Source organism: Struthio camelus, chromosome 4 (assembly GCF_040807025.1).
Source record: "Struthio camelus isolate bStrCam1 chromosome 4, bStrCam1.hap1, whole genome shotgun sequence".
Classification (NCBI taxonomy): Eukaryota; Metazoa; Chordata; class Aves; order Struthioniformes; family Struthionidae; genus Struthio; species Struthio camelus.
Genome location: NC_090945.1, coordinates 48,404,515 through 48,476,603, shown reverse-complemented (window position 1 = coordinate 48,476,603; position 72,089 = coordinate 48,404,515).

The following is a 72,089-nucleotide window of genomic DNA, read 5'->3' as shown; positions in this document are numbered from 1 at the left end:
TAGATTTCTAGATTCCTTCTATTATCAATGAAAAGAGGTAAAATGCTGCAGAGAGCAATTCATCTTTTAAATGCCTATTTTCGGTACCCCTTCTGACTCACTAGGTGTGTTTTGAACTGGATAAAAAAACATGGTATCTATTTCTAGCTATTAAAAGTAACAGGGATAAGATACTGTGATCTATGAAAAAAGAAAATAAGTAAAGCTACTTATCCTCTCCCTCATTCAAGCACCCATGGGGAAACCAGATACAATATGATATTTTCTTTGGGGCTTTCTAGAAGAGTAGACAGAAGGGATATTTGATATTTGACTTCATTATTTTTCTCATGCCTGTTTCAAAAGGTAAAACACTGGGACTGTTATTACTGAGACTGCTGACAGTCACAAGTATCAAAGTGCAAAGCTGTAGCTCTACAACATGGTTCAGTGGGAGATGTGTCTATTTATTACCTGATCCTGTTGGTGTTTGTGTTATAACCACAAGAAAACCATAATGCCTGCTTAATATTTTGTTAAAGAGGAAAGAGCCACAAAAAGGCCTAGCTTTTGCTCTCACATGATGGTTTGTGGGCCCTTGTATTACTATTCCAAAGACACTATCAATGTGATAGTACTCAGTGTTCAGCAGAGAAAATTAGTTAAAGGGAATATAAATCTGCCTGGTTTTTCTTCTGTCCTTTTCCTGTGTTGCCCCACTGAATTTCTGTCTTGTCTGTCCTTCAAGAGTTTGATTGAATGGTTGTGAGCTCTGTTATATAATAAAGTGAATTCTGTTTGATATTATGGATTTTTTTATATGAAACTTTTTTTTTACTTTCTGTTAATGTCAATCTAATAAAAATATCCTAAGCATAATAGATTGATGCAAGGTATCATTTTCTGTTGCTGAGGGAATATAGTAGGAGAAAGTAATAGCTGAAGGCAATTTTTTTTTTCCCTTATGCCTGCATAAAAGGATGTTAGAATAATGGAAATTAATTAAAGAAGTCAGATATTAGAATGAAGGCATTATAGAAGGGTCAGAAAGACACAGAGGAAGGTTTGTGAAGAATAAAATAAAAATACAGTGGAAATGAGAACCATTAGAGATCAGAAAAAGTAAAATAAGTGGTATCCAAAACACGGATGATGCAAAATACAGGAAAAGATTATTGTGTAACTTAAAAGAACCCAAGATTCATCCTTGGAACCAGAATTCAGAGGAAGCTGCATCAAGATAACATACGGAGAATTCTATGTAGGGGCCTTCTCACGTCACTAAACAAACAGGAAGACTCAGAGTTTGTTGTTTATGGTTAAGCTTCTATTATATGCGGTTTCTCTCATAACTCTCTTAAAAGCTGACTTTAGGCCTGGATCTGGAATTTTGCCAAAAAGCATTTAGGGGTCTGTTAACAGTCAGTACTATTTCTGACTTCTGGGGCCACGCTTCCATGAAGAAGTGAGAGACAAAGTGCTGTGCCTAGCAGTTGTTCACCAAAGACAAGACCTGAATCTCTTCCGAAGCCTGCTCACAGCGTGGCAAATTGGGATCTCACTTGCTGAGATTCATAGAGACTGCTTTTACTGCCTCCCAGGTATAGATAAACAAGAAAAAAAAAACTTCATTCCTAGCTTGTAGGTTGCTTCTGGAGACATCAGCACCCAAAGTTTAAACAAGTATTTTGGAAAATTTGTTCTCTCATCTCTTGTCAATCCCTCAAAAATAGAAAGACAGAAAAGACAAGAGGTAAACAAAGAAATATTCACTCCGGCCTTTTGGGATGAGACCTTATTTAGATCTGTCAGCAGGAATTAGGCCCTTGGTTCATTGCACAATGGGCTAGTTGTTTTTCCAGGTCCTAGAAGAGACTGTATGCCCTGCTACCATACAAACTGGAGTTCAGACAAATATGTGACCAATGATTAATGTAGCTCAGTTTAAACCTGAGGTGAAATTGGTCAGCCTGCTACACTTCACTGCAAAACTGTAGGAAAAGAGAATATATTTTACTAGAAAGCTGATATATTTTGTGAAAAAACAGGTTTCCGTGCATACAAATCTTTCAGATTTGGAATAGAAGCAGTAAAGTTATAATATAGAAGCAAATCTTATACATAAAGGTTGAGAACAAAAGCTTTGAATTTAACTTGATCATGCTAATCAGAGCTAATAAGAGAATAAAGAACTGGTGGACTGGTAGGAAGAAGTAACAAAATTGTTAGCTCTTGCGGAACCTAGACAGGTTATCTCTCAATGGGGAAAAATTATAGACTGCCATAAAATCGCTATTTCCACCAAAGTCTATGATTTTTAATGCCCATTGAGTTACGAATTAGTTCCCAGGCTTGTCTTTTGAACGTATTTTGTAGATCCCCCTTGAGACTTCTTGGACTGAGAGGTCAGAGTGGTTGTCTGCGAGAATGTGGTTACTGGACATCTCTGTTGTTTTACTGTTTGTGTGGTTTCATTCTGGCGCATTGTATTTAATTGATTCCATCCCTGTAGTTTCTAGAAAAGCTTTTAATGAACTGGATAAAGTATATTACATTTTGGAATGTGTTTGTGTGGGACTCATGAATTTTCAGTTTCATCATGGTGGATGGTGGTACTCAACAAGTTTGTTTCTGCTGATGAGTTCAGCAAGGCTGGGAGTTGTACAAGGGCTGGGAAGGCATGGGTTGTAATTGCTCAAATGTTTTTCCGTGTAAGTTTCAGTATGCAATAACAATAGGGTAGTCATAATCTTGAGCTTGAGAGAAGAAAATTAGGCTGAAAAAAAACTTGTCTGCTTTATCACTATAGTATTAATGTTGATGTATAGTTTCTATAAAGACTGCTATTAGATTGTTACAGTGCACACTAACACCAAAAATCAGTTCAGAGGTTAAGAGACATATTGTATTTAATATTAAATACAATAGAAAAAAGTTTGGGAAATTTTGCAAAAACAAACTGTTATCTGAAATGTGGTGATCCAAAGACGCCAGGTTTGATTTTGGTGTTAACAAACATGTTTGCAAGAACTCTCTTGATTTCTCTCATACGATGTTGCATCTCTGGAATTTTAATTTTCATGACAGTTGTAGAAAGTATCTGAAAGCAAGTGAATTTCCAGAAGTCACATTTATTTTATAATTAATGTGACTTCCTGGGGAGGCACTCATTTTCCCTTTTAATATATTTCCAGAAAAAAAGTTATATGTTGTCTATGGAGACAGTGTGCGCCAAATGCAATACTTTAGTGGGTGCTACTACAGTACTGGGATTTTTTATTTTTTATCAAAATTTGTACTTTCAAATTCAAGCTAATGGGTAGTTGTGCACTCAGCATATGATTTTCACAAAGTGCTGACAAAACCACTCTCACTGAAGGAAATAGGAACATTTCTGCAGACTTCAGCAAAAGCATAGTACGGGTAGACAGAGGACTCCAGCAGTAGCTACGATGCTGTGCTTTTTAACAGATGAGACACAGTCACGTCACAACGCAATCCATTTTCACTTACAGAATTATTGTATAGGTTTGCCTTGTGCTTAGGGTTCATAAAAATCTTACTCTCAGGAGGCAGTCTAGCACAGGTGAAGTCAAAGTGTTGATGGCAGGACTGAATTTACACTATATGAAAATCCAAGCACGCAGTCCATGCCTTTTACTATTCTAACAGCTGCTCTATGTCTTAGAATGATGAAGTCTTTTTCCTCCTCAAATAGCTGTAAGTAAAAACTAGAATACCAGTGAAAACAAGTGCTATTACTGTTGCCAATATGGCTGTAAAGATGTAAAATATTGTTACAGAAGGGATGAGCTAATAAAACAACACGTAGGCATAGAGAGCTATACCAGCATTCCACAGTAAACACTAGCAGCAAAACAAAAAAAAAAAAGGAAAGTGACAGATAAACTGAAAAAAAGAAACACATAATAAGGTATGGAGAATGGTTATATAGGCTATATATACAATAGATTCCCTCTGTCCCCAGGAAGAATGCCAGTGGTTGTGTAGAAACACGGTCTTACGAGAGAGAGGTACTGGTTCTGTCCCTTGTGTAAAACTGAAAATAATTTAGTAAATCTGCACCCAGCAACATTACCCTTCTCTTCCAGAAACCTCTGTAGCTGCTTAGGCAGTACTCAAGAGGAAAGGTCGCGTTCTGCATGGTTGTCATACAGTCTGTTGGGACTAGCTGGGTAAGAAACTTCTGAGAAGTCTGTGGTCCTTGTTCCCTCAGCCAGTTACACTCCCTGTCCTTTTTCCTAAATAAATTAGTTCTTCTTCTGCTTCTGCTTCTCCTTTTTCTCATTCTCCTTCTTTTTCTTCATGTGTCATGGCATCAAATTCACCTTCTGTTGCTAACTACTCTTCCTGTCTCACTTCGGTTTAAAAAGCTTGCCACTTCTCTACAAGTGAGCAGAAAAAGACCTCTGTATTTCTCAGGGTCTGTGTTCTCTTTATAATATGATCTCATATTAATAATACATGTAAGGCTTATTTAAAATATCAGCTCATCTACAGGAAAAAGAAAGCAGCAGCTCCAAACAGTTCCCCAGGTGAAACTGGGAATTAAACTACAGCAATAAACCGCATGAAAATAATTCTCTCAGGTCAAAGGGGGTATCCACAAGGCAGAGGCTAATCAGGCTTCAGTATCATAATAGAGACACTAATTGCATGATTTTCAGTGTCACTGGGCACCTGCAGCTCCTACTGAAGTATACGTTACTGGCATAGGCACAACATAATAAGGATGTATGAGGTAGTTTCCTTTTGGACGCGAAATATTAGAATGCAAAGAAAAAAATGTACAGCAGCAGGTAACACTAACAGAAGTATTTCATTCCCAGGATGTTCTGAGTTCAGCATTTTGTATTAATTCCTATTTGTAAAAATTGTTTAAAACTCATAATGTTTAATGACCAAAACTGTTTGTCGGTACAGCTGGCTCAGCAAGACAATGCTGAAATTAAAGCTGAAACCAATGCAATGTGAGTTACAAGTCACATATGAGAAAATGCCAACCAACCTAGCTTAGATTTTGAAAATGCCCTGTGATAAGCTGCATAAAAATTTCCATGGAAACATAAGACTGTTGGCCTTTTAACAAGTAATCCATATGTTGAAATATCGGCATGCCGTTTTTTTTAAATGAGAAAACGAATGAAAATTATGCTCTGTTTGTGTACAGTAAAATAGAATTGGGCTTGATTCCACAAACAAATCATTTGCTGCAAATAATTCATCTGTTTATTCCTCTGTACTATATATCTCTAACCATTTTCCTTCTCATTTCAATGAAGCAATAGTTCAGAAATTTTTCATAATCATGTCCTTTCGCAATCATAGGTATTGAAATGGAAATATTTAACATTGGCTTATTTTAATTAAATACTAAAAGATACAATATTTTTATAACTTAACGCAACAATATCTGGCTAAATTTCATGGATACTTTTAAACATAAATATGTTTCAAAGCAAACAAAAAGCAAAATTTCATCCAATCACAGTATTTAAACACTTTTATTGTTGGAATTATAATAATAAAACTAGGAAGCTATAAAGCCAAAATTCTGAGTTACGTCGTATGAATCTACAAAGACTTCCTTGATGCCAAAAGGAAGCTGTTGAAGAATATATAAGGAGAAAAAGCTAATTTCCAAACATAAAATAAATCAATTGCTTTCTAAATCCTCTTGCCTGCCTCCTGGTTTGTGACAATTTATTTGTGTTCTAATTGGACAGGTTAAAATTCCTTGCATTTACAGGAACAATTTGGTTAGCTAATACTAATTCTGGAAAGGGCCTAACACATAGAATAATTGTTTATTACTATTAATCAGTTTTTGGGATTATGATAAATCTTTCATCCCTTTTCCAAGAGCCTATTCAGGATCAGAGCATCACTGCACTAGTTGCACCGCAAAGACAAAAGTCTTGCCCGGGAGATTTTACAGTCATCTGCTTATATAGAAAGAGATGATCTGTTTATACAGAGATAGAAGAAAAGCAAATGAAAATAATAGTAAATTTACACTCCAATTAAAGCTAACCGTTGACCTGGTCACACTCTACTAACTGTAGAATCATTTTACAGTGTCATTCAATATAGCACCATGAAGGCTTTCATAGATTATAACTGCCACAAATGTATTTGCAGAATGTTTGGTTTTGGTACTCCTCCATTTTAAAATGGGAGAGAATTAAAAGGCCTTACATCCCATCAAATCTAAATTCCTCATAACACGAACTTTATGCAAACACGAGGAGAAACTAAAGACATTAACAAGGCAAAGCTATGCCCAGTTCATTCTTTCTATCAGTGAGCTTATACCACTCTCTTGCACACACACCACGAGAGACTGCTGCCTCTTCTTCCTGCATAAATAGCTGGGAAAGGGGCAGAAGGGAATACAGTTCGACTTTTCCTCATCTGTGCTGCAAAATTTACCAAAATTTCGCTCCAATCCTGTTACATCCAATCTAAGGACATAACAACAGCACTAAGAAACTGTCCATTCCTATGGGCTGGATCACAAAATTACTGTCTGCTTATTTACTGTTGAAATGTAGATAATTTTGTGAGCAGAGGCTATGAAATTAGTTAAAAAGAATGTGAGTAAAACACAGATGTCTGCTGAAAGACAAATATATCGAACAACTTTCTGTGAAGAAGATGACAACATTCTTCTGAATAAAGCCTTCAGTGAGAAGAATCTAGATTATTTGCCATATTCTGTGAATAGAGTATAGTAACACAATAAGAACTCCCACTTTTCATACTGCAAACTACCATTACAGACATTTCTAATTCAAAAATTCGTATATTTCAACTTATCACTCTGTGGCTAAAAATTCTTTGGAAGGATACCAAATAGCATTCAGTTCCGTCATGCATTTTCATTGAGCCAGAGAAGCTGTCAAAAGATGTTAGGGAGTCAAAAGAGAACATCTTTTTTTATTATCAGCATAATAAATAATACAAAAAAAGAGCTAAAGGTTAAGAAGTTACCATTTCTGTTTTTCAAAATGTCTGAAAATGTAGTCTGCTATAAAGAAAGAGAGGACATTTGGCATACAAACAAGATTACCTGTTGCTCCCGTGTTAAAGCTCTGGGGTGGATGTGCTTAACATATTCTCAGACAAGTAATCCCAGCAATTCATAGGTTTATTTAAAAACATAAGGGCTTACATGAGTCATAAGGTGTAGGATAGGATTTTTTTTTTTTTGCAGTTCATAGAGTTTCGTGTGTTTCAAATCTATTTCTGTTATGGAACAAAATCAGATTCTCATAACTTTGCCATTTTGTCTAAAGATATGTTTCAAGCTGGAATACAGAACATAAGCTTTCTGCCTTTTTAAGAGACAGCACTGGTTTGACTGGTTTGACTTTTTATGTTTAAGCAGAATAAATTGTGATCTTTCTACCTAGGTTCACAACCTCCAGCTATTATTTTCCTTCAAGCTTAATTTTTAATTTAATTTTATTGCACATGATTAATATATAACGAGGACTAATTGCTTAATCTCTTTTGAAGAAAACATATTAGAGAAGAAGTTGACTGAGGCCATCCAGAACTGGCTTTATGAGTTAATTGTAGGAGAGACCATTCTAAGGGTTCCAAAGGGACTATTTGACTTTTGTCTGCTAATAGCACTGTTATTGTTCTGCAGCTCCCACTCTGCTATGGAATGAGGAAACGAAGCTCAAAGCATCTTGGCTTAGATCACTCTTTCTCCTCCCCACCTACATGCCCAAACTTCGGAGGCAGAAGCAAGCCACTGATTAAAAAGAGGAACTTTAAGAACAATCTTCCTCCTTGCCTCATAGCTGCCAGATGTCAACATCTCTCAAGCAGAAGATAAGCAGGATTTGTGCTCTACACACCAGTACAGACTTTGCCCTTTCTTCTCATCTTACAGTCTGTACAAGCAAATAAGATAGTTATGCTCTTCTAATCTAGAAGGTGGATACCATAACTCTACCACCATTGGCATATGCAGCATAGGAAAACATTTTAGCCTACTTATTCTCTTCATTAGGACATAGCTTTTATCAAAGCTCTGAATAGTAAAATTTCATATATTTTTATAGAAAGTAAGACCAATTACTGTAAATTAGCATCATGTGACACCTCAGTAATCAGTGTTCTATATATGAAAAATATGCTTTAACGAAACTCACAGTACTATATGATATATTCATTGTAACTGAAGCAGAAAAAGCTACAGGACCTCTCATTATTGGGTTTAAGTTTTCAATATAATTGGCTTGGCTGCGTTGCCTTACTGAAGAAGTAATCTGAAAAGTGTATTTCAAGCCTAAGGTGTAATCTTTTCTGTAACAGGACAGTCAGTGGGTACACTGACATAAAATGCATTCCGCTCACCCATCTGTCCAAGGAGATGATTCTTTAGACTCTGTCCTGCTTTGCTGGACAGTTTTGTTAGAGGTTTCCTGGGCCAGTAAACCAGGAGCAAATGGCTTTGTAAGGAAGTCTCTCCAAAAAGACCTGGGATACTCTTATATAGACAAGTCATACTCTTGCAACTTCAGGCAATATAAGTTTATTAGATTTGAACATGATTGATAGTTTGCCAAAAATTACTTTTTATTTAATACTTTCATTTTAGTAAAAAAACAAAAACAACATTTTTTTCCTCATGAAATTCAAAATCTCTTCTGGTTCATTTTAATCTAGATAAAAACATTTTTTTGCAGTGCTTGAATGAAAATTTTGCAGGTGATGTCATTGTTACAACCGCAGAAGTTTTGGGAAAACAGGTCAGGAAACTTGTATTTCTGTGCACCCTTAACACCAAGCAGGCTCCAGAAACATCACCTTTTTCTGTCTTTTTCAGGGAGTTCAACCCCATACTCTCAGTCCTCAGTCCTTACCGGATCAGGCCTTTGTAAAATCTAGTGAGCAGGAGAATATTTTTTTCCCTAGAGTGAAAGGAGAAGCAGCTTCCCAGTACGTATTACTTATTTCAGAGAAGGCTTGTCTGGGCAGAAGAAAATCCAGGTTCCATTCTGTCTTTAGCCAGGCAGAGTCCAAAATAAGTCTTCATTTGAGATTTCCCAAAAATATCAGGCTCTACAACATGATACTACACCATCACAACACTTAACAGGTATTAGTGGATTTATTTTTGTAAAATTTCTGTGTGGTTGTGCCATGATTATCTTCTTTTTACAGATGAGTAACTGAGGTTAATTTAAAAGAGAAACTTCCATCAATCTGGAGTACTGAGTCTGTGATATGAGTGGCCAGATTTGTTTGTATACTTAAGGTCTATTGTATCAAGGTCTCATGTACGGCACTCAAATAACGAAGAATATCAAATTGCTGAGAAATGGGCAGAATATATTATTATTATATTATTGTACCCAGGATCATATAGGTAAGGGGCTCAGTTAGAATTTCAATTTATCTTCTGAAAACCCACTTTGAGGAAAAAGATGACGTGTAATGGATGTGACTTCCCAGCAAAACTATTGGAAACTTTGCAAACAAAGTTTGCAATAAAAGACAAAATGTCAACAAAGACAAAATGTCACTGACTTATCAGAATGAGATATAGTAGTACACAAAATATCAGGGCAGAAAGTAGGGCTTTTCAATGCAGGCTGTGAAATTGCCACTATTTTCCTTTGACAAAAATCTAGCTGAAAATTGGAATGATTCCTTTAGATTTCATCAGTTTTTACTGTGGCCTACCATCCTGCCTCATCCACACTGGAGAAAGAATTAAGATTATATTGTCAGTTTTAGCTTTAGTCTTTTAAATAAGCATGATTGTCAAAATTACTTAATGCAATTTTTGTTTTAACTGAAGCTGATACAAATTATTACTTTTTCCAGCACATAATACATTACAAATAACCCTAGTCTCCAGGCAAATATTTCTTATATATCAGTAACAGACTGTTTCCTGAAGAAATATCCCTTAATTTTTGTAAGACGGTATGTGCAGTACCCTCAGCCTAACCTCTCCTTTTCAGCTTGGCTTTGTCGGAACAAATTATTGACATTCTTGGAGACTGGCAATATTCAGAGAATATACAGTAGTGTTTACTTTAAAAAATGAAACTGTTCAATCAAAGAAGGTAGACAGCGAGGACTTTCATCTAAGCCAAAGTCATCTCAATGGGAACTTTCCTGCCGTGCAATGCTCCATATTCTAAATTGTTACCATGCTGTGCCTGTCTTCTTATTTTTAGGTAACAGATGCAGCTTATTGCTTGGAATACAATTTACGGATTTTTATAATAGAGGTATGAATTATTAATCTGCCTTTCGGTTGTAACTTTTTGTGTATTGTAGCTTAGTAAATAATGATCTGGAGGAAATCAACAAGCACGCTATGGTATGTCTCCTAAAATCAAACAGGTATGAGAAGAGAGTTAACGGAGATTGTGCCTGCATGGAGTGTAGGTTTAGTGACCACAGTAAAAATGTGTATTGGCTCCTTCTAAGGAGCAAGGCATTTTGCTGAACAAAAATGTGTTCAGTTGAAAAACCTTTTATATCTCTCAAGGAGTCAACATCATTCAAGCAGTATGTAACAGAGTTCTTATATGTTGTTTAATGTAAATACGGAAACTATATCTTTACAACACTTTAACAGACTTAATTGGGAAAGATTTTAAATTTTCTGTAGTTTTTATGTTCTCCAAAAGTAAAAACTTCCTCAAATAAATTTGAAGAACTTCAAATGAATTCTGCATTGTTTTCAATCAACATCATTTTTATGAACTATCACATGCTATCACTGTTATTTGTTTTTCAGAATTGACAAAAATTGTCAGTTTAAGACCTGCCAGTGTCAGCTGAAACAAATACAGAGCTCCTCAATAACTTCAGTAGGCTTTGATTCAAGCCCTGGGAAAGTAAAAACAGATTTGAAATGTTCCTAAAGCTGTGTCATAGACTTACATAAATCTAGTTTGTGCTATTTACCAGTAGTGCCTAAAGATTATTAGACACTATTATTGGAAACTCTGAAAGACTTATGTTCCTTAACTTTTTACACAAACACACATACACACACACGCGCACACCCCCACACCCCCACACACCCCACACCCACACCCACACCCACACCCACACCCATGCAAATACTGAAGTTTGTTGAAGACCTCCCTCATAATAAACAATCATTAAAAACATGTCACACACAGATACTCTGAAAGGGAAAAAAGAAACCGCTAAACAAATTTTTTAAATAACACCTTGAAATATATGACAATGAAATATAGTTGGATTTGTTTGGTATTAACAGATCAATTACAAAAAAACAAGAGATAAGAGAAACATAAACTCTTCCAAGGTTTTCTCAAAGCATTTTAGACTTTGCTATAAAATATTCATAAATCTGCTATTTTTTTAGCTAATACAATTTTAGATAATATAGCTTAAGGCTGGTATTAACTTTCTGTTCCATACCATATCAGACTCTGGAATTCACCATGGTGCTATTTTGCCATTTGAAATACATCATTTATTGTCCCTTTATCTGCTTAGTTTTCAGTAATGTGTAGGGTCAAAATAACAAACAAATAAAAACTTAACTTTTTACTGCCAATGGAAGTAAGTACTGGTCCTGCTAGGTTGATCATTAAGCTAATAATATTTTTTATATTCTACAGAATTCTGTAATATCCTTTAGTAATCTTCTAGCACACAGTAACATTACCATTTTTAGAGTTTGTAAATAAATTGTTATATGTAGGATAGGCAGATACATAATGAATCTTCTGCAGTTACATGAGCACAGCTCAGTTCTAAACTATGCTGCCCTGACTTTAGTAGAAAATATTTTAATAGAGGTCATAGTTAAAATTTTGAAATATAGACTACTAGGTTCCATTTTATGCTAGTTTGTGATTGAGATTAGGTGGTGACCAATGAACTCATTTCACTTCTGCCCTATACCTAACACCATATGGGAATCAAAATCATTGTAAGATGAGCAAAATGAAAATCAGTGCATTTGAGTCTTACTGTAGCCAGGTTTTCAAGTATGCAAAAGAGTTATAAATTCAAGATTTCTGTATCAGCAGAACAACAATAATCCTAGTGACAAGACGTTACGACAGGACTATATTGGAAGATTTTGTAAATTAAAGTTTGTAAGATATTGCATATAAAACATGACTCAGAAGTGGCACTCCAGTCCTTAAAACCTCTCTGTCTTTATATTAGAATCATATTGATGGAGACGTTACAAAAAGATAAAATTTTTTGAATGACCCTGAAAATATTTTGGTATTTAGAGAACTTAAGCTTATATGTATCCCGGTTGCAAATGAATACCTGTTCTTAGAATTCTGTCTTTAGGCAAGGACCTTTCAAAGCTAAGCAGTCTGTTTTGCATTTTATTCATTTCACACCAACTGCATCTGATAATCTTTTCTATTATTTGGGGTTAGGAGTGCTCGAATACTCCCATGAGTTTAGAATTCAGATGTGCATGCATGAGTTTGGGTACAATATTTGCATGCAATACCTTCAGGGAGTTTGTCTGAATTTCAGCCTGTTAGGTTGATTCATAGCAAGGTATGGATTTTCTGCATAACACTTTCCTGCTTCCTCTTGCAAATCTTTACTAGCAATTTTGGTATCCTCATTAAGCACTATGAGTAGTAAGCTGTGGATATTGAATGAGTTAACTGAATTTAATGCTTATAGGACAAGATACATAGAAATCCCTGGAATCTCTGTAGTCCACATTGAGAATTTTCTCAAGTTGACGTGAGCTTCGGGTTTGTTCTCAGCAGAGGAAGGTCTCAACTTCTTCAACAGTTATAGATCTCTGAAGCATAGCAGCGTTCTGCCCTCACCAATCTCCTTTGGCAGATTGTACCACATGCCTTATCAGAAATTGCATGAAGTCTAGACAGAGCTGCTCATTTCAGCTCTCTGCACTGGCACATTATCTCTGTGCAAGAGTAATCCACAACACACCTTTTACTTGAATCTTCAGCTGGCCACTGTCTGAAGATGTTTTGTGCCCAAGAAGCACCACAAAATAGATTTAATGAATAATAACGCAAGGAAGTACTTTGTTTATTTGCAAACAGGAGTTGCTTTCACAGAAAATCCACAGGCAGTTTTAGACTCTGAGTAAAAGAAGGAAAGATACTAGATTGCCCTTTATGCCATGGGACTAGATCCTAGTCGGGCTGTCAAGGATCGGATCAGCAAAACCCTTATGTTATGATTTCAACTTAGTCCTGCCTGCGTGTCAAAAATCTCAGCAAGCAGCAGCAGCAAAGCAGCCTTCCCTCTGATAGACTATCAGCTTCACAAGCTCAGAAAAACATTCCAAAATAAGGCCAGCGTCTGTAGGGTTTTTTTTTTCAAGCAGGCTCATTGTGTTTCAATCAAAGCAAATACCTGTCACGAAATATAGGAATTACTAACCGAGGAAAAGCGCCCTAAACTTCAGGACATGATCTTTAGAGATCAAAATCCAAAGAAGAGTTACTTTTAGCTTCACTTTTTTTTCCAGCTACTTTTTAAAAGTTCTACATTTCATATATTGATCTACAAGCAAATATAGGCACACATATATTATTTTGCATAATAATCTCCTTCAGGGGAATAATTACCTTTTTCATCGGCAAGACCCTCTGCAAGATTTTGGGATGTTGCACAGGGATGTGATACAGCTCCTCAAGTAGGTCTTTCATTAAAACATATATGAAGTCAAAATGAAAACTGTATTAAAAAAACTGCACTGAAACAGGTATAAATTGATGAAGAGCAGCATCTAATTGCAAATGCATTCAACAGACTGCAGATAGAAAGAACAGCAGCCTCCGTTCATGATGCATAGCTGCTCAGCTCCTTCCCTTTCCTCTGAGAAAAACTTAGCTCTCAGAATGAAAATACCAGGCAACCAAGCACCTACCAAATATTGCTTTTTCAGACCAGCTTTTTTCCTTTCTTAATTGTCTACAATATTTCACCTATCAATACCCTGAATTTCCTCAGAGATAAAAAGAAACAATACAGACAGTATCTTCCCCCATAGTAAAAATACTAACTGCACTCTGCCATTAGAGCAACCAGAGCCCTATTTATTCATTTCACACTTGATTTCTGGAGGAGACTGGTTTGTTTCTGTCCCTGAAGGAAGCTCCTGGTATGAGGTTTGAAACGTCAGGGATAATTAAGACAAACTGTGCTTTTTTACCCCAACAAAAGAAATATATCTCTTAAAATAACTCCCTACTGAAATGTCTGAACATAAAACAGCCCAGCACTGTTGAGGTAGCTTACAATGCTAAATCAATTGTCAGCATTAGCGAGGCTCTGAAGTGGAGCATCTTACAGTTTCATTGCAATCCAGCAGCTACCGTGCTACCAGCAGGTACAACTACAGATGGAATGCTGAATAGTCAGATATGAAAGCAGCAGTACGGGGATCAAATAAAGAAGACATACAGCAAAGATGTTTATGTCTCAGAAACTGCAAGTATAATTACTGTAAGGCCAAAGTTTGGAGCTCGGAAGCATTCAATATCATTTTTCATTCAGCCATTGTGGTGTCAGTAGTCTTTAGGCAGTGTTGGAGTTCACGTCCACTTAAAAATTGTGCACATTACTGTATCTTCTGTACAGTCAGTTCCCCACTGCACCATAATAACACCTCTAAGAAACTGTGAGCAACATTCTCTGCCAAAGTGAACTGGTATCAGACCAATGTCCATCCATCAAGCTTTAAGACAGGAAGACAACAATTTCCTCATATAGTTGCTCGTTAATTCATCTTCAAGACACTGAACAACCTCAAATATCTCACATGAAAAAAAAAAGGTTCTTCTTGCAATGGCTTATTACATGGGCTTGAGCTTCAATCTGGCAATGCTCAGTCCTCCAACAGTAATAAACAGATCTTGGATTCCAGATTTTGTAATCTTCTCAGGATTAACAATGCAATGTTAACACTCCTTAGAAAGCTTTCCAGCAGTACCAATCATATTTGATTCTACGTCTGCAAGTACTTTTCCTTAACACTTAAACATTTCCTTGAATAAATAGGTTATGTAGCGAACACATTTTTGTTAACATTTTAGATATTTTTGTAATTGTCATAGTCAAGATTTTTTCTTGCTCTGATACCTTTACTGTTAGACTAATGCATTTTTGTCTGAATAAGGCAGAAGGATGCATTGATGATGATCGTACAGTGCTGTTTTAAAACAGCTTTTCTGCAATAGAATGCAATTTTTCTATAACATGAAAAACATAGTTTAAAAGTTTAGAATAACAGGTCTGATTTGCAGTTCATCTTGTGGATAAATATGACAGAACAGGATGCAATAAAATCATACATAGGATATTAAAAAACAGTGATTATTGCTTGGGCAGTTGAATTTCTTCGTATATTTAAAAGATTTGTTCTGTCAGATTACTTCTATGCAAAAGGTAAGAAAAGTAGATGAAAAATGGTAAAAAGGGTAGTATTCACAGTGAAGTTGGGTTCAGAGTTTTTCACTGTTGAATACTTACTTCCTCCAGCTGCAGTTGTGGTATAATCCACAGTGCTGGTTTGGGTGACTAGGCTCCCTCTGAAGTGCAGAGACTCAGAGATATTAAAATAGGGATGACAATAGTAATTGCACTGTGTCCAGAGATCCACCTGAGGATGCTGACAGGAAAATGCTGAAGATAGGACTAGCTCTTCTTTATTTGTCTCTTTTCTATCTTTATAATACATGTATTTCTGCCAGCAAAGGCGCTGGTGCTATCCCTCCTTTTTCTATTATACAATAGTTCTCCCATGATGTGGGGAACATCTTGGGAGAGTTCAGCACACTTTTTTCATATAATTTAGGAAACAGGGCCATCACTTGAATGCAGAACTTCTGAATACCATTTTGTGCTTCAAGGGTCGCATATATATCCCCTGTGATCATTAACTGAAATACAGAAATAGGCTTTAGAATTGAACTGGAATGAGGACACCCTTCCTAAGATTTAAGAGTCAATCATTCTTATGCCATCTTCTCACCCCACAAAAGTCTTTCGCTATTGCATAGAAAGGAGAAACACTTCGTTATTAAGATCATGAGTTTTCTCCTACCCCTGCACATCTCAGAATAGCCTTCATTTGTAAAGTGGGTGACGGGGTAGTGGGTGATTACTACGGCTTGTAGTTCTCTCGAGTGGTGGGGAGAGGTGGTGAAGAGAGAGAGAGAGCCGATCCTGACTCTTCACCTCCTGTCAGACTGCTTTAATATTACCTTCTTATAAGTGAGGCACTACCACCACCATTATACTTCTCTTCAGCAGCTGTATTTTAAGATAAAGAACGATCTGTTTATCTGACAGTTCTCGCAGGATAGACATGCTCTGAGTATACCAGCTGGAACAGGTTCCTTCTCTAGCAGAGCAATACCCACATTATTTATCCTAATGAAATTTAGGTACGTGCTCAATATAGAACTGTTCAATTATGTCAAGCCTGAGGCACTGCTGGGCTTTTCCTAAAATAGAACTACAGGACATGAAACACCTGAAGGTCTAACATCAACATGTCTTCGGACATTAAATCCTCACACCAGGATGGCAGCTGAATGAGAGTTTTGAAGCTTATAGGTTACCTTTAGTTAGGATCACATTAGGTATCTCAGTCCTTCAGTGGCTCTGGCTTTGTCCTTGATGTCTCCAATACTAAAATGAAACAATAGCCTCACAACAGTTTCTGACATCAAAAGAGTTTATTGTGAAGCTAAAGATTGTAAAGCACCCAAGTGCTATGGTAACAAGGATTACCTTAGGTAAAGGAATAGTGTCAGGATCTGAGACTATCTTAAGTGCCCTTAGGTAGAAACCTAGAGGCTTCATAGTATTTACCTATTATCTTTTCTCATCAGAAGCACTTCTCATTCATGTCATGTTTAAGAAATTAAACCCATGACAGCTCTACTAATTCATATTAATGCTTCCCCTTGAAACATGTACAATGCCATTAGTAGATAAAGTTGCACACCCACGCATATTGCTGTAGCTGTTCTAGGATGGTTCAGATTTCACTGTAAGCTGTGGGGGTGGGACAAGAATAAAAGTACATTAAATTTACAAGTGTTTCCTTCATGTCTGACCATGGTCATTTTTGGGTCTGTAAGCACGCACAAATGGTGCTGCAAAAAGGAATACTCTGGAATGTGACTCTGCATGAAGAAGAGCAATACTCATCTGAGATGTAAAGTCTGGCTTTAGTGCTCATGTCAGCATTAGCAATAAATAACCTTTTCAGCAATATGAAGAAGGAAAGCATTAGCACAGTCCTGGGAATTGTAAGCTGTGGAACCATGACAAGGTCTTTCCCCCATGCCTGCTGAATACAGCATGTAGTTGCCAGCTGTGAGTGTAAAGAAAAAATACAAAAATGATATACAAAAAGCAATAAAAGAAAATTGGATATGCAGAAATAGCTTTATAAAAGAAAACCTTTTATGATAATACCTAACACAAAGAAACGCCTGATTCTAAAACACACAAGGGCTAGTGAACAAACAGTATCTTTGAACCAGATATTCACAAGCAGTAGCTCAAAACATCAACCAACCCGTAGCTGGTACCAACAGAGAGAATACTGACTTGCTGTGACATCCTCCAGTCATTTGATGAATCTGAGAGAGGAAAGATGATATTAGCAAGGAACTACAGTAATTCGACTGCTGGAAAAAGAAAACAAAATAAGAATGCTGATAAGAAAGGTCTAGACTTGTATTATAGGGGGTGTGAGTGGAAGGAATTAAGAGAAATGGTCATATACAAAAAATGTGCAGTATTCAGGCTATATAGCTGGCCACAGATTTAGGGACAGAACTGGTTCTTTCCGTTTGAGAAAGGAAAAAAACAATGGCAAAATAAAGGACTAACTGACATATGACTGAATTCAGAATGGCCATGATCCAAGTGCTAAACATATAACTTTGCTCTTCAAAGAACACAGCAGGAGGAAAACACTGATTCAGACGGAAAGATGTCCCTGTGGGGAAGCCAGCAATTCTTTGAACTTGTCAGGCTTACCTTGCAAGCTCCAAAAGGATTCAGATGAAACTAGGAATGCACCAATGCTTGATGGATAATTCTAGGATACCACTGTTCTATTTGCCAATGCATATTCTTTAACGTGTTGGCAGCTCGCAATGGATCTCTCTAGCTAGTCCTGCTTCACATAGCTCGGCTTTGAAAAATTCTCATGAAAGTTTACCTGCCAAGATACATAACGCATTCTCTCAGGTACTACAATAACTTGTGAATATGAATTATCTAAAACTAGCACTAGAAAAATTTATCCCAGAAGAGAAGATTGCCCCAAATTTACTCCAAGACAAAAATCTCATTAGAAGTATGTTAAGGCTGAAATTATCTGTCCACTACTTAAGAAAAAAAAAAAGCTATAAGGATGTTGTCATTATTCACAAATCAAGCACCATGAACCCAGGAAAGTCAGAGTTAAGGCTAAACTTAAAACATCCTAATGTAACAGAGGCAGATAAGACAACTAAACAATGCTAATTCTCCCTTACAATCATTTTAGAATATTTAATAATGCATTTCAATGTTTTGGGGATCAAATTAAATTAAATCATTTCATTTACTCATTTTCTGTACCACACATTTTCTAATAACAAGGTACAATCAGTGATTTTTCTTGATATAGAAAAGCTTTTTGTGTAGGACAAAACTCAGCAATTTGAATTATGAAAATTCTTTCCCTCAAGGCCATTGCTTCAAAACTCTTCGAATATGGTCCTTCAACTTTTCAAGTGTTTCCAAGTGAAGCATCGAGTGTCACTGTATTTCACAGAATTTTCTTACACAGTTCCAGACATACGAAACCAATTGGTCTCCTAACAAAAATATTAATTTAGAAATGTGAAAATATTTCTAAGAGCAAAGGTCTGGTATTTAATGTCCTGTGATTTCTTTTACGCACAGAGGATATGGGCACATTTGGTTTAGTCGAAAGCCTGATTGTAATTTAACTGTTTTAATGTTTCTGGTCTTTTAATCAGTTTAACAAAGAACAAAAAAGCATGTGCATTTTCTGAGGCCAAAGAGAAATTCCCTGGAAGAGTAGAGGATAACTAAAGATTTAGCAGATCTCACCTACATAAAATAAACATGTATTGGCTTTATTTTTGGGGATACAGTTAGGAAAATTGGTCACAATATTAGTTACAGCTCTTACCATTGGGAAGACAATCCTGCCAGCAATTCATTATCTGCTTGATATATTCTACCTGTTTGTGTTTGTACACTTTTTATTAGAAAAGATGAGGCATGTCATTTGTGAACTCGCCTCCAGTGGTCTTCAGAAGGGACATAAATTTGCTATCTGAAAAAGAGCATCCAAATATATCACTCCAGAAAACAAAGTGGTGAGAAATTCAGTAGAAGATTAAAGATGATCGGTATGTTGAAAAGGTTGGACATACAAGCTACTGACCCTGTCCATTAGACGTTAGCCTATATCTGGTGGTCAGTAAGGAAATAAAAATAATCACCCCATTACAGCAAACATTCCCATGTCTGATATATTTAAATGCACTCTTAACGAATATCCAGCTCCTTTTCAGGAACATGAAGATTGGAGTTATCCTAAGCAGATGGTGAGATGAAATCAGACATTGGTAAAGTATTCTGAATTTATTTTGGATTCAAATAGTCTTTAGTGTGCGCAAATCATTAAAGTGCCAAACTATGCCTGAAGAGTATAAGGATTGATTCAATATTTTAAAGGAGGGATTTTGATCTATGATTTATCAGTCAACAGACAGCACTAAGGGCAGGGTTTTTTTAATTTGGAATCAATTATCTTCTTGGTAGATAGGTTTTTTTTATTTCTATTTCCATTTCTCTCATTAAAAAAAAAAATTTGGTATATGCCTGTCAGTTTGAGTGCCATGTAAGTGATATAAAATGCAGGTTTTCTTCTGAACTGAACAAAATATTTCTGTGCCATGAAAATATTTCTGTGAGTCGCACATAACACTCTTTCTGATTTGCGCACGCTGTTCAATCCTGTCACATATCTGACTTTCCCCATTTTCCTCTCACCTGATATTTAGTGCTACTTTTTCATCCTTCTTTTCTGATATATGTAGATTATTTAGGTAAGAATTTGACAAACCCAACATTTTTTTCTGTTCTTCCATTTGCATCTGGAAATGTGTAACAAGTCACTGTAGTCAGTACTATCTTTACTGCCTATAGTTCTGACTAACTGAAAAATAGTAGAAGTGAGCAATGCTATTATTGCTACTAGTCTGAAAAAGTAAATATTCTGAAAAAGCAATATCAGGGTTTTCAATTTTATAACAAGCCTCATTATTACTTATTTCTGCTCAGTTCAATGAAAAAATGCTAGCAAGCTTATAAAGAGGCTGCCTCTTAGCTGAGTACCAAGTGTTCTGAGACAGCACTACATGGCTTTCAGGTTTTACAATGAGCTGTGCTTGCTAGTGAGATATTTTACTTTCACCTATATGCCTTTTCAAAAAATACTAACCAATCCACAGAACTGTGCTAGTGCCATTTCTTATTTGAAATGGAATTAGAGAGATATCTCCATCTTGGGAAATTTAGATGCCAAGGGCTTTCTAAGGATTTTTTTGGTGTCAAACTGGAACACCTAAAAGTCTTGTATTCTGACAAGAAGTAATAATCCTACGGACGACCTCCTGGTAGTTCTTTTGCAAAAGACAGTTTAGTAGTGTAATGTCATGTCCCTTCATCCTGAGTTTAAATTGCCTAGAAGAGATGGAAAAGAAATGGTAAAGGACAGATAAGCCATTCAGCCCATGAAAGAAGTCATAAGAACAGGGAGAGTGCTCCCATGCTCCTCCCGAACTTCATTTCCTTGATTGAAATGAAGTTGTGACAGTGTGTCCAAGTAGTTCTCCTCAGGAGAGGTCGGAAGAGGCTATGATCTTCTACAGATTGCTGTCTCTGAAATCGAGCAACCAGTTGAAGCCACAAAATACTTCAATGGATTAAATCAGGAAAAATATTGCTGTACCCTGAGTTAGGTGATTTTGGCAAATTCTCCATGTGAGATACAGATTATCAACCTTAGATCTCCTAAAATAACTCTCTTCCTTTGGCCCATGCAGGCAAAAGAAGGATTATAGGATCCACTTATATGTCTCAAAAAAAAAAACTCCTCTGAAACAACGAAGTCTCAAGCAGACTTACAATTCTGGTACGTGCCAAGTTTTCATATAGATTTGATGCAAGCTTTTGTTGGCGTTATTATGTGAACATCTGTTATGATCTGTATTGCACCATAGGATAACCTTGCTTTATGCATCAGTTATGAAGACCAGTTCTTGTTTTGTGTGAACTAAAACTTCAATGTATTGCAAAAAATTATGAAGAAAGGTAGGAGGCATAAAGGAAAAGGGCTACAACAGTAAGAGATCAAGATATGACCTTGAACATATTCTGATATGTATTTGTGTAATGTTCATGCTGACTTGCGCAAGATCTGAATGTTATGGTGTTATTGCTGAGTATCTCCTGATTTGTATTTTTATGGCATTCACTATAGCTTTGGGCATGCAACTGTGTACATTTCTGTAATGCTGGTGCTGGCATTGCGCTCTAAAACATCTTCTATAAAGCATCACTGCATTGGTATGTATTTTTAGAAAACTAAAGCTGATTTTTGTGGGTGCTGCGATATATTTTTGCTACTACTGCTAACTTTGCACTTTTAATGTTGTTCCCTTGGTTCACATTAAGTTAGCTTTCATTTAGTTCCCAATCCATTTCTGTTAACTACAAACACCTTTCATCGGGAAGTGTTTGAATTTAAAGTGGGAGGAAGCATAAAGGTAGTTTTGGAAACAGCATTCTATGGAAACTATTCCTAAAGCATTCATGATCTCCAGATGTGTATTTACATGTTTGCAATTTATCTTGTGGATGCATCATGGAAAATGTTAGGAAATTATGCTTCATCTTTAAAAATACTGTTATACACTCTACTGACTTTTCACTAGATCTTGATGAGCAACATTCAAAACTGAATATGTAGAACTAAGCGTAGAGCTGCATTAGAAAGGGATAACTCACGTCTCCCTAGCTGAAGGGATGAATAAACTTACAACGTCCTTCAACTGCATCTTCATATGACTTGCAATTTGCCAGCAGTGTCCTGATATAGACAATAATTTACTTAGGTATATGTGGGGAAAAAATTGAAAAGGGGAGCATAAAGAAAATTAGCCTCACTTTCTTACGCAAAACACACATTTGCAATGACTCCCTCCCTGCAGGCTAAAGGTACACTATAGCTGCATAGATTTCTAGCAATGCTCTCTGGAACCTGAGGGGGATTATAACACAGCACCTGCTCCTCTCTTTGATTAGGTACCACCAGCAGTCCCTGAGCCTTTAGGCTGAGGTGGCTCTGATGGCTGCAGCACACCTGGAAACTTTCTGGTAAGAGAGGATGCTTGTGTTTGGGAGCACAGTTATTTTTTTCACCTACAGCTTGATTCATCCTTAACCGATTCACTCATTTAATGGTTTTCTGGGCTTTCATATTCTCACTTTTCCCTTTGAGTAATACCAGAACTTTATAACACTGTTTATTTTCTTCAATATCAATACTGTAAAACTCTATAAAACATGGAGTAGCACAAGGTAAAATGTTGGAATATGCTTCACTTCATTTGAGAGTGGTTAAACCACTTCTGATTTGGGACCTAGAGCCCTGAGTCTCTTAACTGCTCTTTAGCACTTTACATATACCCTTTTTACCCTTTATGAAAAAAAGAAAGCCTGTATTTCTAGAAGAGATTTTAATGAATTACAGAGAATAAACCTGCAGTTGCCTACATTCTACAGGCTTCTGGTTTTGAATGATGGTACTCAGGTGGATATTAATTTAGCTGATAGAAAGCAGCTTGCGTTACTACATACACTCTTCTGAGAAGCACTGATTTCCTACCTACTAACAATCTTGTTGACAGTAGCTGCTTTTTCACGGACAGGGAAAATAATTTTGAATAAAGAACCTACTAGAATAGCTTTTACCCTTTTTTCTTTTCAGAAACGAACTGTGAACATACTGAATATTTCTTTTTTTCTTTTTCTTTTTTTTTTGTTACGCAGAAGTAGATATGCTTTTTTGTACATTGTTGATGAAAACATTGCAGTGACTTGTCAGCTTTCAAAATTCTCCTTAGATTCAGCTGATACATTTCTATATCATGGCAGATAGAGCATGGTTCTTGGATATATGTTCCCAGTTATAGGTGAGCTTGAACTGGATTTACCAACTCCAGCTCCTTTGCACAGCCATAATGAAGCAAATACCTGAAGCACAGTTTGAAAGGTTAGGTCATAAGTTCACTAGATGAACTGACAGACTTGAAATATAGCAAAGAATCTGATTAACAGGGCTGAAGAAGATCTTGTGCACTGGAAAACTTTTGTGTTTTTTTTTTGTTTTAAACTGTGTTGTTTGATCTAACAGAAGATATTGCCCCTCACTACAAACCTTGCCTTGCCTCAGGACACTGACCATCATAGCTGTAACTAAAACACTACTACTAAAGAAGCAAAGTAACCAAAAACTTTAATTTTCCTGTTGACTAAATCTTCACGGCATGATAGCATGTAGACACAGCAGACATATTTTGGTGAATGACACCCATTTCCCTTAATTGTACTTCAGTCTTCCATGTTCTAAAAAGAAGCTGTTCTGACAACAGACCTACTAACTATGGTATACACAGAAAATAAAAATGAAAAGCACACAAAGTGAATTGATCTAAACATGACAATGATGTTAACTCAATACTTCTTTCAACTTTTGCCCAACTTTATTTTGCTCATAGTACTTTAAAAAACAGATTCATTTCTAGTTTCAGAGTGCCTTAGGCACTGCTTGGGAATGAAGGCCATGCTTCCAGAGAGGCTAATATGATATTGAAGCTATAAGCTACAGAAGTCATTGATCACCCCACACCTGTATACATGATTTCTTATTATAAACTTCATTTTATTTGCAGATAGAATTTAGTATCAGATTACATGAATCCTGCAAACATTCTTAAGGCTCATCCTGCAAACATTTACTAGCAGGTTTTGCACTTGTTGCCATGAACAATCCATTACCCTCTGTGTAGTGAGCATGATGCCTGGTGGTGAAGTGCTTATAAGAACAGACCTATTGGCTCTATTTCATAAGTAGTCCCATTGGCTTCAGTAAGCACATGCATAGATGTTCACAGGACTGCAGACTTCTGTATTCTCGTCTGTAAGTCATCAGGTTGTGTACATCTTTAGCTCTCCTGAACTAAATAAATAGTAATGAAAAATGGCAAAAATATATATGAAGTTGCCTTTGTGTGCATGTTGTCTTTAAAATTTTATCATAAATGCTCTTAACTCAGCCCCTTGCAAACCTTTACCAAACGAAAACCACAATACAATACAAAGTTCAACTTCTCTAATAGATTTCCAATGATTGTTTGTTTTATATATGTAAGTGCCATTTTATGTAACACAAAGCAAAAAGCTTCTGGGCTCTCCTAAGGAAATCATCTTCATCTATAGGGAGAATTATGGTTCATAACATTTGAATACTTTCATAATAAACTCTCAAATGATGTTAAGTGTGCTTGCCCAGATACTTCAGCCACAAATAATAAGCTATCTCCTTCAAGTAAATAAGTGGTGCCTATAATGACTACTTGGGGACATCCACGCTTACTGACTGCAAAAATTATTTCTCAGCTGTTATTTTATGGTTTCAGGAACCATAAAACCACTTAATAGCAACCAGCCATGTTCAAAAAAAAATGTTATTCTACAAGCAGTCATGCTAGGATACATTTTTTATAGTGAATAATTAATGGACAAAAGTAGCACTTGAAAAATAACCATGTAATCAAAACAGGATAAACAGGAGGAAATAAGTAATTATAAAACTATTTCTGACTGCTTAGAAAAGATCCTTTTCTAAGATAGTAAGTTACCAACAGACCTAAAGCAAAAATAGGCCAAAAAAAAAAAAGGCTTAGTAGTTGGTATAATATTCTGCTGCCTAGGACCTCTAGATCTGAGACTAATTTCTCTTTCTCACACAGTAAAACTTTAAGACTCAGTATGACTAAAGAGGGTTTAGCCTCTCAACCTTACTATGCCGGAGAGACTCTTTCGAAAGACCTGGTACTGGTTGTTGTGGTGCAAATACAGAGCAAGGAACGGGAAAATGGAAAGGAAACTAGCAAGAACGGTAATCCAGCCCCTGCCAGAACAGGATCGAAGGCTTAGCGCCTCAGTAGTGTTCAGAGTCTCCTTTTCTTAAAACTTTAAAGGTGAGAGCATTCAGTGTAGTCAGGTGTTCTCTGCATAGATTCATCCATGCATCTTCCTCTGCTCAGTCCCGCAACGTTTTGCATGCATACTCTTTTGTGGCAGAATATTCTGTTCAATTAGTTTTGAGTAAAACGCAGATGAACTCTTAAGTCCCAAGATAAAAATCAGTGCGAAACTGGAGTTTCAAAAGTGTCGCCGTTTAAGACCAAATGGAGATCGCGAGGACTAAAGGATACCAAAACATTTGAATCTTGGGTCTATGTCTAATTGTATACGAATGACACTACCTCTTTGCTCTGTGGGGCAAGAGGGGAAACAAGGGGCGGGACAGGCCAGCTCGGCGGTTGCCAACGAGACCCACCGGCCCACAGGAAAGGGGGGGCAGAGGGGCGGCGGCATGGCGGTAGCTGCCGGGGTCCCCTGAGTGTCTCTTTGGGCTCCCTCATCTCTTCGGTGGCCCCTCGCGTCCTCCCGGGGTATCCCTGAAGCCTCCCCCTCAGAGCTGCCCCCCTCATGCCGGCCGTGCTGTGGCTCTGGTGGGTGCCAGGGTGCTCACCTGGGGGTCACGGCCGGCTGGGACCAGCTGGAACCGGCTGGGACTGGCTTGGGGCAGTTGCCAGCCTCCTGCCGGTGTTTATCGCCTGTGCTGCACGTCCGCGTCCTGCGCAAAGCTTAGAAACATGAGCTTATAGCCTTGCTTCTCCTGGAGAGAAAAGATTTCTCTGGGAAATCCTTACAAAGAATGAATCCAGCCCGGAAGAGCTCAGAAAAACTAGATTCTGCTCCTGAATTTAGTAGCAAGCTTTTCACTGAGAAAGCAATTAAAGCTAGAGCTGTTTTTGTGTGGATAAGGTAACCAGGAGAACACAGTTTTTCACAGATTTTTTATTGCATCTCATGACTGACAGCTATCTGTTGCCACTAACCTTTCCGATTAAGTGACAGCTTTGTAGGATACTCTGACCTGCACCATATACCTGAATTTTAATGCCATGTGTCTTCAGGAGTTAATCGTTCTCTTAATTCCTCATGTATCAAATAGTCTTTCAACAGCTTCCTTTCTCAGTCTCACTTAGATGTGACTTTTATGCCAATGGTGCCAGGATTTAAATTCCCTTCATTGCTCTGAATACACTGTCTTCCTCTAAGTGCCTCAGTCTCGCCACCTCTTTTTTTCCTAATCTGAAGGGTTTCGGTAATACTAATGTAAATGGTACTTTATGCTTCTAGATGCCTTGTTGACCAAAGGTTAGAAAAGAAATAACAGGATCACAGAAGAAGATGGGCCACTTACATGCTTGGCAGGCATGTTAAAAGAATTTCAGATCAGAGATTTTTGAGATAGAATAATATACAGTATTACAAAGACTATAGATTTTCCCTGCATAAACTATTTTAATATGAGGTTCTCTGCATTTTTCTGAGCTATCTGTGATCCTCAAAGTCATTGCAGATTTAGAAATGTTAAATAGCAGTTCAGTAATTCACCTGATACTTTCTTGTTCCCAGATAGCTGTGCAGAAATGGATAGTATTTTTCTTCTACTACTTAAGTACATGTCCCTGACAATGTTACTGCTATTAAAAGATAATCACAGAAAACAACCTAAAAGCTGAACTAAATGTTCCTATATTTATGAAAATACTAGTGTAAAAAGTAGATCTAAGAAGTGATCATTCTAATCATCTCAATTTTTAAAATATCTCAATTTATATTTATTTGCAATATTTCATGTAGGTGCAAAGCATTGAAAGTGCTATAAAATATTTGTAGATTTTTTTTGGAATTCTGTGATTATTATCAATCAGTAAACATAGTAATATCCTTTAGATATATTTTATACTCTACTAATGGTTTTTTTGCTCTAAAAATACTCTAATCTTCTTTACATAGATTTCTTCACTTGCATTTCCTTTAAATAAAAGGTTTTAGCTCTAGTAATATGAGAAGAATGGCAGTTACACACATGATTTCCTTCCGAGTTTTTTTTTTTTCCTACTGCAACAGCATTATGTATATCATGCATCACCCAGAATTTTTTTAGAATGGCAGCATATTACTTCTTTTCTAAATATTTCAGAACTCTCATCAGCAAGCTAACAGTCTAAGGCTTTCGGCAGCTAGAAGGAATCCAGCCCTTGGGCTACTGTTGGACTTGCCTCTGTTGCCAAGAAATAAAGAATCAATAGCCTGTATGAAGTCAGCATATGAAAAACCTATTCACTGGATTTTTCTGAGATTCTTACTTCAGACGTAAGAAGACATAATTTCCTTATGTGCTCTGCAAAATCGGTTAAGAATGCGTATGCATTTCCTTCTTCCTTTCTGCCTTGATCTCCCCTTAGAAGAGGCTAATTTCTAATTTAAAGAAACTAGCTTGTTGCTAAATGAAAATTCTGCAAGCTAAAGGGCACTTAGGGTAATACCAACTCTTCTCCATAAAACTTTTAAGCACATCACTGTGGAACAATCATTTTCTTATGAAGTATTTCCTTAATCAGAAAAGATGATTAAAATCAGTGAAGCTGATAGCATAAGCCTGTATCCGAAAGTGCTGCGAGTATTTAACTCAGCCTGTGCTATTGATGCCTTGTTTGATCCTGCTGAATGTACAGAGCTGCTCTCCATACTTCCTGCTCGAGCTCAGAATGGCACCGCTTTCAAGTGGTAAAAATGCCTGGGATAAATATATTTGCTGCTTGAATAAAAAGAACTTTCCTATATAGAGTAAAGAATACGTAACGCGTACTTCACAAAGCAAATCGCATAGTTATTACAAACTGCTTCTGGATGCTCCTGAGCCTTTGTAGCTGAGTTGCTCTGCCTGGTATTCTGTATACAGACACACACAGAATATAAAACATGAACATGTAGTATCCTCCTCATAGTATCTCTTCATTTCTTCAGGCAAATTAAATAAATGAAGTAAAATCATGTGGGCGAACAATGCAGCAGTGGACTATGCCAGCAACAAATGGTTTTCAGCATCCCTGGGACGTTTACAACTACTCTCTGAGAAGGTTCATACCTTAAACTGAGATCAGAAATCATTGCAGAATCTATACTTAGTTTAATATCAAAAAGAGAAAGGGAGGGCTATTATCATTGTTTTAAAGATGGAGACTAGAAACAGTGATTTAATACCTTTATTGTCTTAGTAACTTTTTTCTCTTCCCTCTTTCTTTGATCCATTCTACTTTCACCTGTCTCTCAAAACCATCAGTTCTGTTTCCTACAAGAATGAACAGATATAACAAGTGGAAATCTACCCTGAAAATATTTTTAATATTTCTTTTACATATTTGACCTGGTTGAATGCAAGCTGCTTTTGCTGCTTGTTTTTTCCTGTCTACTCCTCTTCAGTTATTGCTGATCAATAATTGCATACTTTTGTTGTGTCTCAGTAAAACTATAAATTTTTGAAGATGAAACTGTCTTTTATGTTTTAAAAGGCCTAGTCCTCCCTATATCAAAAGCTTATCTTTAAAAGTGTTACTATAATATAAAATACAATAGTAATATAGTGCTACTTTAACATATAATACTACGATATATAAAAAACCCTTATCATCCTCTGCTAGATTATTTGCTTTCCTTTCTCCTCTCTTTTTAACCACTTTCTCTCTTTTCTTTTTCCTGTATTCATCCTCTGCTTTGCCTTCTTCCTTCTCTATTTTCAATTCAAGTTTTCTTTGTTCATTAACCTTCTTTTGTTCTGTCCTTTTCAGACCACACTTTCTCTGCCTGACAAAAAGCGTTTGTGTGAAAGTAGGGTTCCTTTATCTTCCACTTCCTGTTTATGTGATCTGCCTGCTATATGGCCTGTCTACTGCATTTTATTATTCATTTATGCCATTGGAGTATCCTAGCAAAAAACTACCTGAGCAAAGCTGGTGCCCTAAGGCATCTTTGGGGGAGTTTGTCTGCCTGTTTGTTTGTTTAGTTGTATTTTTATTGGCATGGATTAACATCCTGAAGTACACGTCTCTCTGGCTATACCTGAGGGGTCTGGTATAATTACTTGACTTAATATGGGAGTTCAAGTCTGATGGCCTTGGAGTTTTTCTAAAGAAATCCCTTCTTCAATCTTCTCAAAGAAACTGTTTTCTAAAATTGTATATTAGTGTGATGCCCTAAGCTTTTTTGCACCAAGGGCACCTTGTCGGCTGAAACTTAAGGAACTAAAGTGATGCTCTCAGATATTGAGTTACATGGCCTTGGGGCTTCCTAAGGCTAAGATGGCTGCAAAAAAAAGATAAATTTATGTACCAAAGCCATTTTTTTTCTGTTGGACAAACTAGCATTCTCATACAACAGGCTTCTACATGGACCTTGAAAGATAGTAAGAGAAATTCTTTAATACCAGATGCCCTTGGAACCGCGTGTCTCCTGATACAAAATGATGCCCCAAAGACATTAGGTATATCATGTACTAACTGATGCCATAAAAGTAGCAAAAAGAGTCCCTCTGCGCTTAGATAAGATATAGTTATAATTTCTATATATTAGAGACATTAATCTTATATTTTGAAAATATACTTAACTAATGTTGTTCTCTTTACCTCTCGGGAAAATCAGTAAAAAAAAAAAACTCGAAATTTCGCCAAGGTCCTCTACACTTAGGAGGCATTCACTAAGGTGTGTCTTTTGAAAGGATCAAAGTTTGGTGAGTTATAGTTTTGGACCTTAAGCTATCAAAGAATGTTAATGTTAGAAGGAAGAATTTTATTATGGAAATTTTAAATAAAGAGAAAGACTACTTAGAAACAGGACATATTTCTTCAACCTACTGCTGTGCTGGGTCCACAGAAGTCGTTATTCTTTGTCAGTCCCTGTTTGGGATTTTTCACTGTTTTACTGACCAGTTTAAGAGCAATTCTCCCATATCTTTGAGGCCAAACCTTTTTTTATTCCCTGAAAGAAAGAACATGAGCCATAAATCTCTATTTGAAAGGCAAGAAAATATTTTATTAATAAAATATTAAATTACATATCTCATGAACACTTTACAATGCAGTGTGTATTCTAGATGTATCAAAAATATCATTTATTTCAATATAAATATAATTTATTTCAATATTACTGCATTTATTTTAAAATTGAATATCTAAAATATTCTCGTAAGCCTTCAGATGTACACAGAATGGATATTCTTTGGCTAGTCCAACTGAACTGGGTGTAAAGCTTTTGGGGTTTTACTTTTTCTCCTAGAAATATAACTATTGAATAGTATAATATTCCAAGGACTATAGAAGGGAAATGATATTGTCTCTATTTTTATATGTTCTAAATAGTGATAACAGAACTTTAATGCTTCTTTATGATCTCAGATTGGCTTTACATAGATGTAAACTGATTGATTTTGTGCTAGTCTTGATATTAAAAATATTAATAAGAGTAAAGGCCTGTCTTCTTGTTTATAATTATGGAGAAAGATATTATTTCTTGTGTCTTATCACAGCTGATGACTCACATGTGCTTTTGTATTTGTTTAACTTCCATAACAGCTCCTGTTCATTAATAAAATGATTTTGATAAGATTATTGCATACCATTAACAAGCAATTGATCTTAAATTCTCACCACATTAATTGACATCTTTTGTTAAGTTTGTGCAAACAGTATTGGTGTCTTTCTAATCCTCTATAATCTTTTATGTAACCAACCCTGAAGATTCATTTCTCTTCTTGAAAAATGAATCAGGAAAGGGTTTATAAAGCCAGTATAGAAAGCAAAGGAAAATAATACTGTAATAAGTAATGTAACAATAATGTAATAAGCTATAGCATAATTTTTTTTCTTGCTATACATATATCATGCTAAAATTACGGGGTTTTTACTGCTAAGAAGCATGAATATATAAATTCTATTTGATATTTAAATTACAGGCGTATGTCTTCTAAATTTCTAGACCTGATTTTGACATTCAGTTAAATAATAAATGGGTATGTATGCATATAACATTGGCAAATATTATAAACCATCTAATATATTTGGGAATGTGTGCTATAAATAGTAATTCATAGACAAATTAGTAAATAAGCTATACACTGTCTTGAGTATTACAGTATTTATTCAATATTGTGGTATCAGACTTAAGAATTAGAAACTTAAAATCATACGAAAAGTATACTCAGTACAGAAATGTACTACCAATCCCACAATATAAGCCCTAACCTGTCTGAATGTTAGGTTAATAAACTGTAACAGACTGCGCTGTTCATCAAAACTACCTTTGTTAGATATTTATTTCATTATCGGCCAGTTAAAGCAGACAGACTGGTGGTATTCAAGAAAGCTTCTGCAATATCTACATGCATCATGCCATATCAGTCTGGTCTTTTAGCTCCACAGTTTGATAAGAACAAAATTCACACAAAATATTCAAAGCACAAAACTCTGTAAGTCAGGCAGGTTGGTTTTGGCTTTGGTTTTGATCTTTAAATTAGTAGGCTTGTAGAGCTCTGGTTTTCTGCTCACCTAGAAGTTTTTAAGCCTTAACCCAATTCATATGTAGAAATCGTCAAGATAAAAAACTCGTTCTTTTTCCATCCATCTCCCCTGAGAAACTTCACTTAACAATGAGGGCATTCCTAATGAAACTCTGGTTTCTTTTTTTCATGTACAATATCTCTTCCCCTTCCTCTCTATAAAATTGATTAATGATTTGCACACTCATTCAGAGTATGGGAAATCTCGGTACAATTCTAGCCTCCTCCTGAATTAATTGAAATCTATATCTCTCATTAAGATGTTTTATCCTGTAGGTGTTATAGGCAATTTTCACTGTTTCCTGCTGATTATGTTCCACTGTACAAAAGAATTCCTGATTTATTGGGCCAGACAGAGAGGCTAAATAGGCTTCCTCTTCTGCACCTTCGTTAAGACATCTGACTTCTCATCAACCCTTCAAGAGCTGTTTATATTTCTTACAGAAAGGATCGACCAGAAAATGTGCATGCACAATGACCAAAGCAAGAGCAAAGGTGTTTCTTGTATTACTGAATAAAGAAGACAAAGGAGGCTGGATTCGCGTGGGTTTTTTAGTAGCTGCTTAGGCTCACCACACTGAATATTTGCCATTTGAGTCATTATGCTGAATATACTTTGAACTCTCTCTTTGTAGGGCTCTGAATCCCATCCCAGTAGGTAAGCACCACAGCTCTTAGATTTATGGAGCCTGAATCTCTTTTCATGTCAACTTCAACATATTTTTAAATCAGAAGTAAGGGCAACCCAGCAGCCAGGTCAAAGTAGATAAAAAATAAACTAGACAAATAAATACAAATAAGAAGATATTTCTACACATGCCTACACGGTTTCTAGAAAACGACCATGTGAAATTACTTAGTGTTTGCCAGAAAGTCCATGTCAGGAAGTCGTTTCCCATTAGGCTCTGAAATGATGGACAACAGATTTGGCATGTTACAGTCTAAAAGGAGGAGTGAATTTTAGAACCCTACTGAAGATGTTAAACTGACAAGATTGTCAACATATTTTTGACAATATGTAATCTGTCAAAATACACTGTTTTTCAAAGTCAGGACATTCCACAGTGATTTATTGATTTTTATGAAGATTTCTGTAAAATATTTTTGACAATTTACCAGATTGCTTCTGACCAGAGACTGGCTTGAAACGTAAGCGTCCAGTGACCTGATTCTATTTTTCACATGCACAGAAAAAAAAAATTGTTTTCATTCCTAAATGAAATTAATTACCTTGAAAGTCATTAAACACAGATAACAGCTGCAGTAGTGTTATGCTTGAAGGAGACTTTCATGCAGGTAGATCCCCCATCACTTGAGGATTAGGAATGAAGGTCAACATTGCAAACTTCAGCCAAAAAAAGGAAGTAGTCTTGGAGCATCAAGTTATGTTCTATGCTTAAAGAAAGATTTTCTACTTAGTAAGACATGCGTTTGTTCTACATTATGTTCAAAGATCATTCCTTATTGCATGCTCTTGTTTCCTCCTTTTCAGCATTACCTTTTTTGTCTGTCTCTTTCTTTTTCCTATTACTTTTCTTTCCTCTTTAAGTTATCACTGTTGATTCCTCAGACTCTCCACTAATTCTGTCTTTGCTTCTCTCGCCCTTCATTTTTACAGCCTTAATTTCTCCTTTGCCTTTTCTACTTAGTTGTCTCCCAGCCTTTTTCTTTCGTCAGTCTACAGATCTCCACTTTACTACCCTTTAAACCTCTGATATCTTCACCTAGAATTAAAAAAAAAGGTTCATGGGGACAGAGGTACAAATCATATGCAGATTGTTTAATGCAGGAATTATTGCTGCTTGTAGCTGCAGAACTTACAACATCTTCTGCCTCTTAAAGGAGAGATTACTTATTTTTCCAGAACTATGTTATTCAGTGAGTAAAGGTCTAAGTTTTTGCAAAAAAAAAAAATGAAGAAAAGTTCTCAAATAATTTAAGAAATTCTAAGTGTGCTGACTTTGACAGGACGTATGATCATTTTCATTCATTTCACAAAATATTTGGGTAAGTCATACACAGTGTAAGAAAGTTAGAAGGAAGGTTAGACATATTTGTGGATATGTATGCTTCAAGTAGTTACCAGTACTGCTATGAAATCTTTTGTATGAGTATCTGGAAAAGGATTAAACTATCTTTAGCAGATGAGCAGGACAGTGTTTTCTTTTCAGTAAAAGTAAAGGTGGCATTGGCTATAGAGCTAGGATTATGCGCCACCTCTGGCTTGCCACAAGGCATGCAGCACACCAGTCACAAGAAAGTATCTGGAAATGTTAATGAGCACATATAACTAATGCATGATACCAGTTAATAAGAAAACAAATTCAGTGCTCTGTGACACTATCTGGAATGAAGATATGCAGAGGCTAAGCTAATTTGCCTCCCACTAATGTTTAGGGCTAGCTGAACTTCAAGCAGTGGTGACAGGTGGAGAAAAAGAGGCAAGTAGGTTTGCTTAAAAAAAAGAAGAAAAAAAAAGGATTTCCATGTAGTAAATAAATGATAGCAAATAATTGGGTAATTACTTTTATGGTCTTGAGGAGGGATATCAAATGAATTTAAAGAATCTGAAAAGCGCCTTAATCTTCACGACAGTTTGACAGCACAGATGACTCAGAGGTCAAAAACATACAGAGTGCAGTTGGAACAAATTATCTGCCTATATGTTGTGCTTGAAGAAGTCCCATGACACTGAAGAAACCAGAATATTAAACGTAATTCCTTTTGGGTATTTAATTTTCTGTCCACATCCATTTATTGTTACAATTTTTGTTCACATATTTAAAGAAAAAAGGTGTTAAATAATTACGTAATCCCTTGTGGTGATAGTAATCCTTTTGTTTCTATATTTCCTAAACAAATCTTACATGCAGAGGCCTAGAAACATGCACACTGACTAGAGTATTCATTGTAAAATCCAACCTCATTCACGTATTCATGATGTGATGCTTTGGTGAATGAAATAAATTTTGCACAGTAAATACCAGCAGATCTAAGTATAATCAAATGTGCAAACCACACATGCACAGAGTTGAAGTGTATGGCTCTAGAAACATTAATAGAAAAAGGTTTCAACAAGCCTCTATCAAAATATATTATAAAATTAGATGCAATGCTTGAAAATGTATTTTTAACAGCTGTGCATGCAATTTTAAATCAGATAAGTAGGTAACTAACAAAATAATGTATTTCATTGAGAATTAAGGATGAGTACATGATGGTAACTTCAGGGACTAAGAAGTCTGATTGAAATCGAATGTTTCCATGATCAAAATTCAAGGCCTTGTGTACACTGAAAATGATACCAGAATGCACATAAGGAAAGCCAATGGTGTCTACAAATCAGATTTGTAGCAAAACCTAGGTGGCTTAAGAAGGGAGGGAATTGCTCAGGTAGATTTTCAGAATATTTTAAGCAGCTAGATCTTCAAAAGGTTACAAAATTTGGATATATACAGTTTGGAAAAAGGGGCTAAGACTCTTTATCTTAATGATGTTTTACCTACTTAGCGTTCTTTGAAGTTCTTAGAATTTAGCCATTTGATATTTTAAGAATTTTTTTCTAAATAAAACGTTCCTGCAAGGTTTTCAGTGACTTTACAAAATCAATGTTTAAATCTGTTTACATGCTTCTAAGACATTCTAAACTTGTTTGTAGATAATCTTCAAAATACAGAAAGTCCTTCCTCAAGTTCAAGTCCTTCTGAAAAGCAGCCACATTTTTTTTATGCATTTCCAAAAACATGCAATTTGGATGGAGAAAAAGCCTTAGAAACTTAATGCCAGAATATTTTTTAGAAAATTATAAACACCTTGCATTCATGCTAAATTAGAACAACTCCTTAAGCATAACTATGTATTAGTCACCACAAGGCTATAAAAACATGAAGAAATAAGTGTTAGTTTATTCAATTGTGTTGAAATATTTATAGAAATATGTATTAGTGTAGCTGTTATTAATAGATATGTTTATCCCTATAACTGAACTTTAAAAAATTAGTATTGTATGAGTTATAAAACCAGTAGTTTTATTAAACACTTTCTTAGTACATTTTCTTCAAAAAAATCTATATACACAAAACTGACAGCAGAGGAAGGAATAATGAATATATGAAGCATCTTCATCTCTATGCAGATGAAGAAGTGTATGCTTATGTCCTTGATTTAACATTCACAGAAAATCAACCAACTTAAAGAGTAATATGAAAAAATATTTGCGTCAGCTCTTTTAGAGTAATCACGTATTTCAATATAGTAGTACACAATTTAATGAGAATCCCTTCAAAATAAATCAAAGCACTGGTGCTCTTTTTGGAAGGGTTGCTCACCACTGAAATATTCCAGAGAAGAACAGTAACTCCTGACAAACAGTATATAGATCTTCAAAGAAGAATGAAATGTGAGCATAGGAGGCTTTATCCAGTATTTCTACTTAATAATACATTTACAATTAGTGATATGTACACAGTTAATATATTCCAGGCTGAAGCACAAGTTCAGAACCTGAAATCTGTTGACATTAAACAAAGCAGCTTTTGATTTGCTACTCAGCCGAAACAGATTGCTGTAAACAATCTACAAAATGTCCAAGGTTATTTATCTTTTTTTCTTCATTTATTTGTAATTTTGTTTTTATATTTATGAAGGAACCCAATTCTCAGTAAATAAAAATGAATGGAAAACAAATATTGGAAGATTCATCTGGGAATAGTGTATTATCTTCATCTCCCAACTTCTTTCTCAGCTTTATTTGCCTTTTGGGGGCTGCTGCTTTCTTATTTTCTTATTTTCTTTAATACATGCAGTGACTAGTGCAATTTCTCTCCCTCTCAGATGCAGCAGGAAATTTCATGTGTTTTGATAATAAGTGAGTAGACACCCAAGCTCAAATCCCCACAAGCTTATTTCTGACATTCTTTAATATTACTATGATTTATCAAGAATTTCCACAGTTCCCTCCTGGCTCTTTTAAAAGACATTTTAAAAGGTTTTACAATAAATCTGTTTAGTGACTGTCTAATTTGACACACATTTTGACACACTCAATCGTCACATGTGTTTAACACATCTCATGATAAGCAAAGAAGTCTATGAACGGTCTAAACTTTTCCCTGAATGAAAAGCAGAGTGGTCTCTTTATTTCAGGGCTTGGATTGCAAATAATGATTAGCCAATTGAAAAGTCCAATCTATATTTAATAATTCTTTAAACAATGCCACAGTACCTGCATCCTGAAAAAGACATTCCTGTCCTTATCTTCCTATCAGACTAAAGATAGTCTTACTGTTTGTTTAATTTGCCTAAAAGAAGTCAAAATTATATTTAATATCCAGAATATTATATTTGATACATAAAGGTTTTGTGAAAAATTATTGGAGGATGTATTAGACACTTAGTACATTGAAAATATTAAATGCAAATAAAATATTTATACAATATAGCTACACGAGCAATGTATCTAGCAAGGTGTTCCTACTAACTTCATGCTCTACTGATCTGAATTTTAACTGAGAATTTTAAGAGTTGGGTTTAAAAATTATCATTTAATGAGACTTTAAAACTAATTTGCATAATCCTCAAGGAAAATATTGTTCAACATTCAAAAGAGCCATCAGTATTCTTTTTCAAAGCTCATATTAATTCCAGCTTCAAAAAGGAGGATGTTTATGACACCAAGATAAGAAAATACAAATACAGTTGTTAATCACTGTGTAATTACAAAAAGTCTTTTCTTAAAGTCATAACACAAGTACCTCAAACTTGTTTATTTCACATTCATCTCCTAACTTCAATCTTTCTTTTTTTACTGATGCAAAGGAAAATTATAATAATAATCTATAACAGATACACTTTATGCAATTTAAAAAAAAAAAAAGGAAAGCTAAGGCATTCCATCTTAAAGATGGAGTTTTATTACAGGTAATGTGTATTTGTTCTATGACATGTCTTGGGGATGTGTAGTAATTCTTCCAAAAGTCTTCGCTCAGAAAGATGCCAGAGTCACTGCATTTATGCACAAAAATGCATAATATAACAGTGACATCTAATAACAAGTGCAAACTTTTGCAATTTTTTAAATGTTATTTTCACATAAAAAACACGTGGGGAGGTGTTTTTACATGCATCAAAACAAGGTACTTCCATCATACACTGATTTCCATGGTTATGATTCTGTCTCTTGACCCATTATGGGGGACATGTCCCTAAACCATGAAGCTGTATCTTCAGGACCTCAGGAGAGATCTGGGAAGAGCCACAATGCTAATCCTCAATATCTTCATGAGGTCCCTAGGAATCAAAAGAGTTCCTTTTTGCAGCTACATCCAGTATTCACAAAAGAGGATCAGATAGGGCGGATGTGAAGGAGGTCAATTAGTGAAAATCTCCAGGACCATTTTTATTTCTCTCATACAGCTTAAGAAGGAGTGAATGAATAAGCAGAGACAGCATAACATATCAGAGACTGATCACTGCAAGCCTTGCCTCTGACCATCGGGCATCCCAGAAGTGCTAGGAGTACAAACCTCCACTAACCTCCTCAAGCTCTGTCCAGAGCTCTTGAAAACCCCTGAAAGAACCTGCTAACTACCTTCCAGATGTGGAGCTACTCTGGGTAGGGAACACAAATATCTCTGTGATGAAGTGGAAAATCCAGGTTGTTCTGAATCATCCTGGGCAATTACAACATTTCCAGCTGCACATCACGCTGGATCTATTCAGTATAGTATGAGATCTCTCACAGAGATGCTCAAATGCAAACACTGTTCTCAAATACTGCTCAGGATTCCAGTAAGGCTTTTAATCAACAAGAGTCTACATGTCAGGCAGCTTAGGCTAGCAGGGTATTCTGAAAGCTAGCCACTTGCACAATAAAGACCATGTCCCTCCTCTATGGTTAATAGATCTTTTCCTGTGAAATGCAGTTTTAAGTATGATTTGTAGTCATTTTTATTGCTTAGGCATGGATATCTCAGTCTCCTGCATACTTACATTAGCTGCTCTGCCACTCTCTCCAACTGTTCACCATACGATCTTCCTGAGACACAATCCGCGAAGGAATAAGCCTGCCAAAGGATTCAGACAGTGAGACAAAGTATGGCCTTGGGTTAGGACATCAGCAGGTTGTAGCTGGCTAATAGTGAATCATATTTTCTGTATCTTCAGATTCTGAGAAGTGCTAATATGCCTGCCTTTTTTTTTTCTCTGCTGACACATTTGATGGAGAACATCAAGCCAAACACACAGGTCCTGTGAGGGATTTGCAGCCCTAGGCCCCAATCAATGCATAAGCTACAACTGTCACTTATCAAACTCGTTCCTGTTACTGATGTCTCAGGCAGGCATACTTCCTCTGAATTTCTTGACTGCTTTTCCAGAGGAGCAAGGGAAGACAAAACCAGGCCTTAAGGTAGGGTCAGCCAATAGAAATGAACTTCTGTTGACTTGCCTGAATCATTTCAATGTGACAGAAAAAGAGTAAAACAGGCAGAAGAAAACATCTGCTGGGAAGAAAAGCATGCAGACAAACACGAGTGGGGTGGCTGAATTTATAGAACCCAGAAGAGGTTAACTCTTTGATGTGTTTAAATTTTAGTGAAGGCAATCTGTCCACAACTTTGTATCCAGCAAGGGCACAGGGAGATTTCTTTTTTCTGTGAGCCTTCATGTTTTCATTTCCCCAGCTAAGAGTTTACAGCAGCTTCCTGTGAGCAGAAGGCCAGAACGGAGAGATTTTGTAAACAGCGTAAGTAACATTCCCGGAGCTGAGGGACAACTTTTGTGCCAAGGAGGAGGGAGTGTGCATGGGAGAGCTGTTATGAATATGTAACTTTATTTCAAGAGAAGGAAACAGGTGAAACCACTGACTGAAGGAACAGGAAAAGGGACATGGTTCACTCTGTATATGAAGATGATCAGAACAAATTAAGAATTTATCAGAGGGAGCAGTGTTCCTGACCATCCCACCTAGGTATTGCAATTTAGTGCATGATGCAGCTTGTCAGACTGGTACATGTGACTGCAAATTAGAGATGGCTTTTGCACTATAAGTTCAGCCTAGTGAAACAGTTCTATGACAAGTCACATCCCAAATTCATCTCAGTGAAATAGCTTTTTGGTGTCCTCACTAAAGTTAACAAACACTCTGGCATAGTGCAATGACCTCCTTGTTTCCTGGTAGGTATACAAAATGCTGTAAAACACTTAACTGTCTGAATTCATGATTATCCTAAAATTGTCTGGAAAACTAACTTATGAGGGACAGTGCTGTTCAGATAGGGATGCAAGGCAACTGAAAGTGTGAGGTGAAAAAGATTAAAACAGTAGAATAAAACACTATCAAAAAACATCTAAAAAGTACAGCATCTGTAACAACAGTAGAAGGTCACTGAGTCAGATTGTCACCCTTAAATAATGCCTCTCAAGCATGTTAAGTTGCAAGAATTCTCAAAGCCTGTAGTTCTTGGTTAGTTGATGAAGCAAGACTCATCTCTTTAAAGTTTATTTTGTTAGATGTTTATATAAGAACTTAGATGCTATGATAGTAGTCTATCGAATAATGTCTTGAACTGTTAGGACAAGGACTTTAATTTCTTCTATATGAATTATTGGGACTAGATCTTGGGCTCTTTCATTCTTTGAAGTTCAATGATTTTTTAAATGTATATATTGAGATATCATTTGTTTTAAAATTAACCTATCAGGGACTTTTCTGTCTTTTGCAGATATTATCCAAGAAGCATACTAAGTTAAACATGCAGTACATACAGTATATGTTACATATCTGTAGCCTCCAGAGATATATTTGCCAAAGAATTGTGCACTAATTACATTGCGAATTTCACAGAGATTTTTTCAGAGCCCTGAAGATGCCAGTGGTGAATAAATGCTTTAGGTTTAATATTTAGGAAAGCAAGCATCTCAAAGGACAGCTAACTGCATCAGGCTCTGGAGAGGAATATTCTAAAATGAAAAGAGTCAGCAAAAATTAGTTCAAGATTTTATCTGCCACCAGAAATACCTAAACATAATTTGTCATGGGAAGAGGAAAGAAGTGCCACATAACCAATCCAAATTAAATGCTATTTTTTTTTCTGTAAACTATTCACAAAAGGATAGTTAGGATTGAACACAAGGTATATATGTTATATACTTCCGCAAAAGGCATTTTATTTGAAAGGTATCAGTTAACATAATGCCTTTGGCTATCTTGTAAAATATAAGGTAATTTTCTTCTTATTTTAGTGTTCAAACTGAGTCTTAATGGATAACTTGGTTCAGAAATAAACTTCAATATGGGTGATGAAATTAAAAAAACAGACTTTGGGTTTAGAGATATAAAAGGGGAGAACAGGAGAATGAATATTCTTGCTTAGATTTATTTTCTAATAGTCTGTTAGTTGTCACATAACAGTAGGCTATTGCAGATGCTAATTAACCAGGAACACATATTAACAATAATACAAAAGTTGACGGGTGTCCATAGAAACATAAGCTGAATTGAGATGATCGAATTCACTAGGAGTAGCTACCTTGTTCCGGTTTGTAATAGGAGAAAATATATTAACCTAACAAAAATAATATCTTCCTGTCATTGCTAATATGTAAAAGAACTCTATGGTGTCCTTTGGTACCTCTATTTTCAAACTCTATTTCTTCTTATGTTTTTGCTACATGTGGGGGAATGGTAAGGCAGCTAAACTAGTTATTTTGTGCAACTTTTTATGTGAGCTACTTAAAATTGTATGATTTTTGCTTTGACAGAGATAGGGAATTATTCAAGTATTAGCTGATTCCCATGCACAAACCTCCATATACAGTAGTATGACTTGCTTATGCCCTTTTACACAAAGTTAGTTACTTCTGAGAATGCTAAGGTTCCCTCTCATCCTTCCCTTGTTGATTCCTTCAATGTATTAGAAAGAATAGCATTCCTAATTTCTGGGTATTAACATGCCATGGATTAAGAAGTGATCTCTTCCCACATGTTCTTGAAGTTCTATCAAAAGGTGCATGTATCTTTCTCTGAGACATGCATATTTGTATTGCCTTTTCTGCAGTTTCAAAATAATCATATGCTCTTATTTTCCACATTATTTCATAATTTATAAACTCTATGTAACATGCAGCTGCTCAGTTCTCTTTGTAGCAATGAGTTCCCTGGATTTCTGGTGAGTTATGTTATAATGTGTTTTCTACTGTCAGCTTAAATTTTATTTTCTTTTTATTTAATTGGATATTTTTAAGTTATCATGTGAGAGGTTAAATATTACAAAAAGATCTACTTTTCTCAGTCATTATTGTTTACTTATATCTTCTGTTATTTATATACAGTTATTTATATTGAAACTCAAACTATTTCAATCATGTCATTTTTTTTTTTCCTCACAGCAGACTTTTTATTCCTTTACTACTTTTCCTCATGGTCCCCACATTATTTTTTTGACAGGGATCAGTATTTCATTAATAATATGGAATGAAAAGGGCTGGTAGAGCTATAGAAAAGGGATCTTCATTGATCATATCAAGAGGCCAGTGTCACATGCAGAGAGGTTTGGATTTACCTGGAAGAAGCTTGACTTGCCCATTCTCCCTCTTGAGCTCCAGGTAATGCAACCAGCTTCATCTCTTCCTAAAACTTCTTTCTTTTCCTTTACTTGCACTTATCACACTAGAGCCAACACTGATCGGAGATCTATCACCTTTTATATTTTAGCTTTTTTTACTCAGGGCTGTTTTGATATGGTTAACACTGGAAGCTGCTAGCATTTTGTTTATACCAGCTGTCCCATCACTTATCAAGAGAGAAATATATATATAAAGGATATGAATATTTAGCAAAAAGCTAAAGAATATATAGCTTCTCAGCATATTTTAAAAAGTAGTGATTCTCTTACCTATGCACAAGCTGCTGTGTTGGAGGGAGGGGCCTTCAACCTATGCTTACATTTAATACTACTGGTTGCACAGCCAATTGTAGATTTCAGCAATTTGAGTTCCAAATACATATACTTGACATGATCCCAGTCCTGTACTGGATCTAGAAAAAATAAAGCTTATAAAACAGATGTTTAGACCAACTGCCATACTTAAAACAATTTGAAAAGTCAACAAGATTGATGTTAGAATGTAGATCCAACAAAAATGTCTACCTGGTTGACAAAAAATGATCTGGTGCACTTAGCATAGTGAAAGAGTTCAGCAGAGTACGTACTAAATTTCATTCAGGTAGACACATTTTCTATCAGGCAAATTCATGCAGAGCATTCTCAGTCATTTGGCTACATGTTTTCCTTCCTTTTATACTTATAAGCCAGTCTCCTGGGTAGTGTCATAATCCTATGCTCCATTTCTCTGTTGATATGGCTGTTTGGTGAATGCTGTTTTTCCAATATGTTATTTCTTTTCTCTCTGGCTCTTCTGTCTCTCTCTACCTGTAGCTATATATAATCTGGAAAATGTGGCAGAATCACTCGGACAGTTAGTACTTTTTAGTCTGCTGGATAGAATAAAAGACTGAAATGTCTAACTACCAACGAATCACATCAGTTTCCAGTTGTTCAGTTACACCGAAAAATTTTGTTTTATATATGTGTATATAACTTTATATACATATTGTATATTACCTTGCTTCGACATTGTCTTCCAAAGTAAATCTAACTAAGCTGGTTCTTCTGAAGTAACTGTCAGCATAGATAGCCATATACCATCAGTCTTGATGGAACTGCCAGACTTTTGGTGAAATAGCAACAGAAGCAAGCAGTAGCAACAAGCAGCACCATTGCAGTCAGTTTTCTTGTGTCATAATCAGATCTGCTAGTGAGATTCACCATATCAAAGTGAATGTTTAAATTCCCTAGTTACTAAATGGCCAAAGTTAAGCATTTCAGAATAGCATTCACATTACCTTGTATCAGGATAAGATGCCTCAAATAAGCAACATGAAATGCCTAAGAGAGAAGCTATCTAACATATTTTCTGTCTCGGAGACTTTTGCAGCAAGGTAGTAGCCTGAATTTTCTGTCAAAGTTTTTTTCTTTGCTTATGTGTTAAAATACTTTCTTCATTTTCTTTAAACAGACATCTGAAAGAAAGGAAATGATTCTGCTGGTTTCTGTTTGTTATCCAGAGTGTTAATACATTCCAGATTTGTTTTCCTTCTCATTTCCAAGCTAGATGGCTACTTCTTATCTGTCCTTCATTCCTGGATGAGGAAATTCAAATGAGAATTCCCCAATCCATGCTCTTTTATGTATATATACAGATCACATGTCATGATAAAGATACTGTTTTGGGGAATACTAAATATGCAATGTTATTACCTGTTCATTTTACAACTTCTCATACCAAACTTCTGGACAACCAGTTTCACCACTAGCTTCATGTGCAAACGTCAAAGCTCTTTCTTATCTGACTTTCCTTGCTGTGGTTGTGCTGTGTCTTCTGGATAAGACATAAGTCATCTAATTTGTTAATTTCAAAAAGTTTAAGTGAAAGTTATTTGGTTTACCCATGTGGCTGTACCTTTGGACAAGAACAGTTAGAGAGCTTTAGGTATAAATCCATGTATAGCAGGTTGGTAAATTTGGTTATGGTAAGCCTAATCTCAGATTCTCACTTTCTATCCTGCTACTTGTCAATAAGACTTAAACAAATGCTTGCCAAGAGCTGTCTATGCACTGGCATTTTGTACTACTTTCTTATGTCTGGACCTGTACTAGTTAGTAACAGTTAGCTCCATAGACTCAAATGGACCTCACTATGTGGTGTACATGTTGAGCTTCGCTCTGAAATTCCAAGTTGGTAAAGTAATATATAAAATATGTACACTGACATTGTGGAACAGGAATAAGTTAATTAATTGCACTATACCCTTTTCCTAACTGCTAGTGAATTCTCAGGGACAATGCAAAGCAGGTTGAGGATCACTGGTAGTAGCAATCTGAAATTAGAAAAATCAAGCAAATAAGGAATTTGTACATATGGCTTCAGACTAATTTGTTTTCCTTTTCCCCCCCATGTCTTGTAATTAAGAGCTAGTAGCAGAAGACAGGTGTGGGCAACGGTCATTGTATTAAGTCTACCCTTCAAATAAAGCCATTCTTTTTACCAGTGAATGATAAATATTTCTCTTGAAGGTCTTCATACTACATTGAAAGGAATGTCCTTGACTTTTTATTCTGTTTTAGTGGTTTGAACAGGGCACTAACAGTGAGAGAAAACAAATGCAGGAGAAGAAAGGTAGCCTGAAATGATTTACTTATTTTCCGTAAACAGATAGAAGCATACCCAATTCAGGGACAAGTTAGAGCAACTGTTGTACCTTGCGGGAGCAAAGTGAACTTTAAAACAAAACTTTACTAAATTAATTAATTAACAAACACACTGTGTGCTGATGGGTAATTCTTACACACTGTTAACCATTAGCACTGCATAATGCAAACTAATTGTTTTTAAAAATCCTAGGCAGAACTGAAGTGGGCTTGTTGTCTTTCTTCTTAGTCTTTCCTCAGTTCATCATTGCCATTTTATGCTTCTTACCCTCTCCCTTTAAAGGAGGATCTCAAAAGCTCCAACTGCCATTCACCTTGTTTTCAGTTTTGACAGTCATCCTTCATGTGTATTCAGAAGGATGGCCTACCTATTTGCAGTCCCTTGAACTTATCTTGATCTTTGTTCTTTCTCTTGGGACTGCAATTTCGATCACTAGGATGCTTCCTATATGCAACTGCATGCATCTTTGCTTGCCCCTTTGCTGTTCACCTTTCTTGCATACTTAATACCTATACACTGTCTGGCTATTTCATCACAGTGTTACAAAATATATTTATATGCTGTTGTTGATTATGCTATGTCAGTAGGTTTATATTTGCATTTAAGGCAAGCTAAAGTGAATTTTGTCCTGAATAGCGTATTTTTAATTAATAGGTTTCATAGGCCTCTGCTTTATTTACAATACCATCTCTTCAATCTGGTTTGTTCTCTATTGCCATATTAATGGTCATGCTGTTTCAGAATGGGAGCAGGCATGGTTTAGAATCTGCAGAAATTAGAAACATCATCTGAAGAAGAAATGCATTTTATACTACTTAAGATTTTTTAACTGTGCTGTTCACAGGATAATTTTGATATAAACAACAATCTGTCATAGAATATTTTCTGATAAAGCTGGTCAAAACATTTCTCAGCTTGATCAAGATCTCTTGTCAAAGTTAAGTCAGTTCGTCATTTATTATAAATTTTAAAAATGGTATAAATATAAAACCTCTTTCACTTTTAAGTTTGCTTAAAGTTTCTTAACAAAAATTCAGCAATTCCAGTTTTAAACAACATGTTCATTTGGTTTAAAAATCAAAATAAGCTGTCCTGCCTGTAGGTGAATTTACACTAGAGATTTTATCAGTGTAATTGTTTAATCAAAAAAATTGTATACAATCTAAATATTATTCTGCTAGTGAACATTTCTATACAGATCAGACCTATATTCAGTTTAGTGATAAGTGGAATAAAGGAATCAGTTCTCACTGTTGTTATAGATTCATGGATTGCAGCCAGAAAAGGCTATTCAATCATCTAGTATGTTTTTCTGCATAACATGAGACTTCTTGAACTAGGACAGCAGCTCCGGCTTGAACTACAGCAGCATGAGGGAACCCATTTAAGAATTTCCAGAGAATTTCAATCAACTGTAAGAGCTGGTCATATGTTCAAAAGATATTTTGGGCTACGCTCAAAAAATGTTTGCCTTTGACTACATTTAGCTGCCACTACCAGCCATCAAATGTTATTGTTGCATGTTTTTCTGATAGACTGAGAAGAAACTTCCCTTGCCAAGCATCTGTCCTTCTCAGCTACAAATCTTAATTACAAACAACATAAGTCATACTTTAACTTTTTGGGAAGGTCCTTATCTGGCAAGTTCTCCAACCTTTTCTCCACTCCTTCTGTTCTTTTTTAACCTGCTCCATTTTATCCATGTCTGATGTAAACCCCAGAACTAGATATTACTGACTTAAAACCACACCATTCTAAGAACAAAGCTAAGAAAGTATGGAGATGTTCCATACACCTTATATCACAATTGTTTTATTTATATTTAGACTGTATTATCCCCTTAAGTTAAAACATCTCAGTGAAAGTTTATTCTTAACTGATTATCCAACTTACTCTCTGAGTCCTTCTTAGCTATAATATAAGTAAATGGTCTTATTCAGTTATTTCAGTCTTTCTGTTATCTGCATATTCAATGAATAGTAATGCTTTCCTACAAGACATAGGTAACAAATAATAGTAAAAGGCAAAAAAAAAAAAAAAACCACAGCATGGTGCTACTAGCAGCTTATTTGCTACATGATGTTTTTTGACCCACAGTTAATTTTGAACTTAACACTTAGACAGCTTTTACGGAATCACAGAATCACAGAATGGTTGAGGTTGGAAGGGACCTCTGGAGATCATCTAGTCCAACCCCCCTGCTCAAGCAGGGTCCTCTAGAGCATATTTCCCAGGATCACATCCAGACGGGTTTTGAATATCTCCAGCGAAGGAGACTCCACCACCTCTCTGGCCAACCTGTTCCAGTGCTCTGTCACCCTCACAGTACAGAAGTTTTTCCTCAGGTTTAGGTGGGACTTCCTGTGGTTCAGTTTCTGCCCATTGCCTCTTGTCCTGTTGCTGGGCACCACGGAGAAGAGCCTGCCCCATCCTCTTGACATCCCCCCTTCAGATACTTGTACACGTTGATGAGATCGCCTCTCAGTCTCCTCTTCTCCAGACTGAACAGGCCCAGCTCTTGCAGTCTTTCTTCATAGGAGAGCTGCTCCAGCCCTCTAATCATCTTGGTAGCCCTCCGCTGGACTCTCTCCAGGAGTGCCATGTCTCTCTTGTACTGGGGAGCCCAGAACTGCACACAGTACTCCAGGTGAGGCCTCCCCAGGGCTGAGGAGAGGGGCAGGATCACCTCCCTCCACCTGCTGGCAACACTCTGCCTCATGCACCCCAGGAGACCATTGGCCTTCTTGGCCCCAAGGGCACACTGCTGGCTCATGTTTAACTTGTTGTCCACCAGCACTCCCAGGTCCTTCTCGGCAGAGCTGCTTTCCAGCAGGTCAACCCCCAGCCTGTACTGCTGCATGGGGTTCTTCCTCCCCAAGGTGCAGGACCCTGCACTTGCCTATGTTGAACTTCAGGAGGTTCCTCTCCGCCCACCTCTCCAGGTCCCTCTGAATGGCAGCACAGCCTTCTGTGTGGTGTTTCAGCCACTCCCCCCAGTTTCGTATCATCAGCAAACTTGCTGAGGGTGCACTCTGTCCCTTCCTCCAGGTCATCGATGAATATATTGAACAAGACTGGACCCAGGACTGACCCCTGGGGGACACCACTAGCCACAGGCCTCCAACTAGACTCTGCGCCATTCACCACAACCCTCTGAGCTCTGCCATCCAGCCAGTTCTCAATCCACCTCACCGTCCACTCATCTAGCCCACACTTTCTGAGTTTACCTATGAGGATGTGATGGGAGACAGTGTCAAAAGCCTTGCTGAATCTATTTAATGTGTGAAACGCAGACTTTGTAGCTTTCTTTTTTATTACCCAAAGTGTGCTACAATATCAAGACAAAAGCTTTTGATGCAATGGGTGTATTTCATCAGTCCCATTTTAATTATCAACCAAACTTGTAGTGTCATTGAAAAAAGGTATCAAGTTAGTTTGATGATATTTATTTTCTATAAGCTTATTTTGATTGACATTAATTATATTTCCCTTCTTTATTTCTTTATTAAACAAGTGCTCTATCAGCCTTTTCCATTACTTTTTCTTGAGATCAATGTCAGATTGACAGGCCTAGCATCACCCAGCATCATTTAACTCACACTTTTTGAATATTGTCACAACATCATCTTTCTTTCAGTGTCTGGAGAACTGCCCCAGTGTTCCAAGAGTTACAGAAAATCAATATTAATAGTGCAGAATGCTCATTGGACATATATTTTGTAACAAATTATGTAGATCCTTTGATTTACAAATGCCAGACTTTAGCCCATGCAGCGCAACATTAGTCCAATATTCAAAGAGGAAAGAATTTCATGTTTTTCAAATGATTGAAATACACCATCTGACATTTTCACAAATACAGGAGAGAAATAATGTGACCATTAATGGACAAAGTTTGGTCTTAGAATTGTTCTTATTTCTGATACACTCAACAATAACTGCTTTTTAACCTTAGCTTGGCTACAGTTCTCTACGTGGAGTTTTGGTTTCCTCATTACTTTTCTAAAAAATCCTAATTTCTAATTTATCTTCTTTCATTTGTGATATACAGATTTCTTAATAGTTTAACTGTTTTCATTTCCTCTTTCAACCAGATTAGGCATTTTTTCTTTAATTCAGTAGGGCATTTCTTGATTTGGAATTATGAATTTTTACCTTTCATTTTTCGGTAACATTCTTACCAAAATGAAATCTGCATATGGTACAGCTTCTTCTCCCCATAGAAAGTAGACTAATGAAAAATCTGCAGAAACAGTGTTTTTTTTAAAAAGGAGGAAGAAACCCACAAATTATATAAATCTCTAAGAAGATTCAGTTCTGTATATTTCTCATATACCATTCCTTTTTATATCATCCTAACTTGGCATTTCCAGCTATGTTAAATAATTTTATCTCCATTATAATCAAATTAGAAAAAATTATGTCATTCAAGTCTCATTCAGTAAAGTGAAACTATAGATTTTTTTTGTCAAATTCCATCAAAGAGTCTATTGCGTCTCAGATTTTGTTTGCAAACTAATTTGTGTCCTTCACTATAGGTGAATTAAAAATGGAATGACTCCTTTAATCATTCAGCAGAAAGAGGTGGAGATTCTGCTTTTTCCACTTTGTTTTTCCTCCATTTAGAAGCACTTCAAGTGCATTCAAAAAAAGAAAACTGTTGTTAATTTATATTTTTATTGGCATACATTTATATATAAATATTTCTATTGAGCAACTTAATAATTTACATGCAATTGTAAACTTTCAGTGGATGTTCTTAGTAAGATGTATGACACTGATACTCTTTCTTTGAACACAAGGTGTTGCTTCCACAACTGTGGTCAGTACAAGGAAAAGATACTTTCTTAGTACCTGGAAAAACTTGTGCTTTAGCAGGAAATTCTGCATCTTGACTGTGGTGGGTTTTTTGCCTAATTTATGAATACGTGCAAAAGTTACTTATATACCTGCATTTTGTAATAAATGTTCACCAGCAATGTAGGTCTTAAATGTAGCAGTTCAAGATTAATTTCTAATTTCAGCTTCCTGGAGCAGTTACTTTTTTAGGTAATGAAAACTGTCTTTTCTTATTATATGTCAACAGGATTTTTTTCATATTATAATTTTGGCATTTCCAATTCAGAATTTTCTTCAGGTCTTCTTGTTTGCATTTTAATTGGGTGAGACTATCCTGCAGATTAGCACAAAAATGCCAGCTTGCACATCTAACCTTTTGATTTAAAAACTCTTATGAACCATATGACTTTGGCATTATTGTGGTTGTTATTGTTTTCCTACAGAACCAAGGTAGACAGAATACATTTACGCCTATCTGAAGTGTTTGACAAATACTAAAGGAATATTGGCATATAAGCAATGTATGAATACAGTCCAGCAATTTATTTCTCATTCACTATGAAGCAATATGATAAGGAAATGTTTGTAGAATTAACTGAATGGCTGCATTATACATGTTAGTAAACAGATCAAATTATTTCCTTCTTTCTCCTTGTGATAAGCAACTTTGCACTTCCCTAGGTGTGACTTTATAGGCATATGAATAATTCAGCTTTTTGAACTAACTTATCTCAAAAAGGAGTGCTATCCAACACTCCTTTTTTCTTTCCTTTTCCTTCCACGCCCTTTGTCATTCCTCCTTATGATGTAAATTGTTAAGATATAGACAAAGGGGAGATAATGATTCCTCAAGGCATAGTGAATGAAACAAAAGAATATTCATTTTGCAGGAGTTATTCTTGATTTATTTTTGACAGATTTAATTGAATTAGATTTCTAAGGGAAATGACAAATGATGACTACAGATGACAAACACCTTTTGACAGCTTTCTGTAGCTTCAGCATACTGTATGAGTAACTCTGTAATATATAAATTGACATAATTTTCCTGAAAATCATTACTTAAGGTCCATTTCCCTGCTTGTCAAGTAGGCAAAATTCTGACTGAAGTTGTAATGGTTAATATAAGCAACGGTTACATCATCATTCACGAAAATTTAGTAAAGGGATATCACAGAAAGAGTTGGAATACAGTACATGTGGGCAAATATTTTGAATACATCTGCTTATTTGCCATGAAATTAAAATTCAGGTCACCATGGACGAAAAAAAGGAAGACGTCACTCATTTTGATTTAAAAGTTTAGATTTTCTCAATATTTATTTGTCTTGGGATAAGAAAAAACAAGAAACTTTTTTCAATATTTTAGTATGTCCAGCAAATCAAAGAGTTGGTAAATCTCACAGAGCTGGTATCCACCATGTGGCCATTACATTAAAATATTAATAGTTTAACTGGAAATTAGAGTCCTTCTGGTCGCTTGCCCCAGCTCTTGACATTAAAAATAATGTTTCAAGATAACTAATACATATTTAGATATCTAAAGAAGCAGTCTGGTTTTCAGAAGGGCTTGATGATCATTAAGTGTTGAACATAGTAGTCTTTATTTCATTATTATTTTAACATTTTAATTTGCAATTGGTGTACATGTGTTATTTCAGTCACTGAATGTTTAGTTATACTTCTGAAGAATAAATTACCTTTTTGGTAGCCACACTAAAATTGTGGTCTCTTTGTTTTTAAAGTTCATTTCAAAGATCCTTTCTCTATTCTTTCCTGTTCTTCTCTTTTGTACTATTTTGTCATCAAAATGACTTTATATCAAAAATGTCTAGAATTCCTTAAATTCCAGAATTTCCAGGGCCTATGTTAGATTAAAATCTGATGGTACATTGTTTTGGTTAACTATATACACTAATCTGGCATATTTAAATCATATCAAAAATCAAATGAAAACATTCTGCAATGCAGATTCTGTAATGCCTTTGAACATATTCACACATACATTTTACAATTCTTTTTGCATACTTCAACAGCTTAAAATTTGACCTTCCAAAAAGCCTTTGGGGTAAAATATATGAATGTTAATAATCCCCTAAATACATATTTACATTATAAACTGTTAAAGCTTCAAAGGAACTGTCACAGGCTGCTTTCCCAAACATTTAAGTCCCATGTCCATTCATCACTTGCTTTTATCATGCAAATTCTCAGAGAGAGAGAGAATTCCAGGCTGAATGAGAAACACTGACACTTGGAGCAAGTGGAGTTTTTCCAATAAGTAGCTTTCTTTAATTTCAGCCTTTTAACCTGAATAATGGCATTTCAATCATAATCTTACAGACTCCATAAAAAGCCACAAACTATATGTGTGTTATGTAAAGTTAATATGATCGATATTAGTAAGATACAGTCTTAGCAGGGATTTCAATTAAGAGGGAGCCTTAGAAGTGCTTTGTACAGACTGGTACACATAGTCTCTACGAAGAAAAGTTTACAGTTCAATTTAAGTCAAGAAGCTACAAGTGAGCACAACAGGTTGTAGGAGAAAAGTGGCAAGGAAAAATGAATTGAGCTTGCTGAAAATTATTCATCAGAATACCTTTCACTGGAAAGCGTTGTTTCAATCACAGTGTTAATATATGTGAGATTATGCCAACTCAGATGAAATTTGAGATGTCAGTGCTTTGCAAATTAAATTTTTCACAGAAAGTTGAAGTAGGTATTTATTCTACATGGTACTTATTTTTGGAATTTCTCTTATATTTTTATATTAATTATCTTATTACTTTTACATTATTTTATGATTTTAGAAATGAAAATTGACAGTATTTACCACTACTGCTACACAACATAATGAATAGTTTAAATTTTATGTTGTTATCTTATATTATTATTATAAATAGATTAAATGGATTTGATGTCATTACATCTTAAACACTTAACTGAAATATCTTTTTTCTAGATTAAAAATCTACTGTTGGTGGAATGTCAGATCACCTCCTTAAACGCAGACAAAAGTTGTTCTACTCTAGAAAGTAAGATAAGCCCTCTCTGTACCAATCACATGAATATCTGTTTCAGCTAGCTTATTTCTGTCTATAATCATTTTTCAGGATATTAAAAATGGTGTCAGGTTTGCAGCGGCTTTACTGAACCTACATTGTTAAGAATTTGTACTGGAGCATAAAAGGGTCAAAGTTGTGACAAAGGCACAGAGGTTCTGCTTATCTTCCTTGAGATCTGTACAGATCCTAGAAAATCCTCATGGTTCAGGTATCAGATTCATAAACCTTTCAATAAAAGATAAAGAGAAGAGAAAAAAATTCTAAAGAACCACCTTACCATATGTTCTTTATTGACCCATTTTCCCCAGATTCTCACACAGGAGAAATGTACTGAGGATATATTTTATTGTTTTGTTCCTGTGTCTTAAATAAGAAAAAACACATTACATTTCTCTTAAAGATTTGTCAGACAGCTGAAAATTAAGCAAAATCAAAAAACTGTATTATCCTAACTGTTGCTGCACTGCATGAGAACTTGTGATTTTCAGTAGAAAATAGACAGAGAAATAGACAATAGTCATATTATGCAACTAGAAATGAAAAGGAATAGAATTTGTTTTTATATTCTTCTAATTCACAGAGGATTTCCAAATAAAGACATAACTCACATATTACATATACTGAAAAATAAAACCACTTTTATAGGAATGCTCAGCGGTTTAAAGTGAAACAAACTCTTGATAGAAAGATAGCTGTAATGTCAGCCTAAGTAAATTAGTATGGTGGGTTAAAAGTAAAGATAAATAAATCAGACTATCCAGATTGCTTTTGATCTGCAAATTCTTTGCAAACATCTACCCATAAAATTCACAGCATTTGAAACATTCTTTAGAGTCTAGCTGTGCTGAGCGAGCATATAGATTTGAATTGTATTTGCTATGGGCAAGTCTCACAGCAATGGATTAGCATAACTGTGCTAAAACTACTGACAGAGAGAAAATAGTATGAAAATTATTTTAAATGGTGTTTTCTTTTTGAAAAAATATACACATCTCTAACAGAATACTATGAGTTAAAATCTGTTTGTTAGGGATAAAAGATGTATCCACTTTCAAATAATCGGAGAGAAAAACGTATCCAACTTGAGACATCAGCAGTGTCACAGCAGTGTGATTGCTTTTTATGATTTCTGCACTATGTACTGTGGAATAACAGTCCTTTAGAGTTTGTTTTAACATCTTGTAGTCAGTGATTGCTGAGACAGGGTTTTTTTTTTTTTTTTAGTTTTTTTTAATACAGGTCTAAACTTATGTTACTTTTAGTTGAGCTGAAATACTTTATTGAAAATGAGTGATGGATAAGCTGAAATATCATTTGGGAAATGAAAACTGCAAAGGAAAGTTCAAAGCAATAAAGGGGTCTAAAAGTGAGAGGCAGTATTATAAGAGCAAACAACACTGAACTGCAAACAGTTTTGAATAAAAAGATCTACAGAGCAGCAGCATGCATGCTGAAGTCCAATATCAAAGAGAAGTCTTATGTTTAAGAGAGATAGCCAATGTCTGACTACTGAATGGAAAGAGAAATGAATAGTTTTAGAATGTGCAAAGGTAACTGTTCTGTGACATTTGAATGCATTGATTATTATTCCTTTCATGGGACACTATATTATTATTGATAAAGAGGCCTGCTGGTAAGCATTCTATTAGTAGACCTATTATACACATTATATTCACAAGTATTTAGTTGAAGGAAATTATCCAGTTCTTGTATACCTTTATGTACTGTGTTTATTTAGCCATTTTTGAGTGCCTCTTAATTTAGCCTGGCTGCCAAAACAGTTGTCACAATCTTTCCAATTTTACTTTTTCATTAGTACATGTGCAGTCATGAGATTCCAGATATGGTGCATCCTATTGCCAATTGTTCTTAGTTTTGAAAAGTATTTTGAGGTCAATAAGCCATACTCTGTGTTGCTAAGGCATGTTAGCGCGTCTGATGAGCAGATTAAACATTTTGTCATTTTATATCAACATGTGAAATGCAAGTTCTGAATATTTTAATTTCTTTGTCTTTCCTGAAGCAAATAGTTCCCCATTAAATCAAGCAGCATCACTTGTTTTTATTTTAAGTGTTAAAACTAAAGGTCTTGCACAAAGGATTCAAATAAAATCCCCCATTCCAATCAGAGCTCCAGCTGTGCAGTTAGTAGGGCAGCAGACAGAGCAATGACAGTGATGGAAGGCACTACAATGAGTAGAATTGGAAAAAGATCTGAATTCGTGAGAAGCCTGGCTCCAGTCCCAGGAGTACAAGCTAGAGTGAAGGGGCTACTACAGTAGCTCTGAAATTCAGAACATGATGCTAGATTTGTAAGGTAGAGCTTTTCCTGGTTCTTTGGTTGCTGTATCACCTTTTTGCTAATGAAACCCAAAGAACGTTTGTTTAAGTCTCATGGAGGGATGGACAGTTGCATCAAGCTGACACTTCTTGGAGCTATTTGCTAAAATATTGTTTAAGGCATTAAACATTTTTCCAGTAAAATTTCTTAGTGTAAGCAGTTGATTCTGTCATCACACCGAGGAAATGGAGTCAGGAAGAGAAAAATAAACAGAAAATTTTAAGAGAAATAATTTATTTGATATGCTTCAGCCTGAAAAACATCAAGAACTCTCGATAAAGAACAATTTTTATGCTGCAATTGGTGACAAAATGTCATGACACATACTGAGAAAGTTAACACATGCAAGCAGTTTCTGTCTTCATACCCTGTAATTTAAAAATATTTTTCCACAGAACTGGGACTTGAAGTAGTGACACTTGATTTGGATATGGACAAACAGAGTGGAAAAAAACTAACTGATACAGATTTGCGCTCTTAAAATGTACAGAACAGTAATTGTTAAAGAGTTCAAAAATGTACTAACATCTTTGCCTAGCCCATTTCACTGATTTTGAATCAGTGTAATTGTGTAGAAATTATCAAAGTAATAGTGAATTGGGCTCTGTTTTATAATTTCTTCTCTCTCTAAGGCATTTTTGGATGGACTCATGATAACTAAGCAGATCAAATTTACAATTGCAGTCATTAAAAAAGCAGTATCTGTATTTCTACTAGTATTTCCAGACTTAAAAAGCTGGACTACACACAGTATCTGAGATGGTGGTGTTCAAAGGTTTTTGCCAAAAATTCTCCTTTAAAATTACTTGGTCCATTTTCTAAGGTAGAATCTTAAATGAATATTAAATTTTCCTAGTATACAGTTTTCAAAAAGTTATATACCTAGGTATGTAACTCCCTAGGTTCAATTGATTTCTGTAAATGCAATAGCATTTGCAAGTCTCAAAAGTTTAGCAGTTCCTTCTCCTGGTTTGTATCTTATCTGTCTCTCTTAGTTACGTCTATACTGCCCTTACGAACCCAGAGGTTTCAGTTCAACCTCAAGTTGGCCAAGCGAGATGGCTTAGTTCAGCCATGCTATCTGTAGCTGCTAAGACTGGGCGAGAACATTTCCCTATGAAGATAACTAGCTGGCTCTGTCCAGCTCAGATAATACTCTAGCTGAGAGAAGCCAGACTGTAAGACAACATGTATGGGGTATAGGCCTCAGGTATGAATCCAAGCCTTAAGCTAATATGACAGCACAGACATAGATAGTCTCCCAATTGAACAGAAAAATCTCAGTTAAGCAAGATCTTCTGAGGCAAAATCTTTTTTCTCACGCAGGTTTGAGTCTTACAAGTCTTACGTGTTTATTTTGATTTTTCGACTCTCTGATCTTGGGACATACTAAAAAATTGAAAATCATATAAAATGGTAAATATTAGATGAAAATAGTCATAGAAATGTTACAAATGTTGGGTTCAAACGCTGGTTGATGAGTAGGAATGTTTTTTTTGTTTCAGATCAGTGCATCTATCCTCTACAGTAATGTACTAAAGATGCTATGCTGTGAAGCAACTTAGTATCCCACCTTTGAACCTGAGGTGATCAGAATTCCAGATACAAACTTTCAGCAGTTTATTCTTATGTTAGTACTTGCTGAATGAGCTTGTACATTCCTTCTTTGATCCTTTATTTATATGGGCTATATCTAGGTGCTAACATTACTGGCTCAAGAGACTTTAATAATATACCATACTCACTTTCAAAATCAAGTTATATTCTTACAGAGAAGCCAATCCACTACTCTCTTTGTAAAAGAAATTTATAGCATTCTATAAGAATGGCTCAAAAGACCACAGTGCTGTAGCAGAACGAGAAGTCAACATGGCAAACTGTTGAGAAAAAAAAAAGAAGATTGGAGTATCGCTTTTTCATCATGTTTTCTTTACAAGTTAACATGCAACTTAAAAATATGCATGAAATGGTATTACAGGGATTTCAGAAATCTATTGCAGACCAAATCTTTGCTGGAAAAGAAAAGCAGTTTTGTACAGCAGTGTTTTGATCTTATTTTGGTAGACATGCTGTTCAACATGGCTGCCGCATATAGACAAAGTCAGTTTCTGACCTTCATAGGAAGAAAATATAGGTATTAAAGGGCTCTTTAATCTAAAGAGAAAGGCATAACAAGAATCAATGACTGGAGGCTGAAGTCAGAAAAATTCAAATGAGAAGTAAGGCACAGTCTTTTTTAACAGTGGAATTATTAACCATGGTGGCAAACAACAAAGTGATAGGTTAGTGAAGAGTATATCTTTTCTGGAAGATATGTACTAGCCAATGGTCCTTATTCAAATGCAGATTATCAAGCTTAGTGGAGGTTATCTTAAATGTAATGGCCTGTGATATACTCTATAACAGACTACATGATGTAATGATGCATTCTAGCTTTGTATGCTTTGAATCAATAAACTTCAAACTGTGAAAAAAAGTGCAGATACATGATGTTGCAAATATCCTACACCATACCCTTCCTTCCTGAGCTTCCTAATGCATGGTATTTAAAATAACTGAGCTTCGTATTTCAAATATAATATGAAAAATTCAGTTCTAATCTGAAAGAAAGTAAGAATAAGGGTAAAATTGTGCCTCTGCTTACCAGAATAAAAATTATGATATTAATTACAATCAAGTCAAGAATTAAGCCCAAATCTCTAGCCCCCGACTGAAAATATATAAACACTAAGGTCCTAGCACCAGGTATGGAATTTATCTTACCTAGTGTCTGATCTAATCATTTAATTAGTTTCTTGTATATTCAGTGGACAGAATTCAATATTCTTAGAGATGAGATTGTCACGTGTCACCTTGGGGTCTACTTCAGGATCATGATACAATATTTCTTCTTACTGACTATAAAAGAAATCTGAATGATTAGCTCACGTGACTCTTATTCTGGGAAGATAGAATGTCCTTTGAAAGATGTTGCTTTATCTAAACAGATATATAAGACAAAAATTGAATTATATTTTTAAAATGCAATAATATTTAGCAAATTTATAGAATTAAATGGACTGATTGAAAAATTTTGACTGCCTTGAATTTATGATTTCATGTTAGTTACAACCAGAAGAGATGATGATTAAAGGAATTCAACAAAGTGAATAACAAAAGGGGAACCTGGTAGTGTTTATTGCTTTTAGGGAAAGTGTAAGGCTGGAGGAAGATTGTTAGTAAAACTTTTGAAGGATCAGCTCAGAGAGTGACCTTGTTTAGTAGTTTCATTGGAGAACCTAACAGGAAACAGAAGTTCTCTGATGACTGTATGAAGTTGAAAGGCACTGTCAATACAGAAAAGAATGGGGTATGGTGCAGAAAGACCTAGATGACCTTTAGCACTGGAGAATTAAAAACAGGATAATTAACAATATTAAAAATGAAAAAAAAAACCTGTGTATAGTGGTTGAAACTGGAATGGGTAGAAGGATAAGCTAATAGGATCACAATAAAAATGAAGATCTAATCTTACATGAGTAAAGTCAAAGAGTATAACTCATTAGCCTATCACAACAAAGTCAAGGTGAAGTTACAGGTAGGCACAGAGAGAGGAAGAGGACAGAAATAAATCAGAAAGAAGAAAAACTAATTATTTAAATGAAATGCTGTGTCAACTAGTGGCTATAAACTGATCATTAATATATTTTCACAGTGATTAGAGAAATTTACAAAAAGTAAATTCTGAAGCGGCATACAGACTGGAGAAAAGGGGCAAAAAGCCCAGCTGATGAAGCTTTTTAATGATGAATAGGAATTGAAGATATGGTTTCTGCAAGTGACAAGGACCAAATTAATTGGCTAAAATTACACTTTCGATTTCTGTGCTCCTGTAGTATTAGTACTACTCCCATGTGTAAAGAGAAGTGTTTGCTAGATTGGGAAAAGAACGTGCATATTTTGAACAGTTTATCCCCATGGGAGGAGATGAGAACCTGGCAGGGTACAAATGCAGTAACAATGACCACACTACTTCAGATTTTGCAGCTTTCATGAGCGAGTACCATTTTACTATGCTCAACTTGTAAGTCATTTTGTAATTCTTTTTTAAAAATGAAAGCAACTTCAGATGTTCTTAATAAGAGCAGATGGTTCTGAGGACTGCATTTATGATGTTGCTTAGATCCTGCAGTATAATAAATGTCTGAGTCATTGAGAAAGCTCTGCCCAGAATCCTTTTCAGTTGATACTTAACCTCTTCCAATATTGTTTGAAGACTAAGTCAGGCAAGGTGAAAATAAAACTTACCTTCACCTGCCCTTGAATCCAGCAAGCATCCCTGATTTGCAGCCTCCTGAATTCTACTCAGCATCTGATATGTATGTCCTAAGGACTCTTTGTCAGATTAAATTTAAATTGCTATCTAATGTAGACTTATTAATATGAAAATTTTATAGGAACATATATTGTGGAGTTGAGAAGCTTCAAAAAAGCTGGCATGACAGTGTTTTTTAGATTCAGCTATGTTGGCAACCTTGTTCTTTTCATATCTTTTCATTTTCACCACAGATAATTAACCTCTCTGTGTGATGACAGTTTTGACAAATGGTAAAGTTATTAGTGACCAACCTGATTCTATTAGAAATGCAAAAGATCAAATTCAGTAAGAAATTTCAATGAAAACAGAAAAGGTAAGATGTTCAGCTTGATTTTCTTGGTAGTTCCTCAAAAGAGAAACATAAAGAATTTGGAAGAACAGTAGTATAACCTTGATTAAAATTCTATGAAAACATTACTGTGTGCCTAGAACGTACTGCAGCATAAAACCTTACCAATAAATACTCAGAGACTGCTCAGATGGATTTCAGGTTTACCATACTTCATTTACTATTTTAAATTCTGTTATGGGATAGAAGTTACTTGCTAATGGAAAATTCAGTTAACTGTATTTTTATATATACACGCGCACACACACATATATATACATGTATATATGTATACAATGGAAAATTTGGATAACTATATCATGAGTTTATGAGTCTCAGGGTCCCTTCATCATTGTCTAATACTGTGTCTCTCCTAGAGTATTCGAAATTGACTGATAGCTTCCTTGTCTGAGTAGATGGCATACAGGGAGCCCCCTGTAGGTTAAGTTCACTCAGAGTTCTTAGTCTTCTCCCATTTACCATACTGCTACCCTCTCTCGATTAATTAATTCATTAATATCAGTTACCAGTGCAGAATCAATATCACACAAAGAAGTTTATAGCATGCTCAACCTCTGAAACTGTGCTCCTCTGTTTAGTATGTAGTATAATCTAAACAAGAGAAAATTAACAAGATTTCAAGCTGACCATTCTTTAATTCCTTACAGCTAAAAATATAGTAATTGGAATGCTTTTCACTTGCAAGTAACAACATAAAAATAAGTGGAATATGCATCAGCATCATTTTAAATATTGGTATTTTTTATTGCTTGCCAGTAAAACCCTTAGGCTAATCAGGGAAAATAGGCAAGAGGACAAACAGAGATAGTTTTAATTTTATAATAACGGTTTCTGAAACTCAGTCTCATGTAAACAGTACTGTTTTTGGTAGACTAAACCATTTTTCAATATATTGTCATTAAATCTCCTACTCAGCTTTACCAATCTTTCAACACTGGATTTACCATTAATCAGCGTTCATCAAAAGTTGTAGTAAAAGCTATTACTTCTTCTTGCAAATTTTGCTTCATTTATATCCTTAGGCTACCACAGGGCATTGCTACTGCTCTTAGAAGTGCTGGCATGGTTTTCTCACATACCTTTGGCCGATATTAATATTAGTGAAAGAGCAGCATAGACTTTCAGCATACTTCCCACGCTCAGATGATTTCAGGCTGGTTTGTACAAAACTTGCATCACAGTGACTATGGACTTGCTAGAACCTCAGCTCCTGAGTTAAAAACGAGGTAGATATATCTACACGCACTGAACTCTGACAACAGCATAGATGTGGCTGCAGTAGGGAGGCTGCATGCACAGATGTCAGAGCATGCCGAGCTGTAGATCGGACTCTGCTTGCCTGTCTTTGATTCTGACTCAGTGACTTTTCAAGTATTGGAGCTGACACATTTATTGTAATGCAGATAAACAGTCAGAAACTCTTCCTCTCTTCTAATCTCTTCCTTTTGGCATCTCTGAAACTTTCTATGAATGACCGCTTCCACCTTGACAGGTTTTAAAGGAACGAGGAATAAAGTTCTGGTATTTCTATATGTTTATTTCTAGGGGGATCAATGGTGGTTAGAGGTAAGGGATCAATTATGGGGTTCCTATAGGTGTTGAGATAGGGGACTCTATGGCTAAAAAGAGGCAAATAATAGCCTCTGTCTTTGATTCGTCAAAAAAATCTCAGCTCCCCCTTGAGTTTAGTGGCATTATTTCAAGTAACTAAGAAAACCAAATATCCAGGGAATCAATTATGGTACTAACTGCCCTCATGATAAATAAGCTAGTGTCCCTGTTCTTCTACATTATTCAAACAAAACTGTGCTAACACCAGAAGAGTGAGATGCCTCACTTCCACAAAAAGGAAAACAAACTGTGCTCCCACACAGCTTCCTAAGAGCATATGCCACAGACAGCAACAGCCTAGGAGCAAATATGATCACGTTTAGTCTGCTTTTGGTATTTCCCATCAACCAATGCAGTTTCTCTTTTAAATACACCTTTTTCTTCAGTCACTTCTTGTCAGTCTTCCTTAAGCTGTAGCACCTTTACCAGTAAATAGTATATTTGCTCATTTCTTCTTATTATTATTAACACTATATCATATTCAGAGCTGCATACTACAGTGACATATATTGGCTTGACTATTGGGATCTTTACTATATAAATAAATGATAAAATGTTTCTGGCTTACTAAGACACCATTGCAGAAGTAAAACTGGAAGAAAAAGTATGACTTAGTACAAACTTTTAAAGACAAGTTTTAAAGAAACAGAACCAGGACAGCTAAAAGGAGAAGTGGAAGCCTTTTTGTTATGTATTTCATAGATTTCCAGAGGGGAGATTAGGGCTACCAAAATGCAGCCAAAGCTAACCTTTGATTTTACTTATTAAGTATTTCCATGCATTGCTCTATATAGTTAAAGCACCTTTTTTTTTGCTCCATTTTAAGTTCTGCTCTTTTCTTCCTTCCTTCCTTTCTTTTTTCAGTCCAGACTCAAAAAGGTTTAAATAAGTTAACTAAGAAGACTGAAAAACTAATCACAGTTTTGGTAACTAATTACCTATCAAGAAAGGTTTAGGGTGAACATATTAAGATCTGCAAGGAAGGTTTTTATGGCCAGAGATACAGAAAGTCAAAATATGAGACTCCGCAGAGAAGCAGAAAAAGGTGTCAGATTAAATATACGAATTAAGTGCTATAAATAAATGAGACAATGTTAATGAAATAAAACTATCTTTCAACATACACTTGCATTCGATTAAGGACATCAATAAAAAGAAAATGTTGCAAAAGGCCAGCAGATGCCTTGAGGCAAATAAAAATCCCTAATGCCATCTTCATAGCTGAGACAACAGTTCCAATGGTGTATATCTCCAATGTATGGACACAGCTTTTTGAAGCTATGACCAATAGACTTCCTGAAAGCTCATGTCTCAGGAGAAATTGGGAAGAGGGAAAGGTTATATTAATATCTCTGAATTTGGCCTTGCTTGGTCATAAACATAGCCCTTGCAGCAATGGTAGTTTGTGCATAGAAGACTTTCTAAACGTATTTCAGATATGATAGTATAGGATGTGTGGGCAAATATTGAGATATGATGTTTATAATAACAAGTTATATTAAAGTAACTTTTCCTTGTGTCTTTGAAGCCAATGAGCCAAAGTGTACTGGGACTTTAATATTCAATGAAGCTTAAAGAATTATACAGGAAACGTAACACATGAATAGGGAGCATTAGTGCAGAAAATCCTACTCTTTCTTCTAAAAATATGTAGTTACTTTAGCCCAAGGAAGCATTCATATTATACTGTTTGACATTAAATTCTTGGACCAAATCCCTACCTGTTGTACTCTAATAGCATTTCAATTTATACTAAGGTAAGGCAATTTGTTGTTCTGCTCCACAGGTCATTAGCAGTAAACACTATGTAAATGAAAAAGAATAAGAAATAAGATAATCTACAGACTCAAGTAAAGGCCTGCAGAATTCTTAGAGTTTGTATATAAATCTGTATAAGTAAATTAGTAAATCATGAACTAATGTTACTCACTTGCATTTCTAGAATAAAAGGTTTTCCTGGATAAAACTAAATGAATAATCAATGAACTTTAAAAATGAATGTGTAAAATGGCTGGTCAAAAGGCTATGAACAGCACATTGCCTGATAAACCATGCATGGTTTCAGCATCCATCTTGTTCTCTTCTGATTACTTAATAATTTTTGCTGATTTTCTCTACAGAATCAGTAAGGAATTGGTCTGAATTTACCCAATTTGCATATGATATTTTCTTAGATTTAGGAGTTTTCTTCCACAAAGTAAAGATATTTAGAATTTGTTTTCTTCTCTTTTCAGTTAGTGGTGGAAAAAAGCCACATATTACTAATATATTAAGATAGTAAATACATTACAACCACATTTTCAAATTTCACCAGTTATTTCTCCTGTAAGAGAGGGAGCAGATCAAGAGCTGCAAAGGTATTTGCCATCCATTGAAGCAGAAACTCTATAAAGTCCCTAAGTAGGCAACTGGATGGTAGGGGGTGGAGAAGGTAATAAAGGCCTGTCACTCATCTGCAGTGTTTGCCTTCCCAGGGTGGTTTCCCAAACAGCAAAACATGGCAGTTGCAGGGCTAATAATGCCAATGGAGGGTAAAGAAGAATAGATGAAGTATTACAATATTTAGGAATACAAATGTATTTACATCTTTTCAGCAGAGGTGCTACAAAGCCATTGAATAAATATAAGATATCGGGCTAGGAAGGCTATGATCTGGCAATACTCAAGCATAACTGAATCTACAAACAAAATACCAAATATATATCAGCCCGAAACCTAGTTACTAAGGTACAAATCTAGTTACCAAGATACTAAGATATAATGCACATGTCTTTGGAAGTTTTCTACTGAGACATGTCTGTGGCACAGCTAGGAAAGGCTGCTGCAGATACAGGGCTTTTGTGAGAGAGAAACTGTCTTTTTCTTAGTAAGGTGAAATAATAAAGTATTAATGTAGTATATTTCCTGCCTGAAGAGATTTAAAAAGCCTAGTGAAAGCTAAGCAAAACCAAGACATTGACTCATTATTTGCCAAATTTTAGTGTGTTCTCTGATGTTCCCCCACAAAAATGTCAGGAAATGTTTTTAAGAAAAAGATCTTTCCTCTCCACCCTCTCCTTCCCAATACAATTCACAGGACAGGTTCTGTTGAAAGCAGATTCACTGAAGCTTTATGATAGATCCAATATACCACCATACCAAACTATTCTAGCATATACATTTCAGATGTATATAGTTAGACTATGACCTTGTGGATATTTCTAGGAATGCAGACATTTAAAATCTTTTGCTGTGCATTTCTACACTGTGTTATTTAGTAGTAGTGTTAGTGCTACCGAAAAAGGCTGGATTGACAGCCCCAAAGGAGACAACCCTCCATAGAAAAGGGATAGGGTCAACAGATTTCACTGCACTAGCTCAGCAGTGTGTTTCAGTGTTTACTTAGAAAAGGAGGTCAATCCTTTTGCCCATTTACTTTTTAGCCTTTCTGATCAAACTGCCAAGTTTGCCAATTAGTGCCAGTTGTACTCAACATAATCTATGATCTGCCTTGGACATAAGCAGGGCTGCTACACAAATACACTTCATGCAGGCAACTAAAAACAGCTGTTCCACAGGATTTTAAAGTCACTTCTAACCTTGGCAATATTTGAACTGACAACCAGGAAAAAAAGCTTCAAAATGTACTCATAGATAATATGTATATAACATTCATAGAGGACATTCTGGCAAATTTTGAATGAATTCTATCATATTACTCATATAATATACATGAAACATTTATGGAACCTGTAAGACAGTTTATAACAAAAAGGCCCTATATTGCACCCCACATTCATCATGGAAAAATGTGTCTATGTACTATAAAACTGGGCAAAGCATTGGCATGAAGTGAAAGGTAAGAAACAATATGTAGGGACCTATCAGTCTGAAACAAAGCTTCTGTCTTAGACATCCTACATACAGCCTAATCACATATTACATATAGCTTGCTAGTATTAGGGGTTACAAAATTCCACAGGAGCTGGTAGTAACAGAGGATAAAGGTGATACCTTTTTATGAGGAAGGAAGAGATTATGCCTTGAGATTTTTCGTAAAACTAATTCTTTAGTATAGCATCTAGAGGAGGTTTGGAACAGAAGAATGATAAAACTGACTTTTAAGACTTATGTGGATTGTATAAAAAATTAAAATACAATCCACATTAAATTAAATTCAAACTTGGCTGCTTTTTTTTCAGGATTGGCACACATATAAGGTGGGCATGGTTGTCAGGTATGTTTCTTTAGGGATTGTCAAGGATGTAAAATGATCTTAAATTTATATTACATTTGCTATCTGGCTGAGGTAGCCCTAGGAAACCAGTCACTGTGCAACATCTGACTATTGTATTCATATTATACTACCTTTCTAAAAATGGAAGGGAAGATAAAGGTGCAACATTTTTGATGTGCACATAATGAAAGGTGTCAAAGAAGAGGAAACAAGTTTCAAGCACGCTGAGATCCAGCAGTAAATTTTAGGACTGCATGTAAAAGCTTTAGTTATCATTTAAAAAAGGTTTTCTGCTAATACTTCCCATATGCCAATTTCAATCCAACCATAATGATTCTAATATTTCAAAAACAAAGCAAAATCCCAAAAGAGAAGTTAGACAGCTCTCATTACTGATAGAACACTATCTAAACTGTGCTAAAACTGTCCATGAAAGATAGAGTTCTCACATACTTTTCGGTAATATCCAGCAGCTTTAGAAAATCTTAAGAATACATCTGAAATTGCAGAAAGAATTTTTAGCCAAATCACCTAGCTAACTGAAATTAATTAAGTAAGAAAAAATATGTGTACTCATTTGACTCTATCAGCTTACATACACATGCAAATAATATTTAAAAATTTGATATTCCATTTACAATGCTGACTGTCAAAAGAACTCTAAAATTAAAAAGGTATTTCAGGTCTTTGTCTCTCTCTGAAAATGAGAGTGTTAACATGGTCCATCTATAAGATAGATATTGTATATATTGTAGTGGTGTTGTATTATGGCAATATCTATACTTATACAGAGGTATATGGACCACCAAGAACTTCAGGTAGCAAAATATATTACTAAAAGTTTTTGTGGAAGTTTTTCTTTATCTCAGAAATTGTTTCCTTTCTGATATGAGGTCTTCATGAGGTCTTTTGCCCTCTGTGGGCTGCATTACAATTCATCTCTCACTGTGAAGCAAGGAATATGGTTTAGAGTGAAAAGAAACACAAATACAATTCTACAAGTGTTGACAGCTCGTTAAAAACTTTGAGCAAGGTTCAAGAATTTTTCATTGTGAAGAATTTTGAATGACTCTTGAAGGTTTGCTCAAAGCATAAGGATCTTCTCCCAAAGTTTCTAGTCAGGAGTGAGAAGAATCTGTATAAGGAAAATAGTATGAAAAATAGGTCTTACAAACTATTCAGTTATTTTTCCAATTTTTCACCATTGATAACTCAGATGTAGCTTCAAAGTTAAAAAGCGCTACATATGACATGACCTTAGATTTCAGTCCCATTTTAAGTGACTCACACACATTTGTTTAAATCTTCACACACATTTGTTTAAATCAATGAAAAGTCCCAAACTAACATTATACAAAGTTATTATGTCTATTTTCTGATGTGTCATACAATCTTGGTCATAGACGGGATTCAAGTTAGATTAAATCTCTTTTTTAATTCTACTCATATATTTTATTTTAGCAGAGCAACAGCTCCAGCTTATTTTAGTGAGTTATGAGACCCTCAAAGGGTGCGTTTGTGGGTAAACATTTTGCTTTTTTTAAGTATGTATTAGTCATGCAATCAGTCATTTCTCAAATGATAAAAGGTTTCAAGGTCATGAAGTGACTGCTGCGATGCTTACAATCATACTGCAAAACCTGGCATTATGGGCATTCCATTACATAACTGCTATGAAACCTCTATGTGTAGTGTGCTATTAATCACTCTGACTTGTGTTCCCAGCTACTTCTTATTGAGTAGGATATTAAGAGAAATAAGTTTGTGTCACTGCAGGATATTATTTTCAAGTATCTTATTGGGGAGGTCATCAACACATGAATATAGCTGAAAAAGAGAAAAGGCTTATTAAAGAGTACAGATGTGCACTTGACTGATTTGCATTATTACAATATTTCCAATTACGAAAATAAGTGCTAATTCTCTGAAAACTTGTCCACATCACATTCCTTCTACAGCTATGTCAACACTGCAAGAATATGAGCACAAAGACTTTTTTGCCTTTACTGGAATTGCCTAGGTATGTGCAATTCTCAATCTCTTTCGCCTGAGACAAGGATTTTATTAGAGGGTCTGTTCTACAAGTACCTTAGTTCATCTCAGCCACTTCCAATAAGGCCTTCTCATGTCTCTCCTTTTCATTTATATCATGCTGATAATAGAATAATTTTTGTTTCCCTTGACTGGAAACCTATGATTTTTGCATCCAGACAGGGAGTATTTTCTGATGTCCCTGGTTTTTAAAATTTGCCCTTCATCCTGGAGTTCAAATACTAGCAACTGGTAGGTCTTTTCCCTCAAATCACCATGTCTACATGAATATGATGGAAACACTTTTGGATCTAGGCTGCAAAGACTGATACATGAGCTGGGTTTTTGGACGTGTTGTCCACACTGTCATATGTCACTCACTGCTTTTGTTATTCTAGAGCAAGTCATAATGAATCTCAGTGTGGCAGAGATTGACTCCAAGAAGCAGATTTCTTTTCTGCTAAACACACCTTCACACTCTGAGCTGTAAGAGGCTCAGTCTGCATATAGGATAAAATTCTTTTGAAAGTGGAAAATATAATTCAAGGATCTTCCAATTAATGGTAACTAATGTCAATTTTGGTGAAGTAAGCTATTGTTTCTATGCTTGGAATAAAATATAAAACAAAAATACCTTTACACATTGTCCTTTCTGATCCCTTTAGATTAAATATTTCGTGTAAAGCATAGCTCATAGTTTTAGTCATTTCACAAAGTGCCTGAAACTCTTAGCTCTTTCATAAAATGGTTGAGTGGAGAATCCTTTCATTAAACGAATAAAAAATTTAGTCATTTCAGGTAACGATTGGTTTCACCACATCACTAACAGATATATGTCTCACTTTGTGTAACTTTCTCTGGAGCTTTCTACGAAATAGCCCATTAAACAAGAATAAGCCATTGATCTGAGGTTGTTGCTGTCCTTAGGTCTAGTCAAGGTTCAGTCCTTAGCTCCATTCCTGTATTTGTTTTCTATTTCACTGAGTTCTCAAGTCTCGACTTCTCTGCCACACACTGGTAGTCGGTGACAGTCTCTCCTCTCACATATAAGTCAAAGGATAAAATAGTAAAAGGGAAAATTGGATAGAATCACTCTTCTGTGCTTACATTCTGTAGGATTTACGGGTTCACCTGCTTTCTCAGCCATGCCTCAGTTAGAAGGGTATATTACGTCTACCCTTGCTTCTGCAGTTGCTCCCTAACGTGTCACAAGCGTGCCATTCATAAATAGAAAATCTCATGAACCTCAACGTGCAGGATCTGGCTGCAGTTCAGAGGAAAGAAAACACCTTTACCACTAACTCTAAGGATGCACAAACATTTAACTCCCCAGCTCTAATGAGCAACAAGACCAATACCAGAGAAAAATCAAATAAAAAAAAATATTACAGATGAACAAGCAATTTTTGTAATTGTATTTAAAAAAAGAAATCACAAATACTATTGAAGCAGTAATTACTTGTAGATTGTTCAGTTCACTCAATTCAGTTCAGGCAAATCAACAGCTCTTGTAAGGGACTGTATTTCTAAGTATTGTTCAGCACGCAATCAAGAGCAGCAGAATTTTTCCAAAATATTTGTGCATGTTGCTTCAGTGTTGCATCAAGTCATGTGAAATCAAAATTTTCTCTGGGGACTTCAGAACTACATACTTAGGACACGATCTGAGATTCATGGAAGAAAACTGGATTTTTCTATCAATTTCTATAGGCTTAGGGTCCTGTAAAAAAAAAAAAAAGAAAAGTTTGTCTCCTGCATGAAAAGTAAAGCCAAATAAATGGATCGAAGGAGGCACACTCAGCTTTAATACTAAATATTTAATATCTTTGTTTAGACAATAAGTTTTCTGCATGCATAGCTTTTTAGAAACATACACACATTTTATAACAAACATTTCTGATTTCTTTCTCAACGTCCTTATCCTTGGCTTCCTTTAACAGTAAACTCTCCTGAGAAACAAAAAGCAAAAGTACCTGTTTTAGAAGCATGTACATAAATAGTCTGTCAAAGAAGAATCACTGAATAAAGCTGCTTGAAACAGTAGACATATTTGGCCACTTAGCCAGCATAGGTCAAACTTATGGACAAAAAAACTAAAAATGTGATAAACTAATACAGCTACATTAAGAGGGGAAAAATAGTCTCTTTGTCCTTGAGGTAGAAACTATGAAGAACAAAGTACACTTTGTGTGATTTTATGATTTATCTACAGCAAAGCAGTTGAGTTCCTGTTTCTTGGCTGAAGTTGTCTTGCCAATAATGTGAAAACTGAGAATTCTTGTATCTGGATAAAGTTAGCAGGTAGTACTAACTCTTCATTAGGGCCCATGACTAAAACATCTCTGCTGAAATCTATGCAGAATGAGTATACTGCCTGAGCAATTGTTGTATTTGACTTTATGTTTCCACATCATGATAAACACTAACTGGACAAATAAAATATAGTTATTGAATCACTCTTCTTGGTGGCTGGCTTTGAAGAAAAAAAACATAGAATTCATTTGTGAAAGCAGTGTTTACATTTAGTGCAAACCTTTTCATCATTGTTTATTGAACTCATGCATTTAGTCTTTTGTTTTTCCATTCGCTTCTTAAAATTAGGTATTCTTTATGCAGCTGTGCATCAAAATGCACTGCAGCAAATTCAGATGCTGGGTCTTCAGTTGTACATTTGTTTCACATTTTGTCCCTGGAAATTTCATGAGCGTTATTAGTTATTACCACTTGGTGATGGGAAAATTAACAATTCCAACATTATGTATTATCTGCGAGATGTTACAACACTATGTTCTATAAAACGCTTCTCACACAAATGATTATAATGTTATCTGCTTTCCTGGCATATGTAGATTGCTTCCTTTTATCACAAATGTATTATGCTTCCATCTAAGTCTGTGCAAAATGTGTGATCTACTTTTTGCAAAAGCATATAAGGTCCTGTAATTACATAACTACATATTTTTTGTTATATGTGGGCAAAATTCCATTTAATGAACGTAGTTGTGACTACACACTTCATTTGGGCAGTTTACTGAGGTATAGTATTATTTCAAAAAGACAATATGAAAGCTCAGCAATAACTCTAGCTGGAAAGGTTGGAGGTTATTTAGGTTCAGCTGCTCCTCCAATGCAAAATGTAGACATCCACAAACCAGGACACAATATAATGTTACCTCAGTGTCCTCACAGTATATTTCAAGTGACGCAGCCCGAGTGTGCAGTGTGGTCAGAAAGTTCCTTTTGCCAGAATCTGAAATGCAAGCATACTACACAAAATATTAATCTCATTCCCTATGACAGGATTTTTCTTGCTGTCAAGTATATTTCTGAAGCTACAATCACTGTTTCCTAATATTCTGCAATGGAGCAGGTGAGGTCAGAGGAGATACTGAATAAAAAGGAACGAACAGAAATCCTCTCTGTGTGCTGTAGCCACACACAGGATATATGTAACCTGGATGTATAGCAAACCTGCTTGGGATGAGGTGAGGGAAGGTATTCAAAACTCACAGCTTTGAAAGTGACAGGAACAGATACTGCACATGATTAGAGATTTTGAAAATACACTGTTTTTTATATAAAGCATGAATAAACAAGTTTGAAAGCAATTCCTCAAAGGTATAAATATGCACACCTCTCTGCTATTTTTTAGAAATATTACAATTTCTATCAGTGGCTAACTTCATCAGATTTGTTTGATTGAAAATGTGCCCTTTCAAACAAAAATAACTGCCTAAAAAAATCTCTTTTGCTAAAATAAATAAATATTTGCTACAAATCAATTCTAGATAAAGGCATTCTTGGAATTTGCAAGTATTGTCTCAAAGTTGTTACCAGAGTCAAGAGAGGAGCTTCACTTTGATTAGTTGATAGGGAGAGCAAATAATGTTGTCCGTTTGTAAACTTCAGAAAGAGTTAAAACAATCAGAAGAACATTTTTTAAATTTTGAAAAGCCATGTATTTGTAGGGGAGCTATCATGCTTAAAGTATTCACCAAAATTCTAGCAAATGAGACACATAGTCACACCAGAAATAAAGATACCATTCTTAAAAATATTCTTTTAACCTCCATTTTTTTCAAAACTTGTTTTTGCCTACCTGTGAGACTCAGCTTCCTCTGGTGTAAACGGACGTAGCTCCATTGAAAACACCAGAGCCATGGAA